At 45.3% G+C, this 71,360-nt stretch overlaps 2 protein-coding genes across 2 annotated transcripts in view; one reads left to right on the top strand and one right to left on the bottom strand.

Moving 5' to 3' along the window:
• Positions 1 to 10,819: 10,819 nt before the first annotated feature.
• On the bottom strand, positions 10,820 to 50,097 carry TMC6 (transmembrane channel like 6). Its single transcript, XM_015426562.1, has 20 exons — positions 49,856 to 50,097; positions 44,298 to 44,431; positions 38,069 to 38,200; positions 37,496 to 37,654; positions 36,404 to 36,509; positions 36,140 to 36,233; positions 34,954 to 35,208; positions 33,400 to 33,593; positions 33,009 to 33,153; positions 31,782 to 31,937; positions 30,060 to 30,232; positions 26,755 to 26,836; positions 24,564 to 24,661; positions 23,930 to 24,025; positions 20,994 to 21,069; positions 17,379 to 17,512; positions 16,719 to 16,895; positions 15,307 to 15,385; positions 12,268 to 12,346; positions 10,820 to 11,062 (listed from the first exon to the last, which is right to left on the bottom strand). The coding sequence occupies exons 1-19, from the start codon at positions 49,897 to 49,899 to the stop codon at positions 12,290 to 12,292; spliced, it is 2,391 nt and encodes a 796-aa protein (XP_015282048.1). The 5' UTR covers positions 49,900 to 50,097; the 3' UTR covers positions 10,820 to 11,062; positions 12,268 to 12,289.
• Positions 50,098 to 59,483: 9,386 nt separating this feature from the next.
• The window catches only part of TMC8 (transmembrane channel like 8), a gene marked incomplete at its 5' end in the record, with an annotated part of 28,677 nt that continues 16,800 nt past the window's right edge, over positions 59,484 to 71,360 (top strand). Inside the window, 3 exons of the mRNA XM_015426565.1 lie at positions 59,484 to 59,519; positions 60,120 to 60,283; positions 61,124 to 61,275. Of these exons, the coding sequence (XP_015282051.1) occupies positions 59,484 to 59,519; positions 60,120 to 60,283; positions 61,124 to 61,275 (352 nt within the window). The remainder of the gene's footprint in view (positions 59,520 to 60,119; positions 60,284 to 61,123; positions 61,276 to 71,360) is intronic.

Here is a 71,360-nt window from a genome sequence, read left to right as displayed (position 1 = left end):
GGCAGAAGGGGATGGCTAAACCGCGTTTCTCCAAAGCTCTGCAGGCGGCCCAAGGCCCGGAGGGAATCGAACCGTCTGCTGCCGAGTCAGAAGAAGAGGTGGTGCCTGAGACGGCGGAAAACGACAACGGCCTGTTGTGAGAGGCGCAAAACGACACGGCCATTCTAGCTCTGCGCCCAAGGTGGTGAGAGTAACCCCTTCCCTGTTTTTCGTGACTGTCTCGTTAATGAATCCGCTCCTGGGGACCCACGTTAGGGTGAGAGCGTTGATTGATTCTGGGTGTGGGAGGGATCTCATCAGCCCTAGAGTGTTATTGGCACTGGAAGCGGGGATAGTCCCCTTGAAGTCTCCCATCATTTTTACCCAAATGGATGGGGCACCCATGGAACCTTGTACACACGAGACTATGGCTTTGCGGTTGGGGGCTGGCGATCATTGGGAATCCAGATCCTTCATTGTCACCCCTAAATCGCAGTTCGACTTAGTACTGGGGAGTCCCTGGTTGTTTACCCATGACCCTTACATCTTGTGGGAAGAAGGGGTTGTCAAATTTGTGTCGGCTAAGTGTGTGGATCACTGCTGGGTGGATTCGTGGGGGGACCAGCCGACCACACAGTTCCCCTGCGGCACTTTGCAACCGGAAGAGTTAGCTTCTTTGCCTCGAGAGTATAGAGACTTGGCAAAGGTGTTTGGCGAAGAGGAAGCTAACGAATTGCCCCCCCATCGCTCGACTGACTGTGCTATTGAACTTTTGCCTGACTGTAAATTACCCAAAGGTAAAATTTATGCGATGGGGCCGGCTGAGAAAGTTGAACTGCGGAACTTTATTGATAAAAACCTAGCCCGAGGTTTCATTCGCCCGGCTTCCTCCCCTTTCGCCGCGCCTGTACTTTTCCGAAAGAAGAAAGACGGGGGGCTTAGATTGTGCACTGATTATAGGGGTCTGAACGCTGTTTCTTTGTCCAATGCTTACCCCCTCCCGCTAATCAAGGACTTGGTAGCTGAGGCCACCAAGGGCAAAATCTTCTCGAAACTTGACCTCCGAGATGCATATTTCCGTGTGCGCATTCGGGAGGGGGATGAAAGTAAGACTGCATTTAATACCCCTTTGGGGCAGTTTGAGTACCTCGTTATGCCCTTCGGGCTTCAAGGGGCTCCGGGGGTCTTCATGAACCTAATCAATGAGGTCCTACATGAGTTCTTGTTCAAAGGAGTGGTCCTTTACCTTGATGATGTGTTGCTGTACTCTCAGGACCTCCCGTCGCATATTAAATTGGTGCGCCAGGTCCTTAAGCGACTTTATGAACACCACTTGTTTGCTAAGCTGTCAAAATGTGAATTCCACAAGACATGCATTGACTTTTTGGGATACCGCATCTCTGGGGGGAAGGTTGAAATGGACCCTGCTAAAATTCAGGCAGTGCTTGACTGGGAGCCCCCCAGGACCCGCAAACAATTGCAAATGTTCCTCGGATTCGCCAATTTTTATAGAAATTTCATCCAGAATTTCGCTCAAATTGCCCTTCCCCTGACTGATTTGCTAAAGACCAAGGGGAAGGGGTTTGATGCTACGAAACCAGGCGCCCCGCTTAAATGGTCCCCTGCTTGCGCAGAGGCTTTTGAGAAACTTAAACTGATGTTCACCTCTGAGCCAGTGCTGGCGCGCCCTGATGAAACTAAAAAATTCATTGTCCAAACTGATGCCTCGGATGTGGCAATGGGGGCCGCTATTTTGCAAGAAGGGGAAGATGGTCGTTTACACCCCCTCGCATTTGTGTCTAAAAAGTTTTCTGACGCTGAACGAAACTGGGGGATTTGGGAGAAGGAGGCGTCAGCGATCCGGCTGGCTCTCTCCACTTGGAGGCAGTGGTTGGAGGGGGCGCAACTGCCATTTGAAGTCTGGACTGACCATAAGAATCTGGAAATGCTGAAATCCCCCCGTTCTCTCAACGCTAAACAACTTCGTTGGGCGGACTTCTTTGCTAAGTTTCGATTCACTCTTCGTCATTTCCCTGGGGCGGCTAATTCCCTGGCTGACGCGCTCTCACGCCTCCCACAACATGACAGTCAGCGTGAGATCATCATGGACTCTGTTTTTTCCCCCTCCCATCTGGGGGGGGCCGTAGTCACCCGGGCGCAGGCGCGAACGATTCCACACTCTGATGAGACTTCGCCTTCCCTGTTCCCTGTGGGAGGGGGGGCCTGGGTCCAGAAATATCTTTCTGCTTTTACTGCTGAGGATGATGCCTCCCTTAAGACATTACCTGATTGTGTCCGTAGCCCTGAAGGTCTGATTTATTCTGGAGACAAATTGTATGTGCCTATTTCGATGAGGAGGGAGGTGATGGATTCTGCTCATGGTTCGAAACTGGCAGGGCATTGGAGTTTTGTTAAATCTCTACAACTCATCCGCAGACAGTTCTGGTGGCCACAGATGCGCAAAGACCTCTTGACTTTTGTTCGGTCCTGCCAAACCTGTGCCTTAACTAAACCCAGGATGGGCAAGCCTCCTGGTCTTCTGCAGCCACTCCCTACCCCATCGAGACCGTGGGAAGTGGTGTCCATGGACTTTATTACTGACCTCCCTGCGAGCAAAGGGAACACTGTTATTTGGGTGGTTGTTGATTTATTTTCTAAGCAAGCTCATTTTGTGCCTTTTCCTTCCTTGCCTACAGCTCAGAGGTTGGCGAAATCGTTTATGTCTCACGTGGTGAAAATTCATCAATTACCTGCTAAATTAATTTCTGACAGGGGGACCCAATTTGTTTCTAAGTTTTGGAGGGAACTTCTTTCCATTTTAGGGGTGGAACAAGGGCTCAGCAGCGCGTATCATCCTGAAACTGACGGACAAACGGAACGAGTTAATCAGACCCTGGAACAATATTTGCGTTGTTTTACTAATTATCAACAGAATGATTGGTGTGAATTATTGCCTCTTGCTGAATATTGTTATAATAATACTGTCCATAGCTCCACAGGCATGTCTCCTTATAAAGCTGTATCTGGTTACGACAGTCCCCCCCTCCCTTTCTTGGAGGGGATGGGCCAACGTCCTGTGGGGGATGCTGATACCTGGTGTATGTCCTTGCAAAAAGCATGGCCTCTGTTATGCCAAACACTTGACGCAGCCAAGGCTGCTTACAAGACCCAGGCAGACAAGGGTAGGGTGGTGGGGTTTGATCTGAAACCTGGGGATCTTGTGTATGTCTCGACCAAGAACATTAAGATGCTGCGGCCTAGCAGGAAATTGGGGTGGAAGTTCATAGGTCCATTCAAAGTGCGTAAAGTCATAAATGATGTGGCGGTTGATGTTGTTTTGCCTAAGAATTTACGTGCTCTGCATTCTGTTTTTCACATGAGCCTGTTGAAGAAGGATCCTGGCCCGTCTCCCTGGAGACCAGCAGTTACTCCTCCTCCACCTGTCATTTTGGAAGGGGATGAACATTTTGAGATCGCTGATATCCTTGATTGTAAATTGAAACGTGGTAAACTCTGGTACCTTATCGAATGGGTTGATTTCGGTCCCCAGCACCGCGAATGGGTGGAAGAAGGGGATATTCGGGCCCCTTACCTGATCCGTAGTTTCCACAGAAGGTTCCCGGACAAACCGGGAGGTCTCCCGCCCAGCCCGGGAGATCTCCCGCCCAGCCCGGGAGGTGTGTTGTAAGTGTATTTTAAGGGGGGCAGTATGTCAGCAAGCTGCCATTCTGTTTTCTGTGACCTCTGTGTACATATCCTTTCCCTGTTGCACCCGGCTTGGTTTCTATCATCCTGCTCCTGCGTTGGAATGCACAAGATAACTGCTGGAGGTTGTGTGGGGGAGAAGATGCTGTAATGCTTGGCTATTGCTTTTCCCATGAGTACTGCACCTGTGTTTTGTCTAATATCCTGCCTAGTTCCCATGGACTGGGCGCGCAACCGTTTCCTTAGCCCGCCAGCGGGAAAGTTATTCATTGGACCTGTATCTGTTTGAAGTTCCTTTATTATGCTTGACCTAACTGTGTATCCCCAGTTCTAACAAAGAACGTGTTTGAGTATGTCTTCAACGCTTTGAAATAAATTTTGCTTTTCTTGAAAACGTGGATTTATTCTCGATGCTTGGGGATCCAACATTCGTTCGTTATGATTTATTTCCCGCGCTTTTATTTCTTTCACTTCCTTTTTGAGAGAGGAGGATATATTTAGAGCCTGTTCTGCCGTGCTGGCTGTTCTGGCAAGTGCTGCCTGAATATCAGTTAATTTTGCCGATAGCCTATTTTCCATGTTTTCTAACAGAGTAGGTAAGTCTATCGGATCAGTTGAATAGCCGGGGGCCCGAGGCTGAGATTTAGCGGCCACCATCTTAAGGGACAAGTCTCCCGCGATCTCGGTGTTCAGTTTGCTTTTTTTTGGTTTAAAAAAGTTTTTAGAGATCACTTTAGCAGTCGTTTTGGCAACTATGGGTTTAGAAGCGATATTCTTACCCATTCCTTGAAGAATGTTCGATCTTGTGGTCTGTGGTGTGAGTTTTGAAGGGGGGAGAGACGGAGCCTTCAAATTAAGCGACCGGCATCATTCTCAGCGTCGCCACGCCCCCAAGAGTCTACCACTCTTAACCACTACACCAAACTGGCTTTCTTCTTCCCTGAAAGGTCAAAAGTCCTTGAAAGGACCCTCCCACCTACTTTTATTGACAAACCAAGCCTAAAATGCAAGGGGAATTTCACTTTCTCTGTCCTCAGTACATCTTCTTTCCCTTTCCTGAAAGCTGCTGCCATAGTCTCTCCCATGGGAATTGTTTCCGCCGAAAGTCAATGTCTCTCTGGATTGGTCTGCTTGCATCATTGACCAATCCGGTCTCACGTTTCAGGATGCTGTGCTTCTATGAAGCTGTACCTTAAGCTCATATCATTACAGTAATAATAACTGAATACATAACATGTCCCATGCCTCCCGCCCTCCTCTTTGAAGCCACACCAGGACTGGGATGGGATAAGGGGGGGGGACAGCAGGGGAGGGAGGCTGCAGGCAGCCAGAGAGGATGGCAGAGCAAGCCTGGGGGCGCAGCTAACAGGGAAGCCACCTGGGCCAGAGCCACGCTGGGGACACGGAGGGCAGCCAGGAAGTCAGAAAATGGCCCAAAACTGGGGTAAGGAGCTATTCTTCTCTGGCAATGGACCCAGGCATGGGCGTGGGGCCGGGATGCACTTTCTTCAGAGCATTCTCTGTGGTGGAAACCACTTTGTGGAATGGCCTGCCTAAGGAGGTCAGAAAAGCTCCCATTCTTCTACCATTCTGCAGAATGTGTAAAATAGAATTGTTTATGAGGGCATAAAAAATGGGGCTGTAGCAAAACTGGAATTGTTCAGGATAACCGCTCCAATAGTTCGGGATGCTTCCTAATGTTCCTATCAAGTTTACGCTAAGTCTGTTATCTTTCTACTGAAATCATATTCGGAAGTGTGTTGAGTAATGTATTGTAATTCTTTGAACATGTTATAACGTTGTACATACGCAGGAACTATTTACAGGATGTGAATGTAATTGGAAAATTAATTGTTCACTGTTTGAAGTGTTAGAATTGTTAAAAATTGAAAAAATAAATTTAAAAAAAATGTTTTAATAAAAGGAATAGGGATTAGGCTTGTGGTTTATATGGTATGCATGTCTTCTTTTACTGCATTGTTTTCTAATGTCTGTAATCCAGTTTGTGCATTTTGTGTGTCATGGTTTATGCTGTTTCTGTTGAACTAATTTTGTAATTCAGTTTTGTTACAGCATTTATTTTGTTTTATACCGTTTTTATTGCATTGCTATATTTTGTAGTCCTCCTTGAGTCTCAACATGAAAGAGAGACTATAAATAAAGGAATACACATTTTGTGCATCTATCCTTTACAGGTACAAATGTATGCATGCTGAGGCTGCAAAGTGTCCAGGCAGGCTGATAGATAAAACCAACCCAGTTACAGGATTCTGGGCCAAGAACTCATGGTCTGGACATGCAATTTCTCCAAATACTGGACTGCAAATAGGGACTGAAACAAAGAATCTGACATTAGAAGAATATTATTCTACAGTTTGGTTCCTATGTCCTTGGAGAAAGGCAGGTTAAAAATGTGCTAGGAAGATAAATAAAATGTGCCAATAAGATTTATCTGCCTTATTGACCATCTTGTGCTAATTACGTGAATAAGGAAATGAAGCTATGTTTAGTTCTCATTCCCGCTATGTTTAGTTCTCATTCCCCCAGTGTAGACAGTTCTAGCTAAAGCCAACTTCCTTCTGTATTGTGAAAGAGAAGTTTAGAGAGGTCATTTGGGAGTGAGGGATAGCTCACTCTTCTGTAGGGTTGCCAGCATCCAGGTGGTGATCTTCCACTATTACAACTGAACTCCAGCTGACAGAGTGGAGAAAATGACCACTTTGGAAAGTGGACTCTATGGCATTATATCTCACTGAAGTCCCTCCCTTCCCCAGCCCCCCCTCCTTAGGCTCCAGCCCCCAAAATCTTCAGGTATTTCCCAACCTGGAGCTGACAAACCTACTCTTCTGTCTTATATCAAAAACAGAAAAGGGAAACTGAATCAAATGAACGTTGATTTCTAGGTGTTGCTATTAAGACTGAATTTCAGAAAGAATAAAGAATCAGTCTAGAAGGGTGGGAGGACTGGGTCAGAGCTCATTTATTAAGGTACTTTGAGATGCCTTGCTTGTTTCTGAAAGGAATTTTAGGGGTCCAGGCCTCTACCAGGGATCCCCAAACCCATTAGGGTTCTTTTCTAAGGGTGGGTGGAGTCTGGCTAGGGAGCTCAGGTCTCCAGAGGGAGAGAAACACAGAACAGTTGCCTTAAATGAAACATATTTATTAACTCTAAAACCATACAGAAGTAAAACTTAATAGCATATATTCAATATCAATACCCAACAGAATATAGAAAAATCCCAATACCTGATATAGTGTACACCTGTGGACCATGACCTCACTCAAGCCTAGGTGGGGTGTTGGCCAAACAGCCCCGAACAAAGCCCAAAGCCTTTTTATTCTCTTTTCAGCCAACAGGAATCAAGGGAGGAGTCAATTTAAAAAATACTAAACTTATTTATTATTTATTTATTAATTAGATTTTTGCCCCACCCTCCCAGCAAAGCCAGCTCAGGGCAGCTTACACAACAGTATAAAAATACAATATAATAATACAATATACAGTGTAAAATCCAATCAAACACAAATTTAAAACCATGACTATAACAACATATTAAAGTTCTAGCATTTGATTCCTCACCGTACAAACAGCTTCTTCATGTCCAGGCGCTCGAGTCGGCTATACCAAATACCAGCCAAATTGCCAAATACCAGCCTAAGTTGCTAGTATGAAGTTTTGCCTAGATATATTTTATTAACCGCGATGTCAAAAACACCTAGGCAGGTATGTTTAGACTTTGGAGCCTGGGCACTTGGAAGGCCATGGAATGTGAATTCAGGCAAAGGTACATCTACAGGTCAAGACTTTAGTTTTTATGCCTAGGCTGCCAGCAAAAGAGCAAAGGCTTATGGGACTTCTGAACCAAGAGACCAAAGTCAGTTATAGTAAAACCTACATAGCATAGAAAAACAGAAAGGCCCAGGCTCACTGAACCCCAAATTCTGCCACAATTTCATAGAAAGTGATGTTAGTGGGAATGTCACCCATAAGAGATACCATCCAAGGATAAGCAGGCTTGTACTGTGATTTTTAGTAACGACACATTCTGTAGTAGGTTCTATGAAAGTAATTCAAGCATGCTATTAGTATGACAGTGGTTTACTGTGAGCATTATTTTTGCTGAAACATGAATCCCTGACATACTCCAGAATCCCTGAGGACCATGCAACTGAAAATTTAGTTTCCAGGTCTGCCCCAAGTAGTGAGTCACCAAAGTTTACCTTGCTTGAAATATTAATTTGCCTATCTTATAATGCTCAACTAAATTATGAATTGAACACCGTTTCCTCCAATTTTCTTCTCCAGCTGAATTTTCAACCATGTGGAAATGGCTTGCTGGGGGCCTGTCTGTGAGGTTACAATTTCTCCCTTCCTTCCAGGGCACTCTGTAACTGGGAAGCTGTTAAACATGCTCATGACAGTCAGTGTTCCCTCTAAGCTGAGTTGGTGTGAGCTAGCTCACAGTTTTTAAGCCTCCAGCTCACAGATTTTCGTCTTTGCTCAGGAAGGATGGCTCCAGAGCAAACTAATTTATGCAGCAGCCAAATCGCTCGCTTACCACTTTCATGCCAGTAGCTCACAAAGTAGAATTTTTGCTCAGAAGACTCCATAGCTTAGAGGGAACGTTGAAGTATCCCAGGCAATGTAGCTTTCCAAGACAGCCAGATCCTTAATATGTATGTCTAACACTTTGAAACTCAATTTCCCAGCTTTCCTCTCCTCGTCACAAAAGCAAGTTTTCTCTCTCTGACAGAAGCTGGGGGGGGGGGGGAATCACCTTTGTAAACATCAGTGACATTTTTACACAATACCCATTCAACTCCTTTCATTATAGGAAAGTTTGTCAATATTCCAAGATGGGACAGATCTGACTTTCAACACACTAAGCTGATGTTTTCAGTTTTCAACATAGTTGAAAGCAATCTACAAAAAGTCTGTAAACAACTGGTTGTTTCTTGATGAACACTATTAAGTAGGCTAATAGCAAATCATCATCCATTGTTGAAAAACCCTATCTAAAACCTGTTTGTTCTTCCACAAAATATGATTTGCCCAGTGTGGGATAACTGTCAGAATGTCGGACTAGAATCTGGGAGGCCTAGGTCTGAATCCTCACTCTGCCATGAAAACTTGCGGGGTGACCATGGGACACTCAAATACACTCAGCCTAACCTATGTCAGAAAGTTACTGTGAGGATAAAACAGAGAAGGCGAGAATGTTGTAACTACTTTGGGGTCCCATTGGGGAGAAAAGTGGGGTATAAAAGAAGTAAAGAAATTCATATGACCAGTATTTTGTATACAAGTTTGAAATTATTTCTATAGTTGTGGGAATGGTTCATGCTACCCTGCTTACGTATTAATTAATGTTTATGTCTTTTTTAATTCTTTAAAATATGTTTATCATGGCTTTCAGCCCAAAGGGCACCCCAAAAGATGAAGATCTAAAATCATCCAGATAACAATAAAACACAATACACACTGTATTTAAAATATCAAAACATATTTATCCTGCCTTTCCATACAGATATTCAAGGCAATTTACAGAAAGTAGCAAAAACATATAACCAGAATCACAGAGAGAAGAAAATGTTTGTGTAAAATTTTCATTAAACTTGCATCTGAAGAAATAAGGTATGACACACAAAAGGTTATGTTGAAATAAACTTGGTTAGTCTTAAAGGTTCCAGAGGGGCCGTTACCTGGCAGGGCCAAGCCACACATTATGCTGTAGATTTGAGATGGGATCTTATAACATGCAGCTATCGGTTGTTTAGATGGGACCTACAAGTGGGATTTCCCCCCCCTTTAAAACCCTTTTTCTTTGTGTACCTTTTACATGATAGAAATTACCTCCTACCAGCTGCTACTAGACCCAGCAGGGGAAAACATGTATAATACAGATAATTCTCTCCCCCCCCCCCATCTCTACTGAAGCCATTAGCAGCTCAGGGAGTTAACCCTGTTTCGCTAAGGCTGCAGCCCCTATCCAGTACCATCCCCTCAGCTGCTTTTTTTCAGATCAAAGTACATTCTAGGAGATCCAGTCACAGATCCTCAACAGCTTGGTCCTTAATACAGACTACATCCCAATAGTGAGCAAGGGCAGACTGACCCTTTACCCTGCTGGCTAGTGCCACCAAAGCCATTCGGCTCAGCTTGCTCCTGGGCTGTTTTAACTTGCCACTCCACTGCAGATGGCAAGATGCTGGATTTTACCTTGTGCTGTACTTTCCCCATGACTTCAGTAATACAGTGATAATGATCATACTGCAGTTGTTGTTTTTTCTTTTTTGTTCACTTAGAAATATGCTAAAGTGCACAGAAGGATCTGTTTTTGTGGCCGCAGCCTATAGTGTCCTATTGTTTGGACATTCAAGTCTTGCATATGTCACCCAACAATGCACACAATCCAGCCAAACCAGTTACCAACAAAGGAGGAGATTAAAAAGGGAGTGTTATTTATACTCTTATTCAGGGGTCATTTCCTGCAGGAGCGCACAGGAGCAGAGCTCCGGCAGTAAAGAGCCCAGGGGGCGGGCACATGCAACAAGCCCCACCCCCTGCTCCCAGCAGCCCTCAGTCAGAGCAAGAAGCAGCCAGGTAAGCTGCAGAGGTCCCCCCCGGCCCAAAACAGTCCAGTGGCACCTTTAAGACCACGTTTTATTCAGGTACAAGCTCTCCCTCTTCTACGAGGACAGATCTCCACGTCCCCTCCCAATAGCTAGCAATCCAAAAGAGTCCAGTGGAGCTTGAGTGGTGGGTGTTGCCTTCTGACACACTTCTGGTGATGTTAGGGGGCGTGGCATATGCAAATGAGCTTCTGCACCTCTTTTTCTACGAAATGACCCCTGCTCTTATTTAAATGATACATTTGCAAAAAAATAGTTTTTAAAAGCACTGAATGATGTGCCTGGTACAAACACACACATACATTCTGCCAACATCCTGTCATAAGGTTCATATCATACCTCTATGACCCTGCAAATTCAGTATAGAAAGCTCAGAGCAAAAAACGAAATTAAACTGATAAAAGTCAGTGGGTCTTGTCTTCTGAAAACCATCAGTTTCACTATCATTCAAGTAGTTCAGGAAACCTGAGATCTACACAAAAGGTAATTTTTCATTTGCCTATCTGCAGAAGCTGGAATCACCACCAAACACTAGGAAAGGGAAGTTCTTGTACAGAAGGTGCCTGTGAAGCTTCTGAGAATGGAGAAGTGTGAAGGCCAGCAACTGGAGGTTGATGTTTTCAGAAGCATGGGACTATCCCACAGGGCATTCTGAGAAAGTCCAACACCTCTTCTCTACTGTCAGCACCCAGACAGCATTTCAGGCAGAGCGCAAGGCTCATCTTGCATGTTCAGTAAGGAACTGCTGGATTGAAAGGGAAATTTGAGTTGTTATTGACAGTGGTAAGTGGTCGTGATAATTTTATACTCAAGATAATGGTCTTAATGCACTGCTCAGCTGCTTGCAGCATACACCTATTTTCCACATTTTATTGTTTCTCTCTTCCCAGAAAGGCTGTTAGCAAAAGATCTTCGATCTCTATTTGTTCTTAAATTCTTTTCTCAGGAGTCTGATTGGGAGGGAATAAGTGTCTTGTGCCCTCTGGTGTCTCAGTTAGGGAATGGAAGAATTTGAGACATCAGTACAGAGAGGCAAGCAAAACAAAATAAAACTAGGTTGAATGCTGGCTGTGCTGAATTCTTGTAACCAATGCTCTTGTGAGCAAAAATTCTACTTTGTGAGCTGCTGGCATTAAAGTTGTGAGCGAGCAATTTGGCTAGTGCATACATTAGTTTGCTCTGGAGCCATCCTTCCTGAGCTAAGACAAAACTGTGTGAGTCAAAGGCTAAAAAACTGTGAGCTAGCTCACACTAACTCAGCTTAGAGGGAACATCTATATATCTAATAGCCAAGGCGCCCCCGTGTGTGGATATCTAAATCCGCACATTGGGGGCACCTAGGGGGCAAAGATTTTCCTGCACATTTGGGGCAATCCTCAGATGTGCAGAAAAATCTGAAATCTATAAAATATAGGGGGGGATACTTAAATCCCCCCCAAAATAAAGGAATGTTCCCTGCGCATGTGCAGAGAATGCACTCACCACTAGGAACTGTGCAGGGCTTGCCGCCACTGCTGCTGGCGACGGTGGCAGCTCGACCACGGGGGAGGGGGAGCCTTGGCAGGCCAGCGGCTGGAAGCCGCAGCCATTTGCTGCTGACTTTGGATTGTTCCAGTTAGAGGGAGGTAGATTCCCTGCTGCCTTGTGTTGCCCACTGCAATAGTTGGTATTAGGTTCACTGCAAAGGGGACTAAATCAAAAAGAACCAATGCCATTACAACACATCATTCAGAAGACTCTTCTGGCCTAGCAGGCAGTCTAGCTCCGAGCACAGAATGTACAGCCACAAATCCACAGGCTGGGTAGACTCCAGACAAAGTGCATACTAGGTTTAGCTAAAACTCTGGTGCATTCAGCTGTGGATAAAACTACAAAGCCAGGCACTCCTGCGTTATCTCTTCTGAGCACAGCCTCCTGTCATTGCCATGGGACTTAGTGCCAAAGGCTTACCTCATCCTCAACTGCTGCATTCTCATTTCCCATACACAGCATGAAGCTTCTGAATTAGGAATGTCTTGTCTTCACCTTCCTAGAACAGCAGAAACATTTAAGGTGAGCAGCAGCAAATGGACTCCTCTGATGCCTGTCACTGAACACAAAAAGCTGCCTTATACTGAATCAGACCGTTGGTCCATCAAGGTCAGTATTGTCCACTCAGACTGGCAGTGGCTCTCCAAGGTTTCAGGTAGAGCTCTTTCACATCACCTTCTCCCTGATCCTTTTAACTGGAGATGCTGGGGACTGAACCTGGGATCTTCTGCATGCCAAGCAGATCCTCTACCACTGAGCCAGAGCAACTGTAAGGTTCTCCCTCCCCCAAAATGTTTAGTGTTGGTCTTAAAAAAAAAAAAAAAATCTTGATTCCTGCGGGCCACTTTGGAAGCTGATTTTTGGATGAAAAAAGCCTTTTTAAGAATCCACAACAAATGCACTGACCTAGGGTTGCTAACTGGCCTGGGGGAATAAATGTCCTGTCCTCTTAAAAAGAGGCTTAATGGGAAGTTATTTACCAAATGATGTGATTCACCTCCTTATCATGAAAAGCCTCACCTGCCCATTTTCACACATCAAGCCACTATTAAAGAGACAGAACATTTCCCCCCAGGCCCACTGGCAGCCCTAAGGGAACCATTGATAGCCATTCTCTGAATTCTGCTTGAGAACTTATTTTTGAGCTGTTCAGCTGGGGCCTTGTCAAGTCCAAGGAGGTCAGGACAATATACATAGATCTTCCCCCTTCTCCATTTTCCCCTCATAACAGCAGGTGAGGCCGAGAGTATGACTGGCCCAAGGGCACCCAGTGAGCTTCATGACCAAGTGGGAATCTGATCCCGGGTTTCCCATGCTCCCAGTACTCCAGGTCCTACCACATAGGCTGCACCACTACCTGAGCATGCTCAGCCCATGGAAACTAACTAAACTAGGTCCCGAGCCTATCTCCATCCAGGCCCGTAGCTACAGTGGGGCATCTCGGGGCTAGGCCCCCTGACTTGCTGGCAAGGCCCCCTGACTCCCCATCCAGCCCAGGGTGTCATAGCCTTCTCCCCCAGATCAATTCAATTAGCCAGTGCCCCCTAAGAAATTGTGTTAGGTGTAGGAGGTGGGGGGAAGTATGTTGGAAGCCATCAGAGAAGTTGGGCCAGCAGGATCGCTAAGGTGATCCTGCTGGGGTGGCATCCCTGATGGATTAAAGTACCCTGGTCCTGCTCCTACACCTGACAGACACCCACCTGTCTGGTACTGGGGGGATTACGTTTAATGCATCAGGAGGGCTCGGCCAGCAGCAGGGCTAAGGCAATCTTGCTGGAAGAACTCAGAAGCTGCTGTTAGGAAAGCGAAGTTTGCTACGCTTTACTATTCTGATCTCTGCTGGGGGCAGCACACATAGAATGATGATTCTTAAAGTAATACAATCCAAAATAGCCCACAAGCAGAAACCCTCCTAAGAGCAATAACAGTCCATAGAGAAAATACTGTCCAGTATACCCCAATGGTATCGTACATAATATTAAGAGTGTTTCAAAGACAATCCTTCATCAAAGGGTATAGTGAGTCAAGGTATGTGCAATGACCATGCACAAATCAGAATGCTATTTTATATTAAGTGGAGTGCAAGGCCTCTTAGCAAATTCACAACCCAATAGTATCAGATCTATCAGGCAAAAAGAGTCTGATTTGTGCATGGTCATTGTACCTACGTTGACTCATTATACCCTTTGATGAAGGATTGTCTTCGAAACAGTCTTAGTATTACGTACGATACCGTTGAGGTATACTGGACAGTATTTTCCCTGTGGGCTGTTATTGCTTCTAGGAGGGCTTGTGGACTATTTTGGATTGTATTACTTTAAGAATCATCATTCTGTGGTTTGTGTGATTGTATGGTGTGCACTACATTATTTTGAAGTGCTGGATGTGTTTACATATTCAATATATTTCTATGAGTATCGTTACTTGTCTTAAAAACTTTTTGGGAGAGTTTTCACCTTTTCATTTATTGGCTAAAATCACTGCATGATGTTTGTCTGGTTTACCGAAAATATTTGATATGAATTTCCAAAACAATGGAAATCAAACATAGGAATTTTGAAGATATGAATTTTGATGGTGGCAGGGGAAAATAACACTCAGAGGCAGCAAGCCTTAGGTCTACTCAGATGTAAGTCATGTGGGTCTTGCTTAACAGTCAGCATCCTTGGGATTGCTACCAGGGGAACCAAGAGAACAGACTACATCCACCACACTGAATTAAATACAAATAATGGAGCAAATATTTTCCAGAGCAGCAAAATCTGTTCTATTTTGAACTGGACCTCTGGGAGAGCCAGGTTTTAGGGTCCGAGCTTGGGCTTGTTCATTCAGAAGTACGGCTGCAATCCTAAAAACACTTTCCAGGGAGTAAATGCCATTGAGTAAAATGACACTTACTTCTGAGTAGACCTGATTAGGATTGCTCCCTAAGCCCTGCTAAGTACAGTGGGCTTACTCCTCAAGTAACTGTGGGTCTCGGAAGGCTCTTCTGGCTGTTTCTGTGAAAGGGGGGGGTGAGAGGAGCCATGAGTGAAAAACAATCCAGGCACCAACAACCGAGGGGGGGGGGGCTTGGCTCAGCCTTGGGCAGGTCTCACATTTTCAGCTGAGAGATGGGAGCTCATTTAAATTGGTATGGAGATTGGGCTTCAGGCCTGCACCCAGGGTGGACTGCACCAACTGCCCTGCCCTTGGTACACCACTGCTGTGGGTTTTCTCACAGCCCAGGAAAAAAAGGATTTGAAGCCAGGACACAGGACCACCTTTTGTCCCACGTGTTCATGTGGAATCCTGTTCTTTGCAGGAAAGCAAAAGAGCAGTTAAAAGCTTGGTAATGATACATTTGCAAGCCACCCAGTCTCTTGACCTGAACCCAAGCAGTATTTCTCTGCCCTTCCAAGCCTTTTCAGTCTCAGCAAACAACCCCCGAAAGGATGCAGAACCCTCCACACAACTCACATTGGCAATCTGCTCCTTCAAGAGGGAAATTACTCTCCGTTGACCCTTTACCACCTGAATATTGAGGTAGATCACAGATCTGTAATCACAAGCATGCAGAATGTAAAGATCACTGCTGAGGAACTAAGAGCAAAGGTCACACCACAGATGCTGACTGGCAGGAATGATTCAGTCGGTGTACAGACAGCACTAGTCAAAGAGGCAAGGATTTCCTAGGCCACTAGCCATTCCTGCTGCTGGTGTGTCAGAAGGGCCAAAACAGCCCTGACCTCATCAGATCTCGGAAGCTAAGCAGGGCCAACCCTGGCGAATACTTGGAAGGGAGCCTTCCAAGGAATACCAGGGCTGGGATGCAGAGGCAGGCAATAGCAAGCCACTTCTCTGAAACGTCCAAGCCCCACTAGGGGTCACCAGAAGTCAACCATGACTTCCAGGCACATACACACAAAATACAAAAAATATTAAAAGGCCAAAATATACACAACAAAGAAACATGCATCTCTTTTTCTGTTAACTGTAAATTGCGCAAATCTGATTCAGTTTTGGGTCACATGGGGAGCAAAGAGGCAATTAAATTCCTTAAATATGCGTAAACGGAGAAACAACTAAGCCAGATCTTATTCAGTTGCTGCTAGCCTGTTAGTGGGCTCTTCCCTCCTTTCTCCCCTGTGCAAGAGCGGAATGTGTATCCATCTGTCTTTTTTCCCATTTAAAATGCTCACAAAAACATTGGGTGCTGTTTGTGATTCACGTGGGTTGGTTGAAAGGTTAACTCCCCTCCCCTTACCATGCAGCCCTGATCCAGACTGGAGCTCCATGAGTGTGCTTGTATGTGCAATTGACCTCCTATGGACAGATGGAGATCTGTGATCTTTTTCACTTATGTTTTGACTCATGATGCTCATTGGAACTCTCTTTCCAATGAGCCTCTTGATGCCTCAGCCATTGTGAGCTACAGCAAATATGCTTGCCTGAGCACAAAACACACACCGTTTACAATTATATTGTGTCGCAGGAAACTTGTATGGTTAGAACAGCCTATGTGGCCTCATTACTACAAAGTTAGCATGTCTAATGTCTATCAGTATGTTCTAGTGCCTATATCAATCATAAGAACTTGCTTTAGCAAACACCATTCATAGCCGTTAATTAGTGACCCAGCTTGATTAATGAGGAACAGAAACCACAACTTGCTATTGTGAAATAGAGCATCTGTTGGTTATGGAGGTGGACATGGAAAAGGGCACACATTCACCCTTGGTTCATCTTAATTACATGATGGGTTCACATGTATTCCATACTTGGAAAAACTGTGTTCTCCAGACTGCTGGCATGGTGGGCTGGGAGGAGACAAGAAGGGATTGCCAGTGGATTTTCACGCTCAGATATATAATGAAATTCTTTTTACTTACAGTAAGATTCCAGAGATGACAAACAGGAAGAAGGTGTTTTGGATCATGTGCTGATGGATCCATGTAAACCAGGTAAGGTTTGGGTTAGATTTCTCCAGCTGCGTAACCCACATCTTCCCAGAATCATAGATAGTTGCAAGGCTTTGGAAGGGCCCACATTTCTCTGACGGTCTAACTCTGAATACACACAAAGCGCACACAGGCTACATAATTATTTAAATATATTTATAAGCCACTTTTCTACTGCAATGGGGCCCTGAAGGAGCTTACAACATCATTCACAGTAATATTCATATAAAAAGGGAGAGTTTGTCAGGAAGGCACGGACACAGGGTCACCATATTACAGAGAGAACTAGTTTAGGTTATTATGGCCTTGGCACTAGACTAGCTCAATCACCTTCCACTCTCTTGACACTGTACTTTTACTGGGTGGGAAAGCAGCTTTCCTGAGAGATGAAGGAATGGCTCAAATAAGGAACACGGTACCTTTAGTATGGGTTAAGGACACAGAGTCAAAATAGACACAACAGGTGACAGAACTGGGATTATAGAGAAAGGCAAAAGCAGGTTCCCATCATTGCCCCAATCGACTACATTTGTTATCTGGGAAACTTTCTAACTGCAGCAGATGTTACATTTGCATAGAAAAGCTACTCACGACCAGATTGTGTAGGAGAGGAATATGGAAGCGCCCAGAAATGAAGGGAAGCACAGCAAAGTGATGAAGATGGTGCTCATGTGAGATGCACGCCATGGTTTACTGGGAGACTGGCAATTTCTCATCAAGCTGGTCTGGAAGGGAGAAATCCAAATGGTTTAAACTGTTTCACCGGAACATAAGAACATAAGAGATGCCAATGTTGGATTGGGCCATCCAGTCCAACACTCTGCCACACAGTGGCCAAAAATACCTGGCAGGTGCCATCAGGAGATCCACCAGTGGGGCCAGGACACTAGAAGCCCTCCCACTGCTGACCCCCCCCCAAGCACCAAGATGACAGAGCATCACTTGCCCTGGAGTCCCTATCTATACCTTGTGGCTAATACCCATAAAGTACACACATACACGTCTTATTTCTCTACATTGTTAACTTCATAGAGTGCCCACGAATTCTTGTATTGTGAGAAAGGGAGAAAAGTACCTCTTTCTCTACCTGTTCTATCCCATGCATTATCCTATAAACCTCGATCATGTCATAAGAACATAAGAGACGCCAATATTGGATCAGGCCAAAGGCCCATCCAGTCCAACAATCTGTATCACACAGTGGCCAGAAATACCGGTGCCATCAGGAGGTCCACCAGTGGGGCCAGGACATTAGAAGCCCTCCCACTGTTGACCCCCCCAAGCCGTTGTTTCTCCAAGCTAAAGAGCCCCAAGCTCTTTAACCTTTCTTCACAGGGAAAGTGTTCCAACCCTTTTATCATTCTAGTTGCCCTTTTCTGCACTTTTTCCAAAGCTATAATATCCTTATTAAGGTGTGGTGACCAGAACTGTTCACAGTATTCTAAATGAGGTCACACCATTAATTTATATAGGGGCATTATGATATTGGCTGATCTGTTTTCAATACCCTTCCTAATAATCCCCAGTATAGCATTGGCCTTTTTTGCGGTCGCATACTGTCTTGACATTTTCAGTGAGTTATCTACAACAACTGCAAGATCTCTCTCTTGGTCAGTCTCTGCCAGTTCCGACCCCATCAACGTGTATTTCACATTGAACCCCATTTGCCATGTTGACGCCCACTCGCCCATCCTCGACAGATCCCTTTGGAGTGCCTCACAATCCTCACTGGTTTTCACCACCCTGAACAACTTCGTATCATCTGCAAATTTAGCCACTTCACTGCTTACTCCCAACTCCAAATAATTAATGAACAAGCATCGGACCCAGTACTGATCCCTGCGGTACCCCACTGCTTACCACCCTCCACTGAGAACATTTCCCATTTATACTCACTTTCTGTTTCCTATTAATTAGCCAGTTTTTGATCCACAAAAGGACTTGTCCTTTTATCCCATGACTATTGAGCTTACTTAGGAGCCTTTGATGAGGAACTTTATCAAAAGCTTTCTGGAAGTCAAGGTAAACAACATCTATTGGGTCCCCCTTGTCCACGTTTGTTCACCCCCTCAAAGAACACTAATAGGTTAGTGAGACAAGATCTTCCCTTACAGAACCTATGCTGAGTCTGCCTCAATAGTTTTGTTCATCAATGTGCTTACTAATTCTTTCCTTAATAACAGTTTCCACCAATTTACCCGGTATCAAGGTCAGACTGACTGGCCTGTAATTTCCCGTATCTCCTCTGAAACCCTTTTTAAAGATGGGAGTGACATGAGCTACCTTGGCTTGCCCAAGGTCATCCACAGCTTGCAAGTGGAGGAGTCAGGAATCAAACCTGGTTCTCCCAGATTAGAGTCTGCGTACTTAACCACTACACCAAACTGGGAGGACGGTATATTAATCAAATAAACAAAATAAATTTTTTTTAAAAAGGAATGGAGGCAGATTTTAATGAAAGATTACATATTTTTGTCAGGAGATCCACAAGCTCACATTTGAATTCTTTCAGAACTCTTGGATGTATGCCATTCGGGCCTGGTGACTGATCAGTTTTCAAGTTCTCTATCAGTTGTAGGACCTCCTCTCTCCTTACCTCAATCTGACTCAGGTCTTTCAACACTCCTCCTGAAATCAGTGGTTCTGGAGTGGGCAAGCACTTCTTATCTTCCACAGTGAAGACAGAGGCAAAAAATGCATCCAGCTTCTCAGCCATTTCCCTATCATCCTTCACTGCTCCTTTTACCCCTTGGTCATCCAAGGGCCCCACTGCCTCCCTGACTGGTTTCCTGCTTCTAATGTATCTAAGAAAGTTTTATTGTTGGTCTTTACGTTTTTTGCTATATGCTCCTCATATTCCCTTTTTGCCTGTCTGATCACAGACTTGCACTTTATTTGCCACAGCCTGAATCCCCTTTTATCAGCCTCACTGAGACTAGCTTTCCACCACTTAAAGGAATCCTTTTTACCTTTTACAGCTTCCATTACTTTGTTTGTTAAACATGCAGGCTTTTTTCTATACCTATTTGTGCCTTTCCTAACCTGCTGCATATATTTTTTCTGAACTTCTAGGATTGTAATTTTAAATAGTTTCCAAGCTTCCCCAATGGTTTTGACCCTTTCTACTTTTCCTTTCAGTTTCTTCCTCACATGTCCCCTCATATCAGAGAAGTTACCCCTTTTAAAGTTAAAAGTGGTTGTGTCAGTCTTTTTGGCCAGTTCCCTATTTATACAAATGTTGAACTCAATAACATTATGGTCACTGTTCCCAAGTGGTGCAATTGCTTTTACATCTCTCACCAGGTCTTGGGCATTACTTAGGACCAAATCTAGGATCACCTCTCCCCTGATAGGTTCTGTGACCATCTGTTCCATAGCACAGTCATTGAGAGTGTCTAGAAACTCAATCTCTTTTTCCTGAAAAGACCTGTTCTTAACCATGAACGATTCTAACTGGAGCTTCATCAGAAAACAACTGTACAGGGGAGACACACACCATTTGGAACCCCTAAGGGGGAACAACAACTGGTGCCTGTGGGTATGCATTTGGAAAGCCAGCAGGCAGGCAAAGGGTTAACCCCCTGCTGTTATTCCATTCCAAACTGTAGCCACCTTGAACTGGCTTTTCAGTTAAAGGCTGCCCTATGTGTATTCGTACATAACATGAAGTTTGCCTCTCGTCTTATTATCAGTGACAAAGCAAAAGGTAGGTTGGCTGCAGTGGAAGAGGAGCCCCAGACAGATTTCCACTGCCTTTAACTATCTCCCTAAAAGACAAGAAAAAACTAGGCATTCGTTTTCTTAAAGAGCTGGGTCCAGGGTCCCACATGGAGCAGAAAAAGCAGGGAAATAACACACACACACACACACACGCTGTTGTGGCACGGAAAATGGTGGGGAGGCAGGAGCCCTTCCACCCCCTGCAACTGTGTTCCAAGCCCACCTGGGCTCTCCAGTATTATTTAAAAAAAAAAATTCCCACAGCTGCTGTGTGGCTGCAGGAAACTTAGATTCAACTCTTTTAAAAAGCTAGCATACATCTAGCTTGGCCCTCCCTCAATTCAGCCTGGCTTGATAATTTCCCACCCTCTCCCTTCTCTGAACTGCAACCATTTCTGTGATCCTCCTCTACGCTTGTGCTTGCCAAGGCTGCCTCAGTGCTCGGAAAAGTACATTACAGCTGGTAGGAGATGGGCAGCTCATTACCTTCTTAATATAGAACAAGAGCACCAACTTGAGGATTTGGACAGCTGGGAGGAGTGGGGCAAAGAAGACCCCCAGCCTGGAAGGAAGGGAAACAAAAAACTGTTGGAACAATCTTGTGTGGTGCACAAAACAAACTCAAATGTTGCAATCAGAACCTTGCAAGCTATTTTGCATAATTCCAGGATTTTCATAGACGATGCAATGTTCTGGTATGAGCTGAAAGAAAGAAAAGCACAAATAGTTTGGGGATGGAGGCAGGTGGGCACCAGAGCCAATGATAAGGAGTTGTGTTGGGCACTGATGCTCTACCCCACATAGAGGCATACATGATTGTGCCCTGATGTGAAAGGCTTTAAAATATATCTAACATGTCAAAAATGCAGAATCCATCCCTTGAACAGACTGACAGCCAGTGCTGGATTTATGTATAGGCTAAATTGGCTGAAGCCTAGGGCCTCTAAATCTAGGGGGCCTCCACAGCCCTGCCCCCCCCCCCAGCGGGCAGTCTCCCCTCTCCCAAAATTGCAAACCCAAGACTTCATGCGAGGGCAGGGCAACTCGGGCCCAGCAACTATGAGACTCAGGGCCAGTCAGTGAGGCCCAATTTGACAGCCTGCGGGGCCCAATTTGGCCAAATTGCTCCAATTGCCTTAAGGCCAGCCCTGATGAGACTGTGCAGGGGTTGGACTGACAAGTCCTGCCCCTTCTAGGTCCCTGGTGCCACTATTCAGAGTACAGACTCCAGAGCCAGCAGCCCAGAGTCAACAACCAGCTGCACAGCCATCCCCAGCTCAAGGGTCAGGTCATTAGTGGTACGTGCTGCACTTTAATCAGGGGGAGAGTGCGAGTGGGGGGCCGGCTGGGGCAGATAGACCAGGCAAGCAAGCTCTCCCAAGTCCCTTCCATTCCTTCCTTCCTCCTTGGCTTGAACAGAGCAAGCACATGTGACTGGCACTGGCCTCACCCCTCCCAGGCAGGGAAGTCTACCTTTCACACTTCACAGAGCCCTGTCAGTGCCTGCAGCAGTGAACTCAAGACATTTAAAGTTTAAGTGCCTTCTAAACTCCATGGGGATGGTCCTCATAGGGTATAATGGAGCCGAAAAAATTGGGTTCCCAAATATTGACCCGAATCATACAATATAATACTGATATTGGGATTCGGGTATACTCAGGAATACCTATATTTTTCGGGTTTTCAGTGTTAGTTTTAACATATATGCTTTTCTTTTTCAATCACTATGGTATTTAACAATAACATCTTATGTCCTTTAGAGGAGAAATTGTGAATTGCAGAATTTTAAATACCCGTCGTCATCCTTGGCTTCACTCAATTTTGTTTATAACACTCCTCCATTTTCTTCTAGTCCTGAGGGTTGGGGATTGGGAGGGGCCTCACAAATGGAGTAGCCTAGGGCCTCTCTTCATCTAAATCCAGCCCTGCTGACAGCTTTAGCTGTCCAAACCTTTAATTTCTGAGATTCCATCAGACACTGTCCAAATATTTTCAGACTTCTCTCTACAATATTAAGGGCTAGAAACTTGGATTTAAAAAATATAGCACACCAAGGTTCTCCAGACTTTAACTTCCATGCCAGTTTCTGCACTTGAATGGCTATCTTATGAATGCAGAGCTCTTACCTCTATGCACCGAAGGAGATGTACATGTAACAAGTTTGAGCCCTTGAAGATGGATATGCTTATTCAGTGGAGCTGGGTATGCAGGGCAAAGACAATGGCTGTCTGTGCCTGTATTCTGAACTGTATGCAAAGAATCTTAATGTAAACAAAGTAATGCTTTTGAGAAAGGAGAAGTGGCTATAAAACTTGGTGAGTTGCTGCACTGGAGGCTTCTCTCTTCCAACAAAAATCTTTGTAAGAATCTGGGAATCTGCCAATTTTACCTCTTCCTGTAAAGCTTAGATCTAGCTGTTATGTTTTTGTAACCTCCAGCATTTAGTTTTTATAATGTGTAGTACATGGGCTGTCCTTGGATAGTTTGAACCCCAGAGCCAAATGTCACAGCCTGCATCCTCACAGGTGTGGGGAGGCAGAAGCATGCTGTATTAGGGCCCTGTTGAGGTTCCAGGTCCAATTCAAGAAGCTTTTTCACCTCTAAAAGACTGCAGCCTGGAACCTGCACATCTCAAACAATGTCTCCCCCTATGTCAACCCTCCTCCCCTGCTAAGGTCTACTAGAGAGATACATCTGAAAAAAAAAACCATCTGTCCAAGCTGTAAAAACTGATGCAGACTTCAGTGGTAAACCCAAGGCTGGGTGGGTGGGTGGAGATCTGTGCGGAAATTAAAGCCAAATGGTTTCAACAGGCTTTTGAAAGTGGCTAATTAGTGCTGATTAGTTTGAGTGCCGGCTTGGATATTTATTTTAGTATTATTGCTATTGATCATTGCTATTCTCGATGTGTTGGATGTTAACTTGAACACTGTGGATGAGGTGGGGTGCAAACGTTTTGAATGAATAATAAACATATTCTAAAGATGCTCAACTTTCTAAAAAAAAAAAAAATGCTCCGTGCTTCTATCTATTCAGTGCAGGAAGAAATTAGCAAACCCCAGCATGAAGGAGTAAACGGAGAGGTAGTACAAGAAGAAGAAGAGAAGAAGAAGAGATTGGATTTATACCCCGTCCTTCACTACCCAAAGGTGTCTCAGAGCGGCTTACAAACTCCTTTCCCTTCCCCTCCCCACAACAGACACCCTGTGAGGTAGGTGGGGCTGAGAGAGCTCTGACAGACTCTTTTTTCAAGGACAGCTCTTATCAGAACTACGGCTTGCCCAAGGTCATCCAGCCAGGTGCAAGTGAAGGAGTGGGGAATGAAACCCGGTTCTCCCAGATTAGAGTCCGCACACTTAACCACTACACCAAACTGGCTCTCTATAGTAATCCTACAGAGGATAGGAATGAAGATTTCTCACCAGGTCAGGGTTTGTCCATAAATCAGCTCCAGCACATTTCTAGCAATGTCAAACTCTGGCCTCTGCTTACTCTGCTTTTTTCCCTCCAAAATAATCCTGTATGCCAGAAACACAGATTAAAAAAACAGAGCTGTCAAAAATTACAAACTTGGCTGCTGAGTCCCTCCTCCTGATTCCTTGCAACCAACAAATGAGCAGAGAGCAGTTTCCAAACTCAGCTCCACAGAAACTCAGTACATGCTCTGGGATTCTTCCCCTGTTCCCACTCCTGATCCCTCCTAGACAACATTCTCTTCTCAGTTTCCAGCAAAGTCACCTTTCCTAATGGAGGCAGTCATCAAGCAGTAAGAGGCATCTCTCACATCCCCACATTCCACTGCAATTAATAGCAATTTAAATGCACTTGGATAGCACCCCAAGTTCAGAGTCTTCTTTCCATTCACAAACATGCATTAAAAATGTAGGACCAATTCTGCCATCTCACCAGTTTCTTACTTCTTGGCTACAAGTGCATTAAGGCATACAGAATCACTACTAAATGACACAGCACACACTACAGATGGAGAGAGGCTGTTTTGTTCTGGCATGTCAGAGAAGACTTTAATATTTGGGAAAGGGGTGGCCTGAGCATTACCGCCAAATCAGCTCTCCGAAGAAGGTGTCCAAGAGGGTGAAAATGAAATCCATCATCACCAAACGGTATAGCTCCTGCCCCACATAGGTCTCCCAGCACTGTGGAAAGATAGGTTAGACATTAGAACAGGGGTGGCCAAACTTCTTTAACACAAGAGCCATGTAGAATAAACATCAGATGTTTGAGAGCTGGAAGACATGAACAAATATCGAAAAATATGCAGATTTGCTGTACCTGACCCTTCCTGGGGTCTGGGATCCTCTCCTGCTGGTAGTGGTTTCTCTGCCACTCAGCTCCTGGGAGAAGATGACCTTCCTTCCTCAGGCAGGTCATATTATTTCTCTCGAGACTCAGCCTCCTTCATGATGATTGGCTTTCCCTTTCCCTCCAATTTCGTACAAGTTCAATCAGAAGGCTCAGAGGATGCCAAGGAAATAGCCTGTTGTTAACTTTACACGATGCCTCAGAAGTTTGAGGCCTATAGGCATTTATTCTTTAGCCTTAGGCCGAGGATCAAGAAAATCAGCACTAATAAAAATCATGAACACCCCCCAGATATTAAACATACACCAGGCAAAGAATTCACAAAACATGATGCACTCTGCTCTCACTAAAAGGAGAATTCCATAGAATGCTGTTACAGCTCCAGCTTCCAGATCATCTTCAAGGGAAGCCTCACACAGAGAACACAGTTACAGTTCAAACAGGAGGGGGCGGGGTCAGAGCCTGGGTGGACAGGTCAAGAGAAAAAGGGACAGGATAGTTTGACCTAAACTTCAACAGAAAATCTTCAACAGAAACTTCTTTCCATCCTAAGCAAAAAGACAGGCTGTCTGCTGCACAGAACCTTTTGTGTTTTTTTTCCAGAGCAGGCATCTAGGAGCTGTCATGCTGGAAGCTATTTAGCCAATGCTGAACCAAGGACAGAGAAAAGGTCTTTTGTCCCAATTACACAAAGACAGTTTTTTCCACGCTTCTTTTGTTGTTATTCTGTGAGATAAGAATTTGAACCAGCCCTTGTGAGAAGTGTCCCAGCAACTGCTGCAGCTCCCTCAAATAGGGGTGTGCAAAAAACAACAAATAATCAGTATTTTTCTGATCCGAGTCTATTAAACCCGAAAAATATAGGTACTCCTGAGTATACCCGAATCCCAATATCAATATTGTATTGTATGATTCGGGTCAATATTTGGGAACCCAATTTTTTCGGCTCCATTATACCCTATGAGGTCCATCCCCATGGAGTTCAGAAGGCACTTAAACTTTAAATGTCTTGAGTTCACTTGCCGAGTTGTGCTGCTGCAGCTGCATGACTTGGCGAGTTCATAAGGCATTTAAACTTTAAATGCCTTCGGAGTTCCCAAACAGCCAGGCAGGTGAGCCCATCTGCTGTTAGACTGACATGGCTGGAAGACAATTCACCGATCCCTTTCACTCCCCCCTGCTTCCAGGCTGGAGTGGGTGAGTGAAAGTGACTGAAATGGCTTTTAACCACTTAAACCTAGCAGCGGGGCGAGTGAGCCATGGCTGAAAGCCAATTCATCGATCCCTTTTGCTCCCCACTGCTTCCAAGCTGGGGAGGGGGGAAGCAAAAGGGATTGAAGGAATGGATTTTAGCCATTTAAACCTAACAGCCAGGTGGTTGAGCCTGTCCGCTGTTAGGTTGATATGGCTGGAAGCCAATTAATCGATCCCTTTCGCTCCCCCCCCCCCGCTTCCAAGTGAGGTGGGAGCGAAAGGGATCGATGGAATGACTTTTAGCCATTTAAACCTAACAGTGGGACAGGTGAACCCATCTGCTGTTAGGCTGACATAGCTGGAAGCCAATTCATCGATCCCTTTCACTCCCCGCACTTGGAAAAAGGGAAAGGGATCAATTAATTGGCTTCCAGCCATATCAGCCTAACAGTGGATAGGTTCACCCGTTGGCTAAATTTTCCTAGCTAAATTTTCCTGGTTTGTGTCCATCCCTATTTCAGAAGGCATTTAAAGTTTACTTCTGAGTTCACTCACTGAGTCGTGCCACCGTGCCCGAATAAAAGCCGAATAATATAACTTATTCAGGTGTGGTTATTAGAGAATCTGATTCGGCTGAATAAATACCCGAAAAATACCAAGAAGATGTTTTTTTGGTATTTATTCAGTTTGGTATATACGGAGCGCATACCCCTACTCCAAAACTGACACTGACCTTGATCTTTGAGGATGTCACTTTTCGGCTCAGCCAATGGTAACACAGCAGGCCTAAAATAACCATTTTCAGAATTAAGTTCCTGCATGGAAAAAAGAGAGAGAAAACAATTCCTGAAGAAGAAATTTGCTTCCGGGTCAGATTAACCAGTGACCCTGACTTTCCCCCTCTTCCATTATTGCAACAATATTGCAGTGGAACCAAGTCTACCTGCCATCTTGGAGTGTGTTCCTTCCATTATGGAAGAAGGACTGCCCCACATGGGAGAGAGATGCAAAGGCAGTTAACAATCCATACATATAGGCAGAGGGTGAACAGCAAATTAGCATACAACAATACAATACAAGGAATAGCCTGTTTACCTTAGCAGCATTACTATTTTTTCAAGATCCTAAAACTGCATACTTCTAATGTACTGCTTCTGCCCTGGTACCAGTGCTAATGGTTCTGATAGAAAGAAATGCTCAAATTCCTTTCATGTCAAGAGTGCAGGTAATAACACAAATGGAAAACTTCCATAAAGTTCCATGAGGGGATGCCTTTAAATTTTTGTAGCATTCACTACCGATCATCAAAGACCTTAGAAAGGCCTTAGCAATGGGAATCATTCAATTGTCTTTTCTCCATATTTGTACATATGAAGGAGAAAGGCTACCAGTGTATTCAGATATGAGAACCGCATGCCCCTAATGGTAGCAGCTAACACAGGACTTACCAGCACAATATTTTGCTCCTGGGTCCATCCTGGGGACTATCAAGCAAATGTGTGTTGGGAGTTTTAAGTAAAACTTGAGGATTCCCTGGTGTGTTGGAGCCCAATTTGGATCAGGACTTCTGCATATGGAAAAAGAAAACTTAAAGCTTCTCCTTCCCCACCCTGTACACCAATTTCCTGGCCTGAAATGGCCTCAGGAAACTGTGCATTTGCCCTGTTAGGTGATACATGTGTACCAATCAGTTATGAGAAAGTTTGTCCAAAAGGGCTGTTTCAGGTTGAAAATTTATGATTTATTTATTATTTGTATTTATACCCCACCCTCCCTACGGACAGGCTCAGGGTGGCTTACAGTGGTCAATACAATGTAACTGGTCTACATAAAACTTTTTAAATATTCATAACATTTAAAGTGCTCGCAGTATTAATAATTCATTAAATTAGATGGTGCGCACTAAATCTACCGTCCAGGTTCCCGATTCAGCGATCTTCCGGTCTCCTATGTAGGTATAGCTCTAACTCCGCATTAGGGCCAGCCTTATACTACAGATGTTCAAGTAGAATAGTTGGTGGTAATGATGGGTGGCTCCAAATTGAAAGCCTGGTGGAAGAGCTCCGTCTTGCAGGCCCTGCAGAACTGCAAAAGGTCCCGCAGGCCCCTGATCAATTCCGGAAGCTCATTCCACCAGTAAGGAGCTGCCACTGAAAAGGCCCTGGCCCTAGTGGCAGCGAGCCTGGCATCTTTAGGGCCCAGAATAGTTAGCCGATGTTGTGACCCCGTCCGTAGTGCTCTCTGGGGTATGTATGGGGAAAGGCGGTCCCTCAGGTATGCCGGACCCTGGCCATATAGGGCTTTAAAGGTAAGTACCAGCACCTTGAAGTGAATTCAGTATGCTATTGGCAGCCAGTGCAGTGACCTAAGCACAGGCTGGATGTGCTCCCAATGTGGGAGGCCCATCAGCAGCCTGGCTGCTGTGTTCTGCACTAGCTGCAGCTTCTGGATTTGTGACAAGAGCAGCCCCATGTAGAGAGCATTACATTAGTCTAATCTCGAGGTGACCATCGCATGGATCACTGTAGCCAGGCCGCCACGGTCAAGGAAGGGAACCAACTGTCAAATCAGCCAAAGATGATAAAAGGCCGACTTAGCAGTGGCTGCTACCTGGGCCTCCATTGTTAAGGAGGGATCCAGGAGCACTCCCAAGCAATGATCCCTCTAAGCTGTGGAGTCTTGTGAGCAAAAATTCTACTTTGTGAGCTACTGACATTAAAGCTGTGAGTGAGCGATTTGGCTCCTGCATGAATTAGTTTGCTCTGGAGTCATCCTTCCTGAGCTAAGACAAAAATGTGTGAGCCAGAGGCTAAAAAACTGTGAGCTAGCTCACACTAACTCAGCTTAGAGGGAACAATGCTCCCAAGCTCCTAACCTCCGACGCTGGCACCAACGGCACCCCATCGAAGGCCGGGAGCAGGATCCCCAACCCTGTACCACCACAACTCAAGCACAGGACCTCCATCTTCGCCGGGTTTAGCTTCAGCCGGCTCAGCCTAAGCCAACCAGCCACGGCCTGTAACGCCTGTTCCAGATCTTCCGGTCTGGAGTCTGACCGGCCGCCCAACATCAGATAGAGCTGAGTGTCATCAGCATACTGATGACAGCCCAACCCATACCTCCGGGCAACCTGGGCAAGGGGGCGCATGTAGATGTCAAACAACATCGGGGAAAGCACCGCCCCTTGAGGCACCCCACATTCAAGGGGGTGTCTCCTGGACCGCTGTTCCCCTAGCACCACCCTTTGTCCCCAACCCTGGAGAAAGGAGACAAGCCATTGCAAGGCAAGCCCCTGTATCCCCATGTCGGCGAGGCGGTGGGTGGTCGACCATGTCGAACGCAGCCGACAGGTCCAGCAACAACAGTGCTGACGAACTGCCCTGATCCAGGTGCCTTCGGAGGTTGTCAGTAAGGGCGACCAGCACCATCTCTGTCCCATGTCCCGGGCGAAGGCCAGACTGGAAGGGATCTAATACGGAAGTGTCATCCAGAAAGCCCTGCAGCTGTATCGTCACTGCCCTCTTGATTAATTTGCCCAAATAGGGCAAATTAGAGCCCGGCCAATAGTTGGCCAATTTGGCCGGGTCCACAGATGATTTTTGCAAGAGAGGGCGGACCATCGTTTCCTTGAGTGCCCCCGAGAACCGTCCCTCTGAGAGGGACTTATTGATAATCTCGCTAAGGGCACCTCGAAACCCCTCGTGGCCCACTTTAATGAGCCAGGAAGGGCACGGATCGAGTCTGCACGTGGTTGGACGCACAGCTGCGAGCAATCTGTCGACTTCACTGTGTGTGTGTGTGGGGTAAACCTCCTCTTGCTGTACACCATGATTCCAATCTTAATTGAGCCACTCCTGTCTGGGAATTTAAGTTCTACTCAGCAACTCCCTGAAAACATCTGCTTGACAGTTCCTGGGCCAGACCAGGAATTATGTATCATGTAGTCAACGTCCTACAAAATGTCCAGAAAATTCAGTGGAAGCAATATATCCATTTTCCTTTGACCCCCTTGATTTAAGTTTCCAGAGTCTGGATTACCTGCAGATGGCTATGTATACCTCCAGGACTGGAGACTCTTGCTTCTCCCAAGCAGCCAAGAAGTTGTACATATACGGCATGAGCAAGTTAATCAGAGAGACCAGCAGAGGCAGGGCCAGGAGCAAGGCTTCATTCCCAGTCTGCATGCTCCTTGTGAGCCTGTCATGGTGAACCTAAGGAGGAGACACTTAATGTGTTAAGGACGTCTAGATTACTCAAAACTCACTCAAACTGTAATCGGAGTCATGCCTCATGTGAGGAGATTCTCTGTCTCAGTCTATTTATTACACTGAGAACAGGCAACATAAATGACTATTTTAATTTACGAAATGCTTAATATTCTATGCTGTACTCAGAGAGAGAGAAATTAAAATGAGGAAGGAACAGGGGTGAGGATTTCAAAGATTAATGCATCTCTCCACTCCATGAATGTTTACCCCTGTGTATGGTCCTAGACAAGGGCCTTCTGCAAACCTTCCCAGGTTGTCGCCACTACAGTTTAAACACTAGCAGTGCCAAAGTAAGAAGAAATAGCCAGGGGTGTCAAACACAAGGCCCGGGGGCCAGAACCGACCCATCCAGGGTTCTTATCCAGCCTGCAAGCAACTGGTGTGAGGGGGGGAAGGCAGAAGGCTGCTTGGGGGACAAGTGGGTGCACAAAGGGAGATGTATGTTTGAAGCTGTCAAGAAACAGAAAGGAAATTGCTAGGGAGCAAGACTATGAGGCTGAGGTAAAATAGTGTGGGGGGAATGGCAGTGAAGGTGGAGAAAGAGGAGGCATGGTGTTTTTCCCCTCCAGCCTCCTTCGACCACAGCTCAGTGAGGATAGGCAAAGCCACTACATTGCGGGGTGGAGCTGAGTAGCCAACATTGCCACTGCCGCACCAAACGGTGACCATGAGGGGGGTTGGCAAGAGGTGGTGTGTGGAGCGGTGGTTTGCCAACGAAAGGACAGGGCCAGCAGGGGAGAGAGGAGGAGGAGGACCGGCATGTGGATTGGGAGGCAACTGGGCTGTCTTGTGCATGCTGTAGGGTTGCTGGGTCTGCCCCCCCCCCGTCCACCAGCAGAAGGTGGGGGTTAGGGTTGCCAGCTTCAGACTGGGGAAGCCCTGGAGATTTAGGAGTGGAGCTGAGGAGAACGGGGACCTCAGTGGAGTAAAATGCCATAGGGTCAACCCTCCAAAGCATCCATTTGTTCCAGGGGAACTGATCTCTGTAGTCTGGAGTTGACTTGTTATTCTGGGGGATCCCCAGGTTGCGCCTGGAGGCTGGCATTCCAAGCGTGCCACTCTAAGGGGAAAAACATCCCAGCCTTGGAAGCAAGTGGAGGAGCAACGGGGGAAAAGGCGCCATAGTCGCCACCACATGTTTGAACAGCTGCAGAACCAGGAGGCAGCTTGAGCGTCAGGGAGGCTGGTGGATGGCGACCTCCCTTCTCCCCCACACTTGTTCTTAGCCCATGAAGCAAAAGAGTTTGCAAGAGGACAAAAAGCACTCCTTGGAGGTTTTGGAAACAGCCTCTCCATCAGGCCTTCCCCTCAGCCCCAGTCCTTCTGTGGGAAATGCAGGAGGTATGACAACAAGCGGCGTTTCCAAAACCCTGGGACCCGCCTGAGCCAGGACCCTGTCGCCTGGGTCACCCGGGGCCAGTCACTCAGCCTGGACTCACTGTAGCTAACAGCATCATAGATGTTGGAATGGGAGATCTTATGGGTCACTTACTTGGTGTATGTATTCAGAGAAGTAGTAGACAGCAATGACACAACCCAGAACTGTGCCCAGGGATATCATCCAGGCCAGCAGCAGGACTACCAACCTCTGCAGTCTATTACACAGGTTTAATGGGTGTGACCTGGACTGCCGCTCAGCCAGACACTCCTGTAAAAGCAAAAGCCAACCAGAATGGTTCAGCGCAGGTTTGAAATAACTTCCAAAGTTGTGGCCATCAGAGAATGCACAGCCCTCTAAATAATCCACCATTGGGCCAGCAGCAACTCTATTGATAAAAACAACTTGAGAGACTTCAGGGCCTATGGGAGTGAGCTATAAGCCTCTCTAGATCAGGAAATGAGGAAAAATAATTGCAAGAAAAGACGAAGGCATAGAAGACTATAGTCTTCAAGACATAACATCTTAGTGCAATCCTAAAAATGCTTTCCTGGGAATCAGAACCCACTGAACAGACTTCAGTAGGATTCTGAGTAGATCTTTTAGACACCTCTTGCCAAACCCAGACTCCAGCTGTAGAGAATGCTGATCCATTTCTCCTGGTGGTGAGATATGCTAAAGACTGTAAGCATTTAGTAAGTTAGAAACTGTTTTCCCGTTGTTTTTTTTAATGTATTCTGTAGTTCAACTTTGTAGTTTTTCTCCATTGCCTGTTTTGTGTATAGAAATAAACCTGTACAGTTTGGCTTTGAAAGACTTGCTGGATTATCTTCCCCAAGCACAGCTGCTTTGAGCTTATTTTGCCATAATTACTTGAGATTGGAAGAGATCCTGCCCCTTTGTCACACCAGCACACAGCCTCACATCTGGTGCAGCCTGTCTAATAAATCCTCAGAATCCCCCCAGATAGTGGCAGGGAAGCTACCAAAGGTGTATCCCTGGAGTCCAAAAAGACTGGGAACGTACACAGCCCACAGCTGGGATCAGAGAAGCACAGGGATCTATGATCAGAGATCATTACACCCAAGAATTCAAAGAAATGCTGGATTGTGATTGAATTAAAATCTACACTGTAGAAGAGGTTATCTGGCCAAACAGCAAATTAGAGCTGACACTGGTTAAAAACTACAGTTGGTTTGAAGTGGTATCAGCATTGTGGCATAACGGGCCTAACAGATTGTCAATGCAACTTCACATTCATGAGCAGGAGTTGCAGATGCTTGACCTCCAGAGAGCCAATATTTTCCCTTTTACAGCCTGAATTCCCTGCTCGGTACTTACCTTCAGCTGAGTGCAGATGTTTTCACTCTGTAGTCCAACAGAACGTGCCTGGATCACCTTATAATCCCAGGCACAGAAAACTTTAACTGCCAGGTCCCCAGAGGCACTGCCCACACGATAGCTTTCCCCAAAGGAACGAGACATGCTGCAAGGAGAAGGTACAACAATGATTATGATTTTTTGGCACCTATCAGACAGAAGGTGGTTTTATTTTCAGGGTATGGGCCCAAAGCAAGGCATGATGCAGAAATTGTAAGATACCCATATAATTTCTGATTGCTGTGCAGAGTGAACGTCAATGCATGACGAGGTCTTCTACCTGAGAAGATACAGATACAGGGGGAAGAAAGTGCCTTGACTCCATGCAAAACAAGCAGGGGATGCCTCTCACCTGTACACTAGCAGAATGCATGTCACAATGAAGGCGACCCCAACAGCAAACAAATAAGCCAATGGCATATTGTATGGCAAATGTACATCCTGGGATTGCCAGCAACGTGTGATGTTAGAGCCAGAAGCACATGGATCATTGAGAGTGAAATTGCTATAGTACCCATAATACATCAGTGTGTGACTGAAGTAGCCCTGTAAAGAAAAGAAAGAGATTACTAGCTGCAGGTGCAGGATTTGTCACTCTCCAGATGATGTGGATGTGGCTTCATGGGGTGGTTTCACACATGCATGTTTGTTATTTACTTAATGCAAGCTGACTTACACATGTACAAGGGCCCTGATAGATAAAACACTAAGAACATAAGAACATAAGAGATGCCAATGTTGGATCAGGCCAAAGCCCCATCCAGTCCAACACTCTGTATCACACAGTGGCCAGAAATATCAGTGCCATCAGGAGGTCCACCAGTGGGGCCAGGACATTAGAAGCCCTCCCACTGTTGACCCCCCCAAGCACCAAGATGACAGAGCATCACTTGCCCCAGAGTCCCTATCTATACCTTGTGGCTAATAGCCACTGATGGACCTCTGCTCCATATGCTTATCTAATTCCCTTTTGAAGCCGTCCATGCTTGTAGCCGCCACCACTTCCTGTGGCAGTGAATTCCATGTGTTAATCACTCTTTGGGTGAAGAAGTACTTCCTTTTATCCGTTCTAACCTGACCACTCAGCAATTTCATGGAGTGCCCACGAGTTCTTGTATTGTGAGAAAGGGAGAAAAGTACCTCTTTCTCTATCTGCTCTTTCCCATGCATAATCTTATAAACCTCAATCATGTCACCCCTCAGTCGTCGTTTCTCCAAGCTAAAGAGCCCTAAGCGCCTTAACCTTTCCTCATAGGGAAAGTGTTCCAACCCTTTTATCATTCGAGTTGCCCTTTTCTGCACTTTTTCCAAAGCTATAATATCCTTTTTAAGGTGTGGTGACCAAAATTGCACACAGTATTCCAAATGAGGTTGCACCATTGATTTGCACTGCATATGAAATCTGTGAATCCCCTCGTATCTAAAATACAGTGCTTTTCTGCATTCACACACATTTAGCCGCCAGTCAATGAGAACATAAATAAGAGATGAACAATCTGTATCTCTTATCACAATAATAAAATTACATGTAAATCACCAATTGCCAGTTTCAATCTGATGGGATTTATAGGCTGAACAAGGGTCTCCCCAAGCCTTATCCCTCACAGGGTCTAAAATTCCCAATTCCTTCAACAATATATGTGTGTGTGGGGAGGGTCTGGATTTTTTAAAAAACACACTCCATTGTACCTGGATACAGTGTTGCACTAGGATATATCATCCAACACATGCCTTTGATGGAGGTGTGCTAATTTATCCTGGAGGTGGATGAAAATCAGACCCACAAAAACCTGTTACAGGTACACCTCTCAACCAGGTCCTTAGATGAGAGGGAGGGAGAAGAACATGGTTGAGAAGAGACCTCCTGGCACGGGCAAGAGTGTGATTTCATCTCATGAATACTCACTGCTCCAGTGAGGGGCTCAAGCCCTGTGAAGGTTTCGTTGTTAGGTGTGGCAGGAGGGTACGCAGCCTGCATGGCGACCACAAAAACCAGCAGGATGAGGAAGAAGAAAAGATTGAACATGATCAAGGTCTTGAGGAACAGGAAGTAGGAGAGAATGCTGGATCCAAAGCGACCACTGATCTGCTTAAGGGAGTAATGCCAGGGCTGGAGAGTATGGAGAAAGGAAAGCCAACTGTACCAGAGATTTCGGAACCCCTGCAAGGAAAACAAGAGAGTTCTCTTTAGTTGAGCATATTCTAGCCAACTGTGTGGGATAAAACAACTAACTCCGTTGACTTCTCAAAAATGGAAGTGGGGACTAAAGTGCTCCTGTACTGAAAAGAAAGAGGCCATTTTGCCCTTGGCAGTCATTCCCTATCATGCCTTTGGAAGATAAAGAAGCAGACTGGCAGCTTCTGCTTCAGTTGTGAAACACTCTGTTTCCGTCTTCCTTTTGTGTAGTAACCAAGGAACAATTTCCATTTGGGCAGCTCCTAAAAAGTGTTACAGAACTGACAACTCTTGCCCAAACTGGAGAGCACTGTGAATCTACTTGAATCCAGAGTCACCCCCCTCCCCACCTTTTGTCACCACTGCGACTGACAGAAAATATGTATTTACTCAGTGAAATAACGTGGTAAGATCTTCCTAAAATGTTAGAACAACCTTCCAGCCCTGATGGAATCAGCAGAATCTTCAAAGCTGGCAAAAAACATAACAAAGTGGGTCAAAACCTTCTGCAGTTGTTCCTTTGGCTCTCCAGAGAACTGTGACAATCCTTAGAAGAAACTCAAGTGAACCTTTCTCCAGCTCCGTACAGGCCACATTTCCCCCACATAAGTCAGTGATGTCAGAGCCTATTTTTTCCTCACAAGGAAAATACATGTATTCTTAAATCTTATTCCTTAGGATGTTTGTACAGCTGGGGTATGAAAAAACGAGGAATGATTTTATTTGTACAAATGGAATTAGCTCTCTTGCTGAAAGGGGAGGGGGCAGCATATCTTCAACAGAAGTGAAATCAGGCCTCCATTTTGGCAACATCTGCATTGGGCCTAAGCACAGATTCTCCTCTTTGTCTGTGGGCAGGTGTGCTAAAGAAACACCTTCCTAAACTACACAGAATGGGGTGAGGTTCAGGACTCACTATGATGACGTAGTATTTAAGCCGGCTGCAATGTGACAAAGGAGCTGTTGTCTTGGGTTTCCTCAAGGTACCTGAGTGCCCACTTGAGTCTTGCCTACAAAGCCAAAAACAGAAAAGACTGCTTAAACGCTGTGCTTCTGGAAGGAATTTGGTTCTTTGCCTGGCTTTCAGGCACAGAACCGTCTGCATCTTATTTTTGCACTCCCTGCTTGAGAAAAGCTTACGAGCAGAAAAGGTGAAGCACATGTACCCACAGCCACTCACCTGAGGCTACGCTTCTCTGCCAGGCTCAAAGGCATTGCTTGCAACATATTAACACGCTGACTTGCTGGCAAGCTCTGGAGTTCTTTTACCAGCAGGTTGCGCTTGGCTAGGGAAGGAGGACAGTTAAAAAGAAAGATATCAGAGCAGGTAAGTACAACAGTATTTTCAGTGAACATCTCAAATTTTCGCTGCCTAAAGGGAAAAAAATTGTCACAAGCCTAGCCATCTTGCTCCCACTAGATTCTGGTATGCAGCTCAGTTTTTAAAAATACCACACAGACATGGAGGTTGAAAGCAGGAAAACTGAACCACATCTGGACTCTGCAACCATTGTTCTAGAAAAGCAACTGCCTCAGTCATGACACCATTTTGAAGCTGCCCTTGTACAACTCTCTGCCCAAGGAGAACACATGGAGCCGCCTTATACTGAATCAGACCCTTGGCCCATCAAAGTCAGTAGTGTCTACCATGCCTTGCAGCAGCTCTCCAGGGTCTCAGGCAGGAGTCTAAGGGAAGAGAGATGTCCACAACTTGATACTGCTGTGTTTAAGGACAGTGGCTATTTCAGACCTCGTAGTGTCATTTGTCTGGAAATATAAATTGCCCCATCTGTATCCGTGAAAGAGCTCAGTTAGTAATAATATTTCATAAATAGTCAGAGAGAGGGGCTGAGTATGTAAAAATAAAATAAATGATGGCACATGGACTACAATTATTTCCCTATAATGCCGATCCACCGGAGAGGCTACAGAGATAGATGGATATTGGGTTCATAAGAGACGCCAATGTTGGATCAGGCCAAAGGCCCATCCAGCCCAACACTCTGTATCACACAGTGGCCAGAAATACCAGTGCCATCAGGAGGTCTGCCAGTGGGGCCAGGTCATTAGAAGCCCTTCCACTGTTGACCCCCCAAGCACCAAGAAGACAGAGCATCACTTGCCCCAGAGTCCCTATCTATACCTTGTGGCTAATAGCCACTGATGGACCTCTGCTCCATATGCTTATCTAATTCCCTTTTGAAGGGTTCACCTCCTCGCTTCAGTGAGGGCCAAGCATGAATCATCTTCCTAGCTCTTTCAACAGACTTACTATCCTCTTCTTCACGACTGGAATCCAGGTCTATCCCAAGCTGCCGGAGGCTAGGTCGTGCAGAGTGGGACACTTCCTGCAATGGGGGACGGGTACTTCTACGACGCAGTCTGGCAGTGCGATTATAATACTGGGAGAGGATGGCTCCTCTATTGCGACCTGCAAGCAAAAGACAAGGCACAATGATGGTAGGGAATAAATAAGGGGCCCACCTAAGGTTGTCAGCACCAGGTTGGGAAATACCTGGAGATTTTGGGGGTGGAGCCTGAGGAGGGTGGTGTTTGAGGGAATTTAATGGGGTATAATGCCATAGAGTCCACCTTCCAAAATGGCCGTTTTCTCCAGGCGAATGGATCACTGTCGCCTGGAGATCAGTTGTAATAGAGGGAGATCTCCAGCCACCACCTGGAGGTTGGCAACCCTAGTCCCATCAGGGGGAAAGGTTTACTTCTCTGAACTTCAGCTTTCAATCCCCACATTTTGTACCCTGTTCTGAAATCCCCTCTCACAAAACAAGCTAGACTGGGACCAGGGCTTGCAAAGGGGGCTTCCTTGAAGACTCACTCCACTCACCAATTGTACGGCTGGGCATGCTGGCTAGGATGCGCAGCGTCGCTGAGGAGAAACCAGGATGTTCCTCTGTCTGTTCTGGTGCTTCGCAAGCCTCAGTCTGGCGGGCAGGGGACACTATATAGGCCAGATTCTCTGGAAGGAGAAAAACAACTTTTTTTGTCTTAAAGGCATGGCACTGGACAGCCAATCTCCTGCTAGCTGCCCTGTTGGAGCCTGGAACCTCCATACCTACTTTCTATCCCACACCTACTTTCCAGTTTAGCATACATTGGCATTTTTCAAACTTTTTGAGCTCAACCGTCCCCTCCAGACTTATTCTGCTTTCCGCCCTGAACTGTTTTGTTCAACAACAGTGCCTGCAGAAATCCTTGCATGCGGTCATGTGCATACATTGTGTTGCTCTGTGCAAATTCCTACAGATCAAGGTGTTAGATCAAGACAGCTATGACCCTTTCTAAAACCACACACAGAGAAACACCATTAGAACAAGACAGCAGCTCTTCCTAAAAAAAATCTAGTTGAAATATTATAACAAAGTGGGAAAACAGTGCATGAATGATGATCCTCTGCTAGAAGGATTAAAATTGCCATGTGGCTGGAAACTGAGGGACCATTCCAGGCGCAGCACCTAGTTCACAGACAGCTCTAAAACTGGCCAAATGAGAGAAACACAATGATGACACAGAGAATCCTGACATTCACTGTGCAGTTGTAGTTAAAGGTAAAGGTAAAGGTTCCCTTGCTCGAAAGTCAGTCAAGTCTGACTCTAGGGTTGCAGTGCTCATCTCCGTTTCAAAGCCGAAGAGCCAGCGTTGTCCGAAGACGTTTCCGTGGTCATGTGGCCGGCATGACTAAACACCAAGGCGCATGGAACGCTGTTACCTTCCCACCGAAGTGGTACCTATTTATCTACTTGCAATTTCTTGCTTTCGAACTGTTAGGTTGGCAGGAGCTGGAACTAGAGACGGGAGCTCACTCCGTCATGCGGCAACTCGGGTCTTGAACTGCTGAACTACTGACCTTCCACAGCCTCCAGTAGTTACATCTCAACAAAATACATTTGAAATGCAAATGTGTCACTTTTTACCCATAGTGAATAATAAATCCTTGTGCTTCGTTGAAGTTCTCAAATATGCCAGGTATGTTTTTGTGGAGATTCTGTATATGATGGAAAGCAAACTAACTGAAGTTGTGATAAATTCTTATAGACTTAGAACATAAGAACATAAGAGATGCCAATGTTGGATCAGGCCAAAGGCCCATCCAAAGGGCCTTTGGCCTGAAGTTCACTAACTGAAGTTGTGATAAATTCTTATAGACTTAGAACATAAGAACATAAGAGATGCCAATGTTGGATCAGGCCAAAGGCCCATCCAGTCCAACACTCTGTATCCCACAGTGGCCAGAAATACCAGGTGCCATCAGGAGGTCCACCAGTGGGGCCAGGACATTAGAAGCCCTCCCACTGTTGACCCCCCCCCAAGCACCAAGATGACAGAGCATCACTTGCCCCAGAGTCCCTATCTATACCTTGTGGCTAATAGCCACTGATGGACCTCTGCTCCATATGCTTATCTAATTCCCTTTTGAAGCCGTCCATGCTTGTAGCTGCCACCACTTCCTGTGGCAGTGAATTCCAAGTGTTAATCACTCTTTGGGTGAAGAAGTACTTCCTTTTATCCGTTCTAACCCGACCGCTCAGCAATTTCATGGAGTGCCCACGGGTTCTTGTATTGTGAGAAAGGGAGAAAAGTACCTCTTTCTCTACCTGCTCTTTCCCATGCATAATCTTATAAACCTCAATCATGTCACCCCTCAGTCGTCGTTTCTCCAAGCTAAAGAGCCCTAAGCGCCTTAACCGTTCCTCATAGGGAAAGTGTTCCAACCCTTTTATCATTCGAGTTGCTCTTTTCTGCACTTTTTCCAAAGCTATAATATCCTTTTTAAGGTGTGGTGACCAGAATTGCACACAGTATTCCAGATGAGGTCGCACCATTGATTTATATAGCGGCATTATGATATTGGCTGATCTGTTTACAATACCCTTCCTAATAATCCCCAGCATAGCATTGGCCTTCTTTATTGCAGTCACACACTGTCTCGACATTTTCAGTGAGTTATCTACTACAACTCCAAGATCTCTCTCTTGATCTGTCTCTGCCAGTTCAGACCCCATCAACGTGTATTTATAGTTAGGATTTTTGGCTCCAATGTGCATCACCTTGCACTTGGCCACATTGAACCCCATTTGCCATGTTGACGCCCACTCGCCCAACTTTGACAGATCCCTTTGGAGTGCCTCACAATCCTCACTGGTTTTCACCACCCTGAACAACTTCGTATCATCCGCAAATTTAGCCACTTCACTGCTTACTCCCAACTCCAAATCATTAATGAACAAGTTAAAAAGCAGTGGACCAAGTACTGATCCCTGTGGTACCCCACTGCTTACACCCCTCCACTGGGAGAACTGCCCATTTATACTCACTCTCTGTTTTCTATTAATTAGCCAGTTTTTGATCCATAAAAGGACTTGTCCTTTTATCCCATGATTTTTGAGCTTACTTAGGAGCCTTTGATGAGGAACTTTATCAAAAGCTTTCTGGAAGTCAAGGTAAACAATATCTATTGGATCCCCCTTGTCCACATGTTTGTTCACCCCCTCAAAGAACATTAACAGGTTAGTGAGACAAGATCTTCCCTTACAGAACCCATGTTGAGTCTGCCTCAATAGGTTTTGTTCATCTATGTGCCTACTAATTCTTTCCTTAATAATGGTTTCCACCAATTTACCCGGTATCGACGTCAGACTGACTGGCCTGTAATTTCCCGGATCTCCTCTGGAACCCTTTTTAAAGATGGGAGTGACATTAGCTACCTTCCAGTCCTCAGGAATGGAGGCTGATTTTAAGGAGAGATTACATATTTTTGTCAGGAGATCCACAAGTTCACAATTGAGTTCTTTCAGAACTCTTGGATGTATGCCATCTGGGCCTGGTGATTTATCAGTTTTTAAGTTGTTTATCAGTTTTAGGACCTCCTCTCTCGTCACCTCAATCTGACTCAGGTCTTTCAACACCCCTCCCGAACTCAGCGGCTCTGGAGTGGGCAAGCACCTCTCATCTTCCACAGTGAAGACGGAGGCAAAAAATGCATTTAGCTTCTCAGCCATTTCCCTATCATCCTTCAGTACTCCTTTTACCCCTTGGTCATCCAAGGGCCCCACTGCCTCCCTGGCTGGTTTCCTGCTTCTAATGTATTTGAAGAAAGTTTTATTGTTGGTCTTTACATTTTTTGCTATATGCTCCTCATGAATAGTTTTGGTGTTCCTGGCTTTTAATTATACTTTGAGTATCAGAGACCCTACACTAAAATTGGAAGCTTCACTTTATATCTTCCGCCAGGCCTTCAATTAGGAGCCGCCGCCAGTAACACCATCAACTACTACACCTGACCATCTGGAGCACGGGACTGGCCCTAACCCATCGCCTGGCCTGCTATTTACATCTGAGAGTATGTGGGACACTGCTGGACTGAGACCTCGGATTCCACAGTACGAGCATGCCACCAATCCTTCTACCTTTGGAACACTTTAAATCAGTATATGTATGACAGAATTCTGATTGTTTATTTTTTAAATGTTTTATTGGTTTTATGTATCTAGGTACTTTGTACCGCTTTTGTGAGCCGCCCTGAGCCTGTTCGCAGGATGGGCGGGGTATAATTATTATTATTATTATTATTATTATTATTATTATTATTATTATTACATCATCATCATCATCATCATCTTCCCTCCGAACACATGCACTGATTTTATGGTCTGAAAAACAGACTTAGTCTCAGCACCCTTCCTTCTCCAACAATGCCAGACTGTACTGGAGTGACTATGGGTGCCTGCAGAATTCTGGAAACTCAGCATTTATTGAGAAAAATTAAATATCCAAGTCCAAAATCCTAAGAGCAAAATATAGGTACATAAGAGAAATGCACCAAGGTAGTTCTGGAACAGCAGGAGGAAAAGAAAAATATAATATGGATAGGGTCTTAACATATTTTCATAACGGAAATAGCAGCCTAGTAAGCAAGGTTATTTCATTTATTGCCATACCAGGCCTGGAAATAAAAATAGCAACATAATAGGAGGTTATTATTATTGGACTGGATCCAACCAGCTTTTTAGCTGGTAAAAATGGAAGGTGGGATCCCATGTTACCTCAAAAATGTCTGTGCTGGAGATCATGGGACCTTCATGGACCATGTTGGATAGGGGTTGTAGTGAGGAGGGGAATTGGGTGAAATTCAGTGAAAAAGCTGGGTGGTTCCACTGTAACTATTCATCACTCCCCTTTTAATCAATATGGAACTGAGATGTAACATTTCTCTCACTGCATGAAAACAAGTACAACTACCAATGTCGGGGTATTTGGGTCAGACAGAGATGATGGTCTTTACTTGCTGCTCCTGCGCTTGGCAGGACGAGAGATGAAACACGTGCCACAGATGGCACAAAGGAGACATGCTGTTATGACATGGTTATTCACAAGTTGGTGAAACATATATAATATAACAACTGGGCTGCCTGGGATATTCTAAAATATGGTCCTATTGTAGAAACTTGCTCTTTCATTGATTGGAAAACACAGTTCTCTGAGTTGTTTGGTCTGTATAGCTTTCTGAGTAATGTATATCTGTTGAGCTGTTTGCAAAGAGATTTTGAGAAGCACTTGAGAAATTATATTTAATTACTTGGCACAATCTATTCATTTAGCCCAATGCCTCGATGCCCAGAGGAAATCTCCCCTAGTGATTGTGCCTGGAGTTTACAGAAAACATGGGACTTGCTTGAGCCATGAAACCAATGCGCAGGAGAAGCAAAAAAGTAAAAAACCCTCATTTTAATGACACCTGGGAATATAACATATGATCATTGCCAAATTTGTTTATTAATTTGTGAATTAATGCATTTCCAATTTGGTTATTCCAGTGACTAATAATTCTGTGGCATTTTAATCATTTAGCAAACCCAATGAGATATGATAAACGTATTTTATTGAGGATACATTATTTGCTGTATTTCCCTGAAGTGTCTGAAGAGGCTCAAGATTAAAACATCATTTACCTCTATAGCTTGTGATCTTCTGAAGTTTACAGAAGTAAACACAAATTCTTTTAATGTAGATAATGATTGACATAGAGGTATCTTGCTGCCTATGAGTCTCAGGGCCATCCAAATGAAGGACTTTCTCCCATACTAGCAACACTGTGAAGAGGTTTAAGTTCTGCTAAGGCCAATGACACTTTTCATCTCCGTGAAACTGAAAGGAATGGAAAGTTTTTCTCCTTCAAAATAATGTAGGAGGCATGTGCTTAAGTATAGGAGATAGTGAAAAAGAAAAAAAAAGGAATGGAGGAAAGCCACTGAAAACTGATGACTCATTCAAAATGATATTAGTAGGCACCTGGAAGGAGAGAGATTATCTGCCGAGTAGAGCTTTTCCAAGGCTCACCCAATAAGCTCTCATGACACCAAGGCAAGAATCACCATCACAGGATGTTATAGTTACAGGGTGTTTGCCATTACAAAAATTATGATTTGTTAGCAATTTGAGTTAGCAATTTGTGTCCAGGTGAACTGTGATTCCCTTGCAATGGGAGACCTCGCTGAGGTGATGTCATCCCGGGGATTCGTTGAGGGTTTCACACTCCCCTAGGGCAAATTATAACATCTGGAAAGGCCATCAGATTAACTGAAGGTCAGATAATGATATTTATACTGTACTTGCCATGGGATATTTATACTGTATTTGACATGGGAAGCAACTGACAGATTTTACTTGCAAATCAAATGAAAAAAGCATACTTTGTTCACATTCTGCTTTCATTGCGTAAAGGTAAGCTCAGTGGACCAAACTCTTAATGATAATTTGCATTTCGCTTTGGCACCTAGTCTATGGAGGGAAAGTGATCCAAAAGCAGGATAATGGTTTAAAATAAGAAACTACTGCCACTGTGACTTTGTAGCTGGGAACTGAGCACCAAGTCAGAGTGTACATCAGAAGCATTTTCCCTTTCTCCCTTTCTCTTTCTGTCTCTGCAAGAAACACCAGCTTATGAGGAAAAGAACAGTCATGGTACACTACATTAAACATATACTTCCTACTTCAGAACCAGGTTATTTTCCCCTGCTTAGTAAGCTGAGTGATGGCATACAAGCACCAAGACTCACCTCTTCCCCTGGAAGTTACATTTGTCATCTCCTGCATCTCCACCAGCTCCTGTTCAGCCAGCCAGCTCTGCTCCTGGATTAGCTGGTGGAAGGAATCATGCACAGCACCTTCATCATACGGACTTGGGGTCTGGCTGCAAGAATCAGAAAACCAAGATTCAGATCTGTTCACCTAGCATACTGTCCAAGGTGACAGCATTCCAGCCTTCAGTGGATTCACATGAGATAATCTTGGAATCAGACATATATAATGAACAAGCCTAAGAAGGGAAGAAATCTTACCTAGCTATATGCCTCCTCAGCCTTAGCTGTTCTTGTGGATCATGCAACACACACATATAATATAGGTCTCATATTGAACTTTGGGAATAAGAGAGCTCAGGTCCTGCCAAGCTGCTTCTCCAAAGAGCTACTTCAAATATTATAGCAGAAGTAGGCACACATTACTAGTTTCTAACACTCAAATCATATTTCATCCCTCAGTCTCTTGACTCAGTTCGGAAGCAACATGAAACCATGGTTTAATTAAACTGTGATGACTACAATCATCTGAATGCAAGCCACTGCATGAACTTTGATTAGGTAGGGCATGTCAAAGCAGAATGTGAAACCATGGACTGAAGTTCACCCAAATTAGTATGGCTTTGCATGATGGACAAATGCAGACATCCTGGCTTGCTAGCAGCACTACCTCTGCCACAATGAAGACAACTGATAACAGATGGCTCTCTGCAGAAGTAGTGAGGGAAAGAAAGAAGAAAGGCAATAAAAAACAGCATTTGTTGAAGCAAACCAGGGTTTGACTTATCTGTGAACCAAATCTTGGTTTCATCAGCTACAGTTAAAATAAACTTTGGTTTGGCATTATTTCTCATCAGGCCTACAACTTTTACCTACACCTTGGTTCCAATACAATGGAAGCAAGAACCTCACTGGCTCCCTTCTTTTACATTGGGGATCAGAATTTCCCTCCTACAGACCAGTGAGAATAGTACCCACATGGAATATTGCAGGGGAATAGGCCTCAATCAAGCCCTCAAGGTCCAGCAGTGATTAACCCAGAATTATCTCTTGGATGAGAGTATGGACCTGCAGAAGCCCTTTGCTTTGGTACTGAAAGCTGCACCAGACCACTTCTAGTTTTTGAACCCTTTCTCAGAAACAAAAAGTATTAGCAACTCTTGTTGTTTTAACAAAAAGTGAGAGATCCCAGGACCCAAATTTATTGGAAGAGTAGGTACAAGTTAGAGCACTGGTGGCTTATCACTGTGCAAGCAAAGGAGATGGTGCCATTGCTCTTATAACTGAAAGGACTGGTCCTCCTGACCTATTCAGACCACAAGACTGGCCTTGAAAGTGTGTTTACAGGCTTCTCCCAGGGATCTGAATAAGGATCTTTAGACCAGGGGTGTCAAACATGTGACCCGGTGGGCCGGATCAGGCCCCTGGAGGGCTTTTATCAAGTTCGCAGTGGAACTGGCTGTCTTCTGCTTCTTCTTCCAGTTCTGCTGCTCCTGCATCATTGTAGGTTTGCAGCTTACAGATACACACCTGAACAGCATACTCAAGATTGCAACAGCACAGACATTTTGATGTAATAATTCAGAGCAAGAGGTGTCAGTTATTAGAGACTGTTAAATAAACAAAATATTGCAAGAGTGCTAATGTTTTAAGAATGTTTTTATTTTAAGTAAAAAAAAAAACCTTTGTGTTTGTGTCCTTTATAAATTTTATATCTCCGCTGCCTGGCATTACATTTTATGACACACATGGCCCGGCCCAACAAGGTCTCATTTATGTCAGATCCGGCCCTTATAACAAATGAGTTCGACACCCCTGCTTTAGACCCTGTTTTAAGCAGGAACACAGGGCAGGCACAGGTGGAATATGAAATATCTGTGACAGCCCATGATATTGCTGGAGGTGTGTGTAAGTAGCTAGAGGCCAAAGACTCTCCGGACTCTAGGGCTGGAAACAACCCTGAGGAGTTGTCTAATCTGGAAGAAAGGTTAATTAAATCTGTTTTTACCATTTCCCACTCCTCCCCAGAGTCCCATGAATCCTGAATTTCTAAGCTCCCAACTCAAAGCTTTACTACTTGTATTGCAGAAAAAGTGGAAGTCACTGCTGTCAGTTTCAGTAATAGGCCTTGGTGGGTAGCCGTGTTGGTCTGAAGCAGTAGAACAAAGTTTGAGTCCAGTGGCACCTTTAAGACCAACACAGTTTTATTCAAGGTATGAGCTTTCGTGTGCATGCATCTGAGGAAGTGTAGTATCTGAGAAAGTGTGTGTGCACAAAAAAGCTCATACCTTGAATAAAACTTTGTTGGCCTTAAAGGTGCCACTGGATTCAAACTTGTTCTAATAATAGGCCCTGTTTTTCTTTTCAATGAAAGACCTGACACATTAATGGAAGAGAGGTATACGCAAACTTTTAGATATTATAATTGCTATCTTTATACTCTGGAAGTCTCAAAATGACAGAAATACAAACTAATGTTGTAGTGCACTGTCATTGCACTCTGCAAAGTATGCTCTTCCCCCGGCACAATCAGTAATGCTTATAACTGGAGACAGAGTACTGGGTTAAAAATAAAAATGCTTAAGTAAAAAAGACCTATTCCTCTGGCTCAGCCATCTCACCTCCAAAGGTGTGTGTGTGGGGGGGGGTATGGCTCAGGCTCCATTCCATGTTTTTGAGGGGGAGGGGGGCTGGTCACGAGGTGCTCAAGGCAGAGAATACCTGATCCCCCCACTTCCGGCCTACCACTATTCTCCCATATATGCCCATGCCCACTTGCCTGCATGCCCCTCCCATGCCTTTTCTCCCACCTTCTCAATGACGTCCACTTACCACCCATGCTCCTAGCCACCCACATGCCCTTCTCCCAGAATGTGTGGCTCCCAGAGTGGACAGAATGTGTGGCTGGAAGCACAGGGGGTGAAGGCTTGCAAGCAAACTTCTGGGTGGGGAAAGGGCATGCAGGTGGGTGGCAGAGGATGTGGATGTGAGGGTGGCAGCCCAGCGCGAATCCCTGGGCCCTGGCATCTGCTCCACCTCAGGTATGCCAGCGCCAGTCCTGCCTGCATTGATGGTTGTCAAGCTCAGGCAGGTTCATATGTGGACAGGTAGTCTGTTCACAGACTGCTTGCTTATTTATTTGTAACAGTTCTACGCCACTTCTTCGGAGTCCTGTTCAAGGCAGCTTACAATTAAAAAACATAGTATATAGAAAAGCCATTAGGTCTTTAAAGTTCAAAAACAACACTTTTGAGCCCGGAAGCTAACAGATAGTCAGGGAAGCTGTTTAAGCACTAGCAAGATGTGTTGCCTGTATTACAAGTGTTGAACAAAATAAAGTTTCCAGACAAACTTCAAAGGGAGCTCCATATAGCGCACATTCGAGTAAACTAACTGGGAAGTGACATGGATATGGGTCACTATGGCCAGATGTTGCTTTTTAAGGAACATTAATTGATTTGTTGTTGAAGGCTTTCACAGCCAGAGTTCATTAGTTGTTAGAATCATAGAATGTTAGAGTTGGAAGGGACCTTGCAGGTCATTTAGTCCAACCCCCTGCTCCCTTGGACTGCAACAAGATCAAATCAGTCAATCCTAAAAGAAATCAACCCTGACTGTTCCCTGGAAGGCCAGATAATGAAACTGAAGCTCAAATACTTCGGCCACCAAATGAGAAGGGAGCACTCACTGGAGAAGACCCTGATGCTGGGAAAGATTGAAGGTCAAAGAAGACGGGGATGGCAAAGGATGAGATGGTTAGACAGTGTCATAGATGCAACAAACATGAAATTGAGCAAACTTCAGAGGACGGCGGAAGACAGGAAAGCCTGGCGTGACCTGGTCCATGGGGTCGCGAAGAGTCGGACTCGACTGTGCGACTGAACAACAACAACAACCTGCACTCTGCGGGAACATAGCCGAAAGATAGCCCTACAACATACCCGAAAGATGGTCATCCAGCCTCCACTTGAAAACCTCCAGCGAAGGAGCATCCACCGCCTCCTGAGGCAGTCTGTTCCACTGCTCAGCCACTCTTACTGTTAGGAAGTTTCTCCTGATATTTAGCCGGTATCAACTCCCTTGTAATTCCCACCCATAAGATCTAGTCTTGCAATCCGGAACAAGAGAGAATAGATCTGCTCCATCTTCTACATGACAGCCCTTCAAATATTTGAAGACTGCTATCATATCCCCTCTAAGCCTTCTCTTTCCCAGGCTAAACATACCCAACTCTTTCAGCCTTTCCTCATAAGACTTGGATTCCAACCCTCTCACCGTCCTGGTTGCCCTCTTCTGGACACGCTCGAGCTTGTCAATATCCTTCCTAAAATGTGGTGCCCAAAACTGGACACAGTACTCCAGGTGAGGCCTGACCATAGCAGAATAGAGCGGAGCTACCACCTCCTGTGATCTGGACATAATGCTTCTGTTAATGCATCCTAAGATTTTCTGGGCTGTATGGCCATGGTCTTGGCATTGTAGGACCTGACGTTTCACCAGCAGCTGTGACTGGCATCCTCAGAGGTATAACACAGAAAGGTGGAGTACTCTCTGTGTCAATGTGAGAAGAAAAATGGTAGGCAGGTAGCCTACTCAGGAATGTGGGGTAGGGCTGAGTCATTATCTTGTAGGAGTTCCCCAGGCTGTGACATACTAATGGAGGAGCTCTCCTGAGGAGGTTCTTTTGCATATGGATTGGCTGTTGAAATTCTAATCTTATCTGTAGTGCTACTGTATGATCTTTCTGTGTTGGCGAAATGTCAGGTCCTACAATGCCAAGATCATGGCCATGCAGCCTAGAAAATCTACAACAACTAATTTAATTTATTTATTAACATGGTTGCTGCCCCTCAGCAACTTGAAGCCTGATTTGTCTTTGCCTGCCAGAAGATCCACCATGTACTGGCATGACAAGGTCTTAAAATCATGCAATACAGGTATCTGTCTGTAGCTGATCTTAAAGCACCCCCAAGCTGTGAACCTCTAAGGTGAACCAATCTTCTTGATCGCCATCACCACTGACCAACAGCATTTTAGAATTAATCTGGACCGAGCAGATTTTCCAAGTACTTGGTGTCTCTTGCCCAATTTCAGCTTTCCAGGAGACACAGAAGTGTATTAACCAATTCTTGTAATGATTTCTCTCCCTTTCTAGTATGAGGCACCTGAAAGTTTCCCTTGCTGACTTCTGTAGTAATGAGACAGGCTATGTGCATACCAGATCTCGGGAGTACAAACTGTTTTGTGTGGGAAAGAGAGAGACTGAGAAACGAAATATCCTCCTTGGAAAATTTTCTAGTCATCAGCCATGTGTGCACCACATTTCAGATCTCTGGAAATACACTCTGACTCCCTTATTTTGAAGGACAGAAGCATATGTGTTTCAAGTTCAGATTTTTCAAGAAAACTAGCATGCCCTGGGTATATATCAATTTCAGAGTTTGTTTATGCTGATGAGGAAGCAAAATTTAAAATAATGTTTTAAATGGTGGGAATGCAGCTTGACCATCAAATATACATAAAACTGTAACACTTACCTGACGTTCTCAGGGCCAAAGGTGAAGGTCAGTGTGTGGGCCATCTTGAGTTCTCAGATCCACAACCTCTTGCGTATCTATCAGCTTGTTTCTGTCTTCATTTTTCAGAGGCAGACATTGAAGTACCACTTGATGTTACTTGTTTGAGAACTGCTTGGGCTCATCATAGCAAATGTACAAGACTTTGAGGTCAAGACAACTGACCTGACCTTCTGCTGACTCCTGGGACCAGCAAAGCAAGAGCAGGGAGCCTGCACAACATGTAAGCCTGTATACTACAAGGAACGTAAAAAGAAAGAAAGCAGAGCTATAAACACCTCCCCACCATCTTCCCTTGCAGGACTTATTACAAAATACCAAGTTTGTATCACGCAACAGCTGTCCAGTCAGTTGTGAACAAAGCACCAGGAAGAGGAAGGAAGCAAAGTCCAGACAAAGGCTCCAGTTCAGTGTGGTGGTGCAGTAACCTTGCTCGGCGTTTCAATGCTCAGATAATGCAAACACAGCAGCTAGTTCCAGGCCTGTGTACTTCCCGCCCCTTGGGGTGGGAAAGCAGAGAGGACCATTCTGCCTTTCTGGGAATGAAATTGGAGGGGCACGGGACGGGAGGTCTCCAAATTTACTTATTTAATCCAGACTGGACAACAGCAGAGTTAGATAAGCAACCAAGGCTAAAGTTTCTTTTGATTCTCCGTGTTCACTAAACAACCCTCACCACCTGTTGCCAGGGTGATACGGATTTTTACAGCCTGAGGCGCACAGACGGTGTGGCTTCAAAGTACAAGGAGAGTCTAGCCCCCTGCATTCTGGGAGGAGGGGGAGCAGGGCTCACTAACAGCTCTGATAAAGATCTCCCTCACCAACGCTTCATTTGCTTTGAGCCCTGAACTGCAAGCAAGCAAGGCAACTGGTGCTTCCTGGCTGACAGGAAACGTCTCCTCGCCACAATCTGTCCCCTTGCAGGTTGCAGGAGAGATCTGAAACTGCTTGATAGGGTGCGCAGAACATGAAGCAGGGGGTGACTGGAAAGTGCTTGTAACAGGGTTTACATAAGATAAAGACTAAGGACGCCTGTCTGGACAGTCAAGCAAGTGCAAACTTTTCACTTTAAGATTTTGTTCACCAAAAGTTGCAACATGTTTTTTTCCACTTCGAAGGACATGTTATTTCACAACCCTACATCAACAATGCAGAACAAACAAAGTAATTCTATTGTGTCCTTTCTTTTTTTAAAAGATAATCTGGTGGTTCTAGCTACAACTCAGGACAGTACTAGCCCCAGTCCTTTGAGAATCCTTTAGAAAGATACCGGAAGGCAGGAGCTTCTCAGCAGTGGACCCCAACTTTTAGAATTCCTTGCCCCCTCACTCTTGGCCTTCTGGGGAAAAAAATCCCAGTGATCTTTTGGTGGTGGCTGAATCTGAACTCTGCCATACTGTTGTCACTCTCAACTTTTCTCTCAAATTTTATTCTACTGGCCTTGATGCTAACGCTTTTGATTTTTAACTGCTTTTATTGGTATGGATTGTTTATTACAGATTTTTGTGTTATATGCTATTCTTAATTGCTGCTTTCACAATTCAGATTGTAATGTGGCATTTTGTATTTTCTGTTTTTTAACTTTAATGTATCCCCCCTGACTACTGCTTCACTATTAGAAGAGAACAAATCTTTGAAAGATAAAAGTAGTCTGTCTTAACACAGAAGTAGCAAAACATGCTGACTTCAGAATTCTCTCATACTGCCTGTAACTATCTCAGGTGCTCTGTGCGAAGTCAGAATAGGGGTGCCATTGGGAAAGCAGACCCTTAGCCAAACTTTGGGTCCAGCAAATGCCTGATCTTGCCATCCTCTGGAGCTAGGGTTGTGAAGTCCGAGTTGGTAAATTCGTGGAAATTTGGGGGTGGGACCTGGGGAGGGAGCTCAGCAGGGATGTGATGCTAAAAAGTCTACCCTCCAAAGATGCCACTTGTCTCCAGGGAAATTTATCTCTGCCATCTGGAGATCAGTTGTCATTCTGGGGGGAATCTAGCCCCTACCTGGACGCTGGCAACCCTCTTTGGAGCTGGCCCTGGATGTCCTTCTAAATACCACAGGATGCCTCCATTTCCCTATATAATGTGGACTAGCCCCAAACCCTGCAAAATTATAACATGATCTAATCATTTGTGGCAGATATCTCTGCTGGGTGTGCTTTATTGTCGGAGGTGCTTTTCCCATTGGTGGGCTCATGTCTCAGCTAGGAACCCAAACTGCTGCCTTTGCTACTTTCAAGCTTTTTAGCTCTGCAATCAAATTTGACCTGCCTTCTCTTTCTTCTAGTCTTTTATATACTGGAGCCATTTTATTCCCCCTCCCAGATTAAGTATAATTAGACCCGTCTGGTATCGTAGATAGAATGCTGGACTAGGAATGAGATACCTACATTTGAATTTCTCCTTGCCATGAAACTTGTGATCTGTGCCAGTCATTCTCTTTCCGCCTAACCTACCTCACAGGATTGTTGTGAGGCTAAAATGGAGAAGGGAAAAACCATTACCTCCCTAAAAGAAGGGGAGGATAACACACTAAACAGTAGTAAACAAATGTCAGGTTTTCCTTGTTGACATCATTGCTTTCTAAACCATTTAGTATTTCCTTTTCCACTTCAGCAACTTTTTATATTAGAACATCCCCAGCTTTCAACTTGCATGTGAATTGCATGAGCAGTAATGAAGCAGACCCTAAGTGCCAAGCCCTGCTCCCCTTTGCTCCTTGCCAAAATTCAGAGGCCCAGCCAATTGATCCAAACAAAAGGCATTTGTTGGCCTAGTCAGGGCTGCCACCCCACCCCCATGTGAATGAAATAGCTTTGTCCTGTTTTGGCAGCAGCCCAACAGACTGCTATGTCTTTACTGCAGCCAAGCAAATAGCCACACCCATCTCCTTCAGTCTAATTCTTGGGAATGTTTCCACCTTTGGAGAATTTGTTACCTCCAGAAACTGTTCCCCCCCCCACACACACACACAAACTTATGGGATAACTGTCTTGGACCCACGAGTAGGATTTGCTCCTGGTCACTTATCATGTAACAGTCACTAAATGAGGCAAAGGGCACTTTCAAATGTATGCACATGTAACAAGATAGTTTACACATGCAAGTGGTCAGTTGCGTTCTTTTTGTGTTTTGGAAGTAGTGCCATCCCAAGCCAAACAACAGAGAATCAGTTTCTTTTTTTGCTTTGTAAGAGGTAAGGACTAAAGATGGGAATAGCTGTACCCAGCAGCAATTTCATAATGCAGACTGGCAGTCCCATAAAAAGGATGGATAATTCTACTGGCCTGGCTATAGCGGGACATGAAGGAGTTAAACAGAGCAGATTCAGCTTCTCTTCCCAGCCCTCAGGAATTTCACAGTGTTTTGCTTGCCTACTATGCAGCACGTTTAGGCAGAGAAGGAGTTAGGCTGGATCTATTCTCTCACTTTCTTCACAGATAAACTCTTTTGTATTAAAAAAACCTATGCAATCTATACATCACTATGCATAATATTTGTATGTGCTCACACCCTTCTATGTACATGGAATGGGAAGTCTGTGAATTTGTGCTCAGCAATCCTCACACGTATTCCCAACACAGAGAAAAAGAATCAGAAACATGCGATTGTCACATCATTATCTGTGCACAATTTCATGCTTCCCACATTCAAGGGCTGTCCATGGGGCACTCATAATATCTGAAATAGCCGAGGTCCAAAGTGCTAACGTTCTTTGTCACCTTGTAATGATGCTCCTTAGAAATTAGCCATAGAAACACAAGATATTGGTCAGGGACTAGACAATCGTGCAGAAACCTTCAAAAAGGAGGAAAACCCAGTCCAAAAGGCACAGCTACAGTTTGGAAGCCCCACTACAACCAAATGTGCTGGAGGCTTACATTTGAGCTAATTCACTGTCAATCAATATGGATTGTGATACAGATGATAAACTGGAGGATTTCCCCATAGGATTTTCCACACGCTGCCAGTTGAACCCTACAGTACCAAAGCGAGAGAGACGCTGCATGCCTTTAGTGTAACTGGTAGCTCCCGCCCTCCAAATACAGGCAGCTTACTTACCTACGTAAGGCTACCCAGAAGATCTTTTACTCCATAGAAATCTTCATGCTTCCGGTGTTAGATACAGGCACCTACATCCTACTTTCCTGGCAATGTTACATTCTTCCTTGCCCTTTCTGTGCAGCAGCTTCTGAAACAATGGAAATGCTGCCTGCCCAAGGCTAGCCTGCAGGGCCAAGGAAGTGTTCCAGGGATCTCCACCCCTGCTGTGCCAGTCTTTACTGACTGCCTTCTCATCTTCCACCCTGCCCCCTTCTCTATGCACTTTTTGCAAATGCCTCCTTTCAACTAGCTTGTCTGATGTATTTTGGGCATCACATTTGCTCTACCACCTCCCATGCCCCAAGTCTGCTTTCTTACACTAAAGCTGGGATCCATATTGACTGCCAAGGAAATGTATTTAAATTGCTGGTACTTCTTTTCAAGTGAATATCTTTGGGATCAGAGCACTGCTTGCAGAACAGTTCGAACTGATGACTTTGATAAGGTGGGGCATCACCTCCTCTCAATCAAAAACTGTCCCCTCCCCCATTGCAGGACTGGCTTTAAAATCATGTTGTACTTTCTTGTATCTGAAATATTGGTATAACTGATGTAGCTCTGTTGTTTTTCATCATAATGGGTAGGTCTCTGTACTCTCTTTAGTATGCAGGAGCCATTACATCTCAGATAGCATAAAATGCTAAGTACGGGTTGGAATAAATTAACCCTTAAAATGCAGAACTGCCTAGAGTTTCTAAGGATAAGAACTGTAGACTGAAGCCTTCATGTTGTCATTTGACAATGACTTCCCCCCCTAATTCTCCAAGATAAACACTCTGCCTTCCATTCCCACTTTCTTTCGGTTCACAATTCTGCAGAAACTTGCCGTTTTAGAACCCCAAGAAGCCTCTCTCTACTTGTAGCAGGAAAAAGGGAAGGAAAGGCATGTGTATTACATCACTTGTCTACACCAGCAAGTCACTGCACTGCTTATTAAGATGGGGTCCTCTGAGTTCAATCTGACTCTTTTCCTGCCTACTCCAAAGTTATACTTTGTTAACCTATCTGGGCCATGTGACTGAGAATCAGTCCCCCAACCTTCATTCAGGACATAGCTGCAGGTCACTGATCTGACACAGGAAATGGCAAAATGTAACAGAACATTTCAAAGTTTACAACATAAAAGAAACAGCTGTTTCACAATCCCACCCACCAAAAATATCCCACGCTCTCAAGCATCACTGACCTTGTAACTTCTTGTGTTTTAACACAAAATTAAACACTCTTAATGCTGCCTCAGAAACTTCTCCAAAATTCCTTCCGTGCTTGCAGTCAGACCACACCCTATGCCTCACCTGTACTACAAAGGATGCTGGGAGCTGTAGTCCTTTTTCTGAAGTATCCTTCTGCAGTAAACTGCTAGGATTATTTGAGATGTTGTTAAAGGGACAAATGATACTGCTTCCATAGGGAACAACAATGTTGTTTGTTCAAATGTGTTTCCCAGTAGATCTGCATCTAAGTCATCTCAAGGAGGACTATTCTGATAGTCTGCATTTCTTGAAGTAGGTTCTGGATCAAGAAAGTTTATACCACAGTAACAGTGTAATCCTACAATATTTTCCTGGGCATAAACCCCTGTTAGTACACCTGAGATGGATTTGGAATAGGCTCACTTAGGCTCAGTCTCTAAAACCATTAGTCTTTCAACTATTTGCTTTATATTTGCAATATACTAACATTGCTATCCCACTGGAAATTATGATTAATTGGACAGTAATTCAAAATGTTTGATCCTGAGCCTAGCTCTTGTAAGAAGAGCAGGTGAACATTCAATCTGGTCTAAGACACCCAGCTCTTCGGGAGAAAAGCATAACTGTGGGAGGCAACATCCTTGAGCCAGCATTTTTAGAGATAGTGCTAATGCTAACCAATGTTTCCACTAAACTGTGGAGTTTTCTGTGCAAAAATTCTACTTTGTGAGCTACTGGCATTAAAGTCAGAGGTCATTTCGGGGGGGAACGCGGGGGATCGCAGTTCCCCCGGGTGAGGTATGGGGGGCGGGGCACATGACGAAGCCCCGCCCCCTGCTTCCGGCCACCCCGCTTCCGGCCCTCATTCAGCCAGGAGGAGGCAGGAGAAGAGGGAGGGTAAGTTGCTTCCTCCCTGTCTCTCCCCACCCCTGCCTGCCTGAGGCCAGGGAGGGCCTTTGTGGGGCTTCCTTGCACTCCCGCTAGCCTTGCAGGTCCACCGCCGGGCCCCTCATGGGGCTCGGCAGTGGAGCTGCAAGGCCGGTGGCGGCCGGGACCGTTGGGGGCGGGGTGTGTGGCCTTATGACACACTTCCGGTAATGTCAGGGGGTGTGGCCTTATGACACACTTCCGATGATGTCAGGGGGTGTGGCATATGCTAATGAGTTATGCTAATGAGTTCCCCTAGCTCTTTTTCTACGAAACGACCCCTGATTAAAGTTGTGAGCGAGCGATTTGGCTACTGCATAAATTAGTTTGCTCTGGAGCCATCCTTCCTGCGCTAAGACAAAAATGTGTGAGCCGGAGGCTAAAAAACTGTTAGCTCACACTAACTCAGCTTAGAGGGAACACTGGTGCTAACCCTCAGTACTCCCCAGTAGCTATTGTTTCTTAACAAAATAACAGTGGATAGAAGTTGATGAGGCTGGAAGGCCATTAGAACCAATTTCCTGCCCTTCCTCAGTTAATCCACACAATGCAGATCACAGTGTATAATGCAAGCACAAAGCATGGCGAAATATAGTTGAGGAGTAGAACAGAAAGTTTAAGATGACTCCAAGGAGTGAGCCAAGTTGGCTAGTTTGCCACCTGATTTAAAAAATACTCCAGTCTGTTCTTGTGCCTTTAATAACTACTTGATCTGCAAAACAGATCAAGCAAAGATTTGGTTGACATGATGAAAAGCATAATCACTTGCTAATTTCTGTAGATCAAGCTGCTGTTAAAGGCACAGAACCAGGGAGAAGTACAACAGCTGATAACCCTGGAGCCAAGGCAGTGCTACAAGGGAAGGAACCAGGTAGAAACTTTTCCCTCAAAGCTGGTGAGTATGGAATAAGCCATTCACAGAGACTGCCAATGCAGTTAAGAGTAACAGTGTCAAAAACTGAGGACAAGATACAGAAAATGGTTGTTGAAGTACTTTCCGGTTGCTCTTGCTACAGTAGAGATAGTTACCTGCTGGAGGCCTCCAAGCTTCCCTTAAAACTGGCTGGTCTCCTACTCCAGTCTTTGACTTGTTTCTTCATCTCTTGTGCTAAGATGTATGCAAAGGGCACTTATAAACTGAAGTTCTTTTTAGTGGGTACAGGCATGCTGTGGGCATAACACTCCCACACAGGAAGCAGCCAAGCTTTAGTTAGAACTGGGTTCTGAAGGAAGGCCCTGTGTGGATCTCAAGTCTCAGGTCAGCCAATATTATTGTGTTGTGTTCAGTTTTGGGCACCACAATTTAAGAAGGATATAGACAAGCTGGAACGTGTCCAGAGGAAGGCAACAAGGATGGTGAGGGGTCTGGAAACCAAGTCCTATGAGGAAAGGTTGAAGGAGCTGGGTATATTTAGCCTGGAGAGGAGATGACTGAGAGGTGATATAACAATCTTCAAGTATTTGAAGGGCTGTCATATAGAGGATGGTACGGAGTTATTTTCTGTTGCCCCAGGAGGCTGGACCAGAACCAATGGGTTGAAATTAAATCAGAAGAGTTTTCGTTTTCAGCTAAGCAGGAGGAGGAGGAGATTGGATTTATACCCCGCCCTTCACTACCCAAAGGAGTCTCAGAGTGGCTTACAAACTCCTTTCCCTCCCCCTCCCCACAATAGACACCCTGTGAGGTAGGTGGGGCTGAGAGAGCTCTGACAGAAACTGCCCTTTTTTTCAAGAACAGCTGTGCCAGAACTATGGCTTGCCCAAGGTCATCCAGCAGGTACAAGTGGAGGAGTGGGGAATCAAACCCGGTTCTCCCAGATTAGAGTCCATGCACTTAACCACTACACCAAACTGGCACTACACCAAACTGGAAGTTAGGAAGAACTTCCTGACAGAACAGGTTCCTCAGTGGAACAGGCTTCCTCAGGAGGTGGTGGGCTCTCCTTCTTTGGAAGTTTTCAAACAGAGGCTAGATGGCCATCTGACAGCACTGTTGATTCTGTGAACTTAGGCAGAACATGAGAGGGAGGATAGGATGGGTTGCCTCAGTGCTTAGTTCTTGTAGCCCTTTCTTACACACCCAGGGAAATGCTGATCGCCATGTTGGGGTCAGGAAGCAATTTTTCTCCAGCCCAGTTTGGCTGGAGATCGTGGAGGTTTTTTGTCATCTTCTGGGCGTGGATTAGCAGTCACTGAGGGTGTGTGGGGAGGTATTTGTGAATTTCCTGCATTGTGCAGGGGGTTTGACTAGATCACACTGGAGATCCCTTCCAACTCTATGATTCTAATACAGATAGAAGTTTTTTGCACCTTTTTAATTTGTTTGTTGCTTTTATTGGAAATTCTCTTCAATTATCCCTACTTAGCCTAAAAACTTCTTCTCTGCCCTTCAAACCTACACAGGTTTTATGCCAGTTTAGCTATCATGGCTTTCTTTAAACGATCCTGGAATTCGTGGTTTTATCAGTGTAACCAGGCAGACCCCCTCTGGGCTCTTTACTGCCAGAGCTCCGCTCCTGTACGCTCCTGCAGGAAATGACTCCTGAGCAACGCAGACCATTTGAGGGTAACATCAGGGTCCAGAATATTGTCTTTCAGAGTTCCCTGTTCTCCCTCACAGAATGACACTTCCCAAAATTATCTGGGAAAAGTCTATAAAACAAGCTTAAGACTGTAGGGTAGATACGGTCAGTAGTGACAGCATTCAGTCACTATTCCCCAATTGTATGAAATGCTGACTTCCACAATGCTTTCAAAATCCAAATGAAATGGTAATTCCCATGGAAACTTTGAAAATGAAAGGAACATACAGTTTAATTTCAATAATGAAAAGTAAACACTTTCAATGTAACACTTACTGGGTAGATTATAAGAACATCCAGCAAAAACCAACCAGCGCACTTTTCCAGAATGCAGCAGGGTGTTCAAAAGCATCAAAACCCAGGAGTTTTCAGAAGTCTACACAAAGATGCTGCCTCTGTTGAATAATAAACATTCTATGTGCAGCATTTCTGCATTTCACATACAATAAAGACATTGGAGTGTGGTTCATCCCACCATGTACAGTTGCACTTAGATGTTGTTGTCCCCCCCACCCTGCCCTAATATATAATAGTAATATGTAAAAATGCTTTAATTGCATGACACCACCCCAGATACCCTGTCCTATTGCATTACAGGAAGTTGCCTGTTCCTGTCACATGGCCATGTTTCTATATCATCCCCTCTGACAAGGAAAAAAAGAGTCATAACTGGAGTAAACTGCTTGTACTTCCAGCCTATCTCTTGAGGGAGCCTCTTTGCCAGACCAGAATTTAGGGTTGACTGGACAGGGTTTGGTGGTACAGTGAACAAAGGTGACATTTCCTTTTTCAGAAGAACTCAAGAAAACAGCAACAACATCCTGTGAGTAGTATTTTCCAGACAGATTGGGATGAAACCATTCGTTTATAGCTTGTATCCCAGAATGACCTACACATGGGAATCCTGGGCCTGGGAACAACCACCTAGGGAATAATGGGAAGGAATGTGAAGTAGCAGTGACATGGTTAACCCCAAAGTGGCTTTATGGAGAGCTGAAACCATGCACTGAAGTTCCCTATGCAAACAGGAGTGTGCCCAGTGGGATATAAAGTGGTTCCGTTTGTTGTACATTCTGTCAGACTATAGTTTGTTCCACTTTTGCTTTTCACTTGGCTTTGATACGTTTTACAGAAGCCTGTCCAGTTTGCCTATTTTTAATTGCTTTGCCTCAGTGTTCAACTTCAAAGTGCAATAGCCAATGTGTGTTTTTCTCCCTGTAAGATCTGTCCTCAACCTTACTTTACTTTGCTGTTTTCCTAATTCCAAACAATGTATGAAGGACAATTTAGGATTAGGCTATAGTGTGTGGCTGTAGTCTTTGAAAGTCAGCCGTGGAACACAAGCAGTGTGGTAAAGGATGTTGGAAGCGTCTAATTCTAGGGTCTCTTCTCCATGCCCCCATTGCCTGATATTTTTTTTTAGGGACTTGAAGTGATGGAGGACTCCCAGAACATACAACATAGACTTCCGCAGCATGATGCTCTAACTGCCAGCCCAGACTTGAAGACAGAAACTTCCCTGGAGGACTTGGGTGACCACCAGCTCAGAGCCATGCCTTGTTCTATGCAACAGAAGCGTTTCCTCAGGTCGGGAGTGACATTATGTGGCAAATCATCATTAGCCCTGTGCTGTCTAACTGCAATGGACAGCTGACCTAGGCCATGGTATAGGGTTAAAACCAGAGCTTGTTTTGTAGAAAAAGCCCAGCAGGAACTCATTAGCATAATAGGCTACACCCCTGACAATGCAGCTCATTAGCATATTAGGCCACACACCCTGTGCCTTCCCTTGGCTTACCTGGGCACCCCGCAGTTGCGGGGAGCCCAGCCAAGCCGGCTCTTGGACAGGCTGGGGAATCCCCCGGCCCCCCCCCCCCCGGGGCCCCCGGGGGGGGGGGGGCACTTTCCAGGCCTTCCCTCTGTAGCCACATACACAGAGGTTTTGGCTGTAGTGGGTGGAACTCCATTCCAGTGCGTTCCTGCCCAAAAATAGGCCTGGTTAAAACCACAGTTCAGTGACCCAGTCACAAGCTGGAAAAGTGCCTCTCTTTCTTAGGAAAAGTACGGTAGTGGGTAGAACAGCCCCATTGGGTGGGGGTATTGCTGCAGGAAGATGGTTATGATCCACCGAGAAAGGGTGGTGGTGGTTAAAGTCCATATTTATTGTTTGAGATTCTGAATCTATTTTTAATTATGTTTCCCTCATCTTGTAACTGGGAGCCAGGAAGCTATCCCATACAGGAACAGTCCATTAACTGGTTGGGATGATGGTGGTTGGTGGAGCAGAGAGAGACTGGATCCCTACTTGGGGGTGGGGTGGGGACAGCCTAATCAGGAACATGGGTATGTGGCTCCCTTCTAACCACATCTCCCAAAGCCTCACAGATTCACAAGACAGAAAGGAAACTCAAACACATCTCCTTCAAGCAGGCAGCTGAACACATCCACAAGGAGAGAGGTGGCCAGTTGGGTCACCTGGCACCAAAAACGATGCAGGGCCTATAGGCAACTTCAAGAAGGCATCTGGAACTTTGCCAGGATCTGCCAGCTCTGGAAGGCTTCTCTGGATGAGATTGAGGGTAAGAGGAACACTCAGCTTTGTAAGTCTATCTGCTGACAGAAAGTCACTGGCCTATTTACTGATATCTGTGTCAACTTTAACATGGGATAGGGCTGATGAGAATGCGTCTCCGGTGGCAGATCAGTTGGAGCACGAGAAGGAAAAAAGAAAATTCTCTCTTGTCATTGGGAAGGGACAGAGGCCTATCATGCATGCACAGCTTACAGCAGAGAAGCCTTTAAGCTTGACTTTGGATTCTGTGCCTGCCGTATGCCCCATTCTTTTTTCTCTGGTGTATTTATTTTACAGCTACAATTTTAAAAATGCACTTTTCTAAATTGGGGTGGAACTTCACTTGTGACGTGTGGGGGGTGGCATCCAAAGTTTTTGAAAAAAATTACACAATTGCCCTATTGCAGCTGCGCAGTAGCATCCAGCAAGCACCTTCCATTTATGTTTTTATTTTTTTATTATAACTTTTTATTTGGTTTTAACACAGGAAGGATACAGGGGATGGGATAAGACATCATGGGAAATTCCATCAAGTTTATATAAACGCTGTTGCACATTTTTCATTTTAATTCTTTGTGTCCAGATCTCTTTCGTTTATATAATTACTAACACTAGTAAGCACTAGTAACACAGCAAGGAGAGATAAGGAGGCCTTCCTGAATGAACAGTGCAAAGTAATAGAAGAAAACAATAGAATGGGAAGGACTAGAGATCTCTTCAAGAAAGTTGGAGAAATCAAGGGAGCGTTCCATGCAAAGCTGGCCATGATAAAGGACAAAAACGGTAGGGACCTAACAGAAGCAGAAGAGATTAGGAAAAGATGGCAAGAATACACAGAAGAACTATACAAGAAAGACCTCGATGTCCTTGACAACCACGACGGTATAATCACTGACCTCGAGCCAGACATCCTGGAATGTGAAGTTAAATGGGCCTTAGAAAGCATTACTAACAACAAAGCTAGTGGAGGTGATGGTATCCCAGCTGAGCTATTCAAAGTCTTAGAAGAGGATGCTGTTAAAGTTCTGCACTCCATTTGCCAGCAAATTTGGAAAACGCAACAGTGGCCACAGGATTGGAAAAGATCAGTATACATTCCAATCCCAAAGAAGGGCAATGCCAAGGAATGTTCAAACTATCGCACAATTGCACTCATATCACACGCTAGCAAGGTCATGCTCAAGATCCTACAAGCTAGGCTTCAACAGTACGTGGATAGAGAACTACCAGAAGTACAAGCTGGGTTTCGAAGAGGTAGAGGAACGAGAGATCATATTGCCAACATTCGCTGGATTATGGAGAAAGCAAGAGAGTACCAGAAAAATATCTACTTCCTGGCTTTAAAGTTTGATGCGAACGTATCAAGCAAGCTAGTACTGTGAAAGGGTCATTATGGCTCCTGATTCTGCCACTTTCTCCAGATACTTGGTGACATATCTCTGCAGGTCTGCTATTGGTTCACTGACTTCAGCCTTTGAGAAGTTCCTGGTGGTGATGCACTGTGCTAAAACTGATGCTGCTTTTGGAAGAGCAGTTCTTCAGAGCCTGTTTCTTCAAGACGACCTGCAGATAACATCAGGTACATGGCTCCCTAGTCATCAAATCACCGCAGACTGTGACTGCAGCCATGAAATTAAAAGACGCCTGCTCCTTGGGAGGAAAGCGATGGCGAACCTAAACAGCATGATAAAAAGTAGAGACATCACCCTGCCAACAAAAGTCCGCATGGTCAAAGCAATGGTATTCCCAGTAGTCATGTATGGCTGCGAGAGCTGGACTATAAGGAAGGCCGAGCGCCGAAGAATAGATTCTTTTGAACTATGGTGCTGGAGGAGACTCTTGAGAGTCCCTTGGACTGCAAGAAGAACAAATCAGTCAATCCTCAAAGAAATCAACCCTGACTGTTCCCTGGAAGGCCAGATAATGAAACTGAAGCTCAAATACTTTGGCCACCAAATGAGAAGGGAGCACTCACTGGAGAAGACCCTGATGCTTGGAAAGATTGAAGGTCAAAGAAGACGGGGACGGCAAAGGATGAGATGGTTAGACAGTGTCATCGATGCAACGAACATGAAGTTGAGCCAACTTCAGAGGACGGCAGAAGACCGGAAGGCCTGGAGAGAGCTCGTCCATGGGGTCGCGAAGAGTCGGACTCGACTGTGCGACTGAACAACAACAAAGTAACACTTAATCAATTCGCTAAAATCTTCTATTGTGATTCCTGAAAAAAGTCAGATTCTTTACAGTTCAAGTTAGAGTTTCTCTAAAACTATAATAGTTGTATCCATTACTCCTGCTCTTTGAAGTTTCTTTTCACCCAGTCATAGAATGGTATCCAATTGTCTCTCACATTTTGTTTGCTTTGGTCTTTTAACAAGTCCGACAATATATCCATTTCTGTTGTTTCTTTTTTTTTTTTGTCAAAAGTTCATTTTCCATTGGTATCTCTGATTTCTTTCAGTACTTAGCGTAAAGAATTCTTGCTGCCATAACTATATGTATAATTAAGTTTCTTATCTTTTATTTCAGGCATAATATTAAGCAAAAACATTTCAGGTTTAAATGGTAACAATATCAAACATATTTTTTGTAACATTTCATGAACCCTTCTCCAATAACAAGCACCTTCCATTTAAATCGTTGTGCTTCAGGTTTGGCGCATGCATTTTTTAGCATTTGTTCCTTGAATGAAAGGGAACGAAACATTGGAACTTACCTGAAGGTTTCTTCTCTTCAGTGGGGCGAAGTCATCCAAACTGGTTAGGTCACGCCTCCTCTCGCTCCAGGCAGGGCTATGAAAATTTGTGTAGACTGTATTGGCTCAGAGTGAGGCTGACCCTCCAGTCATAGTGTAGCCCAGCTCCATAACAGATTTTACATCCGACTAGATTTTATTCTGTTTTATTTTATTTTGGGTGGGATGTGGATGATGTCGCCCCACTGAAGAGAAGAAACCTTCAGGTATGTTCCAATGTTTCGTTCTCCTTCAGTGGGGGAAGTCATCCAAACTGGTTATATGCCCAAGCTACAACCTGGGTAGGATCCTCATTCTTATTTGTCTGTTCTACCACTATGCTGCACACCTTTCTACCAGATGAAGCCTCTGCAGATTTTAACTGGTCCCACCTATAGTGTCTCACACAGGTATAAAAGGTGGACCAGAATGTGACTCTAACGATTTCTTCCACTAGAACACTGGTGGGAAAGTTCACTATGTTACTGCAGATCTGGTGTAGTGGGCTGTAACATCCTTTGGAGGTCCTAGGCCTTGCACTTCATATGTCTCTCAGATACATGGCTTGAGACCTTTTTTACCTAAAGGCTGAGCTGTGAGACACAGACAGAAAATCCTTTCGCCTAATCTGCGCCATCCGGTGAAGGAGGCACACAGAGCTCTGAGCACGTCTAGTTTGTGCCAGACTCTCTCATTGGGGTAACATGGTACAGGACAAAAAGGTGGTAGTATCAGCTCTTGGTTAACATGGGAGGGCTTCTAATGTCCTGGCCCCACTGGTGGACCTCCTGATGGCACTGGTATTTCTGGCCACTGTGTGACACAGAGTGTTGGACTGGATGGGCCCTTGGCCTGATCCAACATTGGCGTCTCTTATGTTCTTATGTTCTTATAAGGGAAAAAAACTTTGGCCCAAAGGAAGGATCCCTCCTGAGTACCACCGAGATCTTGTGAAATATACACAATTCCATCCCAGCCAATAAAGCCCCTAATTCAGAAATCCTCTTGCAGAAGTCATCTCTCCATGAAAAATGAAGTCTTTCAAAAAGGAGACTTTAGATTCTGATGATTTGAAAGGATCAAGTGGAGGATTGCTCAAGGCCTGTAACACTTTAGACAGGTTCCGAGTAAGCAACTAATGCCTAATGGGAGGAGCCAACTGTATGGTTCCTTTCAGGGAAGCTTAAAGTGCCTATGAGAAGAAAAAATTAGGCAGCCTTATGCAGTCCCACATAGAGGCCAGTGCTGCAACCTGTCTCCTCAGGTATCCGATCTTAGAACCTGATTCTACACCTTGGTGTAGAAAGGGAATGATGTATTTGTAAGTAAGTTTCAGTGGATTCAGCTTTTTGGTACTGGCCCACTTCTGAATGTCTGCCATGTACGATTATAGAGACGACTGGAAGCAGGTATTCTGGACTGCACCATGGTGTCAACTACTTAACTTGGAAGGCCCAGTCCTACCAAATCCGCCAGTTCAATCTCTAAGCTGTCAGCTGGAGTCAAATAGAGTCTGGGTGGCAAGTGGATTCTTGTACAAGGAGAACCTATCACTTGGCAATCTTTACAGGGGAGACACTGACATCTTCACTAGCTTTGAGACCCAAAGACTTCTGTGCCAGAAAGGAGATATGAAAATCACTTCTGTTGTGTCCTTTGACACCTTGTTCAGTCCTCAGCTGATCGGTGTGGTCAGAGGAAAAGCATACAGCAGACCACTGCATCAACAACAAGTGCGTGTGCCCTTGCCCTCTGCCCTGGAATCATACAAAATGATTAGAAACCTGGCAACTTGATGTTGCAAAAAGGATCCAAGATAGGGCTCCTGAAATAAAGTGTGATTTTGCTAGAAGATCTTTTTGTGTAGACTCCATTCTCCTGGATCTAACTCCTTCCTTCTCAGCCAGTTGGTTTGGCGGTTTGCAAGACCATAAAGGTGTTCCCCTTTTAGAACTACCATTTCCCCAACCGGCCCAAATGAACAGGATTTTGGATGCATGGAGGAGCACCATCGATCTGGTGCCTCCTTGCCAATTGGTGTGTGCCTTGGCCATAGTATTGACTGTGTGCCCTCGATAGGATTTGGAAAGCACACAGTGCTAGTCTGACTGCCACAAGTTCCAGCCGGTCCATACTGTTCATATCTTCCAACAGGCTCCATCTGCCTTGGATTATCTGATCCTTGCAGTGTGGTCCCCGGCCTCTACTGCTGTGAGCCATAACTGCCATCAGGTAAGGAGGCTGGAGGAAACCGACTCCCCTTGTCAGATTTGCTCATGAAGACCACTAGTTTAGTGACTTCTTTGTGCGTGGGGTGGAGCAGTATCTTGACATCTGTGCACCCTTTTGTGTGTGTGTGTCCTTCTGACAAGGGAGAAGAGTCCATTGTAAAGGTGTGGCATGGAAGCAGGCCCAAGGAATCAGATTTATGGACTACATCCTCAGTCCCAGTACTGTCAACTAGTGCATGAGGTCCACTGACATCTGCCAGATTTCTTTCACCCCTTCCAACAATTTTTCCTGCTTCTTTGCAGGTGGAAACACTTTGGCTATCCTCATCTGAATCCTGGCCCCTAAGTGGACTATGTCACTAGAGGTTGTGAGATTATTAATATTATTTTTAACACATTAATCAGGCATCCTTGTGCCTGAAGAGATTGCCTAATGGACTTGGTGTCCTAGCTCACCTCTGCTGCCTAGGTACTGTGGAGCATATAATCCATGTAAGGATAAAAGTGGATTCCCTGTTGTCGTAGGTAGGCTAATAGAACTACCAGGACCTTGGCCAACACCCTTGGAGATTATGTCAGCCCAAAGGGTAAGGCCTTGTATTGGAAATGCTAGCCCTGAAAATCAAAAGGGGAAGAACTGTCTGGAAGGTGGAATATGCAGGTTAAACATCTTGAAGGCCTAAGGACATCACGTGGTCATCCTGCTGAGTACTCTGAATCCTCTGCAGAATCCAGTGAAGAGATTTTAAACTAGAACTTGTACTTCTTTACCCATAGATCAAGATGGGCAGCCGTGTTAGTCTGTAGCCATAGAAAAGAGCAAAAGCCCAGTAGCACCTTAAGGACTAACAAAATATGTGGCAGGGTATGAGCTTTTGTGAGACACTGCTCGGTTCTACCTATAGCTTCAACTCTTTTTAAATTTAGAATTGCTCTCCAGTCCCTGGCTCTTTTTGGGACTACAAATGGAATGGAATAAATCCCATGGAAATGCTGTTCTAAGGGCACTGGTTCCACTGTCCCTACGTGCATTAAATTTGAATAGGTCAGGACAAAGGAAAGGTGTCTCTGTTCTGTCTTGGGAAGTGGAGAAACACAAAAGTGAGGAAACTGCTGGAGTTGACCCCCAACCATATTGTCAGGTGGTTGGTCTTCGTTTTGTTGGTTCCCGTCCTGTTTGTTAGGAGGGAGCTGTCTCTGTTGGAATCTGGACCTATAGCCAAAGGTGCAGGAGCACCTAAAGTCCTTTTTTTTTATTTTTAGTGCCAATGAATCTAAAAGACAGGGTCCACCTTCCAATGATTTAGCCATAGGTTCATTCTTACCACTATACTGGTGGCCTGTGCTCTGGCACCAAATTGCATGGCCTCTTAGGATGCATCTGCTGCAAATTTTGCAGCCCTTTAATCTTTAGGATGGATCTCTCAAGCGTCAAGGGGTCAGTGTTGGGCTCTTGAAGGAAGTTAGCAGCCCAAACCGTGATGGCCCTAGAAAAATCTGAGAGCATGGCAGGTGGTGGCTCAGCTTGTCAGAGAGGTTGCTTCAGGGGATCCCCTAGGGGCGTCTCATTATTAATATTTTTATTCACTGAATTTGGAGATGGACAATTTTGAGGACCCTTTGGATGGTTTCTCAAACCCTCTAGTATCTAAATTAGATGGCGCTGATGATCTAGGGTTGGTTTGGTTGTGGGGGTTTTTTGTATCCAACTAGTAGTTAAGAAAAGGCAAAGGTACTTTTTTCTTTTCTTTTTTAAATCTCTCGAGATGTTCCAGCCGGAAAGGTCTAGGAGAATTTTCTGACCATTCCCCTTCCTCTTTATCAGAGGTTGTTGTCATATATCCTATGGTTGAAAAGAGCCCCTCCACCCCTGAACCCAAGCCTGACATGGGTGGGGTTCTTTGACTAGCTCTCAAAAGCTCCTGATGCTGCTGGTGCTAGTGTTCTTATCAGCAAGATCAGTCATAGCCACTGCTTGGCCAAGTAATCCTAGCCACAGAAAGGCCAACAGGATTCCTGGTTGCATATGCACAGGGATGGGGGAGGCCCAGGCCAAACTAAAGGCCTAAATAGGGAGGGCAGAAAAAGTGCGGGGGAAACCCGAGCAGCCGCCCTATTGGAATTTCCCTGAACTGCCTAAACCGTGCTGGGAAAGGCCTCAGAGAAGGGGGGGGGGGGCTTGCTCTGCTGCATTTGCTTGGATCCAACCTTTGTTCACCTTGGGGGTCCTCATCCCACTGCCCCTGTGTCTCTTGGGGGGGATCTGACCTTCAGCTCCAACCCTCTCACTCCCTGTAGGCTCGGAAGCCTCCGAGTCTGTATGGGGCAGGCCAGACGCTGCGATCTCCTCATGGTTGCTGGACCCAGTAGAGCTCTGCTGGGGTTTTCCAGCGCAGCTGGGGGTTGGCTGCAGAAACGACCTGAAGCCTCGGGTCTGGCAGCACCATGCCAGTCTCCAGTGCCTGAGTCCTCAGGTGGGAGAGGCCTGCCACAATGGTCTCCCCCTTCTTTCTAAGACCAGCAATGGGGCCCTTCCTCAAGGCCCTTCTGTCTTCCATACTTACAGGTAAGAGGCTCCAAGAGCTCAGGGTTCAGACCCAGTAGATCTCTGTTGGGTGTTTTCAGCACAGTCGAGGGCCGGCTGGCGAATGACTCGAAGCCTCAGGTCTGCCAGCACTGATGGGCCCATGCCAGTCTCCGATGCCTGAATCCTCAGGCGGGAGAGGCCTGTCACAACAGTCTCCCCCTGTCTAAGACCAGCCATGGGGCCCTGCCTCAAGGCCCTTCCGTCTTCCATACTTACAGGGTAAGAGACTCCAAGAGACCAGCTCTGGGTTCAGACCCAGTACTGAGCTCTGCTGGATTTTTTCCAGTGCAGTTGGGGGCTGGCTGCATTAACAACCCGGAGCCTCGGGTCTGGCAGCACCGACAGAGGCCCATGCCAGTCTCTGATGCCTGAATCCTCAGGTGGGAGAGGCCTGCCATAACTGTCTCTCACGGAGGGCCGTTTGTGGCATTGTAGATGTTTCTGCCTTTGGCCAGTCTCCGGTGCCTGGAAACTCAGGCGGGAGAGGCTGTCTTAAAGGTCTCTTCTTCTTTTAAGACCAATGATGGGGCCTTTCCTCAACGCTTTTCTCCATCTTCCATATAAGGCAAGAGCCTCCAGGAAAGCAGAGCTAGGCTCAGGCGTCCTGCTGGAGCGGCAGGGCTATTGAAACTGGAGGATCAGCTTCACTCTGAGCCAATACAGTCTACACAAATTTGCATAGCCCTGCCTGGAGAGAGAGGAGGCATGACCTAACCAGTTTGGATGACTTCCCCCACTGAAGGAGAAAAGAAAGGAACCCACTGTTGAAATTGACCAGACTTTCGGAAACTGACAAGCAGCTGGAAGCCCCATCTCCCTTATATATAAAAGCCGAATGGTGGTGGCACTTCTCTAGAACATTCCACACGCTCCGGAATTGGTTGGCGCCCTAGTGTGTCATTCAGAATCTGTCCCTATCCACTGGCTGCATTGCTTGAGTCTCTCCTCTAACATTCCAAACAGCTGTCGTCCCCCCCCCTAGCCAGTCAGAACATAGAGGTTATTTGCATATGCTGCCTCATTGGCCTTTGCCTCGGAACACAGAGGTCGTTTGCATATGCGACTTGATTGGCTTTTGCCTCTAACATTCTAGTTTGGTGTAGTGGTTAAGTGCGTGGACTCTAATCTGGGAGAACCGGGTTTGATTCCCCACTCCTCCACTTGCACCTGGCTGGATGGACTTGGGCAAGTCGTAGTTCTGATAAGAGCTGTCCTTGAAAAAGAGCAGTTTCTGTCAAGAGCTCTCTCAGCCCCACCTACCTCACAGGGTGTCTGTTGTGGGGAGGGGAAGGGAAAGGAGTTTGTAAGCCGCTCTGAGACACCTTTGAGTAGTGAAAGGCGGGGTATAAATCCAATCTCTTCTTCTTCTTCTAAACAGTTTGCTGTTCTGAGGTAAAATGTGTCCAATCTCCAGGTGAGGGCTGGAGATCACTCAGAATTACAACTGCTTTCCAGGTGGCAGAGATCAGTTCCCCTGGAGAAAATGGTGGGCTCTGTATCCTTATATGCTGCTGAGGTGGCCCCGGTATTACAGCCAATGTGACGTAGCAGTCAGGACTTCAGAGCACGGGAGAGGCTGCAGGTGTGTGGGGGTAGAAAGCTGAAGAGTGAGGGGGAAATAAAGGTAGGTTGATGATTGGCTGGGAAGGAGATAGGGTTGCCAACTCCTGGTGGGAAATTCCTGGAGATGTGAGGGATGGAGCCTGGAGAGGGTGAGGTTTCAGGAGGCGTGGGACCTCGGACAGGTACAAAGCCACAGACTCCGCCCTCCAATCCAACCATTCCCTCCTGGGGAACCATTGTTGCCAATCTCCAGGTGAGGGCTGGAGATCACTCAAAATTACAACTGTTCTTTAGGTAGCAGAGATCAGTTCCTCTGGAGAAAATGGTGGACTCAGTGTCATTATACCCTGCTGATGTCAGCACAGCAAATTGACACTGAGTGTCCAAGGCCGGGGCACCCGCCCAGAGCCTCTTTCTAGAGGCCGTTGTATTTATTTCCACAATGGACTGGGGGATTCTTTGCTGTGCTATCAGCCACTGTGAAAAATGGGAGAGTCCCATAATCTCATAATATGGGGGAACATGTTGAGTGTACAGAATGCACAGTAGAACCCACTGACACTGGCATTGCAAGCTGTGATCATTGGTTGGCAACGTGTGTGTGTGTACCGGTACAAAGTTGGCTGCAACTCTTCCATGCTTTTGCACAGGGCTGCAATTTGTATGGGGTCCTCTAGCAGAAGCTCTGGATAGCTTTTTTAGTATTGTGCCAATAAATTGGGGGGGGGGACTTAGGTTTCCCACCTCAGTATCTGTCTCTCATGTCAATTTAATTCCGTATTGGAAAATAAGAATGACTGGTAGAAGGAAATAAAAAGTTCTTTTCCCATTCCTGTTATGGCAACATAGAAACAGCTCGAAGCATGTTTACTCAGAAGTAAGTCCCACTGTTTGAAGCTAAGAACAAGAAGATGATCAGAAAGCTCTCTCATAACAACATATTAACACATTTGAAGCTGTGATAAACAAGAACTCTA

Source organism: Gekko japonicus, unplaced genomic scaffold (genome assembly GCF_001447785.1).
Source record: "Gekko japonicus isolate JY-2015 unplaced genomic scaffold, Gekko_japonicus_V1.1 scaffold1430, whole genome shotgun sequence".
In the NCBI taxonomy this organism is placed as follows: Eukaryota; Metazoa; Chordata; class Lepidosauria; order Squamata; family Gekkonidae; genus Gekko; species Gekko japonicus.
The sequence above is the reverse complement of the archived record's forward strand: the minus strand, read 5'-3'. Positions and strand labels throughout refer to the sequence as shown.

What these genes read in the sequence shown, in the direction of transcription:
- TMC6 (XM_015426562.1), bottom strand. Translation starts at nt 49,899, where the DNA reads ATGGCCCACACACTGACCTTCACCTTTGGCCCTGAGAACGTCAG. An exon ending in TTGAGCCCCTCACTGGAGCA is followed by an intron (nt 33,594 to 34,953) that starts GTGAGTATTCAT and finishes TTTTCTTTACAG; the next exon opens with GGCTACTTCAGTCACACACT. An exon ending in TGACATCCTCAAAGATCAAG is followed by an intron (nt 24,662 to 26,754) that starts GTCAGTGTCAGT and finishes ATCTTTCCACAG; the next exon opens with TGCTGGGAGACCTATGTGGG.